Source organism: Capsicum annuum, chromosome 6 (assembly GCF_002878395.1).
Source record: "Capsicum annuum cultivar UCD-10X-F1 chromosome 6, UCD10Xv1.1, whole genome shotgun sequence".
In the NCBI taxonomy this organism is placed as follows: Eukaryota; Viridiplantae; Streptophyta; class Magnoliopsida; order Solanales; family Solanaceae; genus Capsicum; species Capsicum annuum.
The window spans coordinates 75,143,718-75,215,806 of record NC_061116.1 but is presented as its reverse complement, the minus strand read 5'-3'; positions in this window follow the sequence as shown (position 1 = coordinate 75,215,806).

Genomic DNA, 72,089 nt, shown 5'->3' with positions numbered 1-72,089 from the left:
AGTATTACTTCCACTGGCCTCCAAAATCCATAACACATGCACAAAGAATATCCTTAAGGACCTAAATAATCTGCTCCAACTGACCATCTATCTGTGTATAAAAGGATTTACTGAGATCCACCTAGGTACCTAAATCCTCTTGAAAGCTCTCTAAAACCTCAAAGAGAATACGGAACCACATTCTAAAATGATAGAAATGGGCATACCATGCAAATGAACTATCCCTCGAACATAAATATGAGCTAATCTCTCAACACTGAATGATATATGAAAGGAAATAAAATATGCTATCTTGGTCAAACAATCTACAATGATCCACATATCATCTGAACAATGAGAAATTTGAGGTAACCCACTAACAAAATACATAGTTATCGCTCCCTATTTCGAACCGGTCAAAACAGTAAGCAACATATGGTGGTCGTAGCGACGCTTACTAGTTTTTTGAAAAATTATTTGTTTAGTTTTCGAGTCGCCACCTAACTTTTAAGGAAAAACTATTTTTGTAATGTGGAAACTCTATTTAGGTCTATCAAAAACATTTGAGATTCTGAGTAAGGGTTTTGGTTACTCGAGGAGAAGGTATTAAGCACCCCTCATAGCCTATCCAAAGATAGTCCTTAAACTTAACATTAGAAAAAATATTTGCGAATGATTTTATTTTTCATTATTTGAAAAAAATAGTTACATATATGTTTATTAAGTTCAAAGAAAACACATAAGGTACATAAACATACACTTACGATACACGGAAAGTGACGTGATTTATTATCAAATACACATCCGTGTTTTGAAAATATGAAAGTGAAGCATAAAAGTTAACATTAGTAATTTGTTAAATTGAAAATTTAAACTTTTATAATTTTTACAGGAGTATGAAATTTAATAATATATAAGATTAAATGTGTAAAAAAGATATTTGAGAGGTAAGAGAAAATTTAACTCTTAAAAGAACGTAAAAGTCCATTTATTTGTGAATTATCGTGCATGGCTCGAAAATATGAAAATTATTTATTTTGTGAAAAAAGCATATACAAATAGGTTTCTTGCGAAAATTAAAGATACATAAAATAGCAAAGTACATTATCATAATAATTTTTGAGTAAAATAGACTTGTGCATTCTTAAAATATTAGAAATCATGTTGTTGTTCATTAATTTGTTAAAATTTAAAATTATTAACAAAAATTTATTACAAATAAAGATGATATATCTATATAATTATTGTAAATAATGATGATAATAAATTTTGTTTTAAGAAAGTAAACAACAAGATAAATGCTCCATATATGATAGTGTGCATTTATATGTACCTTATGTTTTTAAAGACTTTTAAAATCTAAAAATTTGAGATAAAATTAGGAATAAATATAATAAGCACTTAAATTATATTGAGTTAATTAAAAAAAAACAAATTTAGGAGATGAGTTGCTTGCAAATATAAATAGATTAACTAATTGAAACCTATTTATAGTGATTTATTTGAAAAAGTCTATTTAAGGTGATAAAAAACGTTAGTTTAACATTTTTTTAAAATGAAAACAATTGTTAACCATTTTAATCAATTCCAAAAGAAATGTGTTTTATTTGAGATTGCACTTAAAGACCAAATTTTACCTCTTTTACTTTAAAAAGTTTATTTGTAAAGTGACAAATGGTTAAATAACACGGCACTACTGCACCAATAAACGTTAGATGAGGGAAAGATTAACCGAAGCAACCTAAGAGATCTTTTGAGCTAAATAACATTAAATAAATTAAAACCAATCAATCAAAATATTCAAAGAAATACAACGTTAGTGAAATAAATACGAATAATAAAGTAGCGAAGAAGGCGGAGAACTCGATACGATAAATTCCTCTCAAAGGAATCAGCTCTTAGTGATTTAGACCCCGAGCTCTGCGATCCTATAGTCGTCGACCCATTATTTGGATCAAAGTCGAGTTTCCATTGAAACTCCAACTCTCGAGATTACATGGAACAAATAAAAAATGATAAGGATTAGTAATTGACTAAGTAAAGGATGCATGAAAAAAAAAACAATTCAAGGGAGGATACGTTTTGAATAAAAACACCATATTAAAAAGAGCATGCATTTTTAAATTCCATAGGTATAATACTTTAAGAAAGTCATACCTTTTTCTAAGGCAAAATGGAATACAACCAAATAAAAGTTAACTAATTTCTGAAGGTCTATTTTAATCGTTAACTAATTTCTGAAGAAAATGCACCATATTAAATGCATTAAATTTTTTTTTGAAAGGAACAGAACCCTCTTCAAATTTGAACGATTTTCGAGCATTTAATGCAGACTTGAAATTGATTTTCTATCGTAGCATCAATTCAGGTCTATTTTTTTATGCCAAAGGAGAAATCGTGGGTTGGGAAAATAAAATTGGGCGAATCTTTGCAGGTGTGGGCAACTATGGTGGTGCAGACAGGTTTCCCATTAGGTGATTGTAGAGGAGAGGAGGAGGAGAGAAGGGATGAGGGCATTTTGTTTTACTATATTTGTGGAAAATTAAAGGGATATGGCACTGCAGCTTTAGGGAAGGGGGAAGGCACGCATAAAGGTATATTAGGAAGGGGAATATGCGTGCTTTGTTACAGATTCTTGACTAATTTTGATCCACTAATCTCTTGATCGGACGACTAAAAACAAGTACTTTTTTTTTGAGAAAAAAGTACATATATATATATATATATATATATATGATAAATATCAAAATTAATTTAAAAGTGATTATTTTTATCTGTCCGATCATATAATTTGACGGTTTAAATTTAATAGAAAATAATTAAATGTATGAAATATATACACATATATATAGATATAAATTTTTTATTAACTTAAAAGTTTTGAATCTTTGGGTTAAAAAATAAATTTAAGGACTAGATCTATTTGTATCTGTTGGATGGCATGGTTAAGCAAACATGGAAATTTACTATGTTTGGGGCTACTTTTCGGACACTTTGACTGAGATTTGTGAATAAAAGTTGGGTTTGAAAAAAATAAAGATTGTAATTGGGTTATTATCGGTTCGGATGCTCTTTTTCTACTGAAACTAATTTTATCGATGCTTCCTGATATTCTAAAGTTATTTTTAGTTTAACGTACACAAATTATAGACATAATTTGTATAAGCATCCAATTTGATATCTTTTTGTGATTTAATATTTAATATATTTATATATATGTGTGTGTAAAATTAATAATATCATAAAATATATATAAAAATAAGAATAAATTATAAAATATTTGTTTTATATAATAAAATATATATATATGGTCACAATATCGCCTAAAATGAAATTAGAAAAATGCAAATGCGAGTATCAAGAGTTATTTTATGATTTTGATGTTAAAATATTTAATTATATTAAATTAAAATATTTTATAATATGATAGAAAATAAATTTCCTTTTATTATTTTAAAACTTTGATAAATAAAGATAAAAAATATGAATCTTATTTCGTATTTAATTTTTAAAAATTATTTAGGGCCAAGAAGCATCGAAAAAGTAATTAAAGGAAAAAGGATGAGAAAAAATTGGGTGTCAACAGTTGCCCTTGAGTGACCGAAGATATGTGTGAAAATCTTTGGGTAATCACGTTGACGTACCCAATTTTATCTCGGGCAAAACAAAGTGTTTGAAAAATTATGGCCGGTCTCCAATTTTCGAGCTGCCTACATTTTTTGAGTTATATGAGAAATCAGGTCATTTGTAGTTCGAATCATAGAAAAATTTAGTAAACACCAAAATTTTGCCCCAGTGTAGAATTATGATGACACTGTGTTTCTTCGAGGATAATATCAAAAATTTCAGCACGAATGGAGTGGATACGGGTGAACTTGTATCTAAAATGGTTATTTGTGATAGATTGGCATGATGAGGCATTGGATAAAAATATTCGTTGAGGATCTTGAGAGAAGAAAGGATTGTGGACATTCAAAAATTGTCCCAGTATCGGGCTATGACATGAGGAAAAAAGCGATAACCGAACCATGTCGAGTTGTGTTTCTTTTCTAGAATCATTGACAATGTAGCTAGGGATGCTTGACATTCCGCTATCTTGCCCCATTTTTTTGCTAAGAGGGTAGTTCTACATTTTGATGTACGTCTTATTATTGTAAAATGTATTTCTTGTCATAAATGAAACTCGTGGTAAAATTATCAATTGAATAAAAAATATGACATATATAAGGAAAAGTAAGGTAAGAATATAGCTGCTCGGTTTATGCAAGTGTTGTAATGAAGTATCCAGTTGTCTTCAAAATTATTAATATTAAATGAAGTCTCCGCTTGTCTACGGGACTGAATGATGTCTCTTGTTCTCTTCAGAGTATGCATGACGTCTCCAGTTGTTTTGAAGACTTGATAATCAATGATGTCTATAAGATTTTAGGTAAAGTCATTAAAGTAGGTTAAGTATTTTAAAGTAATTAGTAAAGTACAATGTAAAGTAAAAGTGTAGCCATTCGGCTTATGTTGGCGATGTAATGAAATTTTTTATTTTCTTCAAAAACTTTAATGTAAAGTGAGGCCACTGTTTGTCTTCAGGGACTCAATGATGTATTTCAATTGTCTTTGGAGAGTTAATGATGTATGATGTCTCTAGTTTTCTATGAAGACTTGATGATGACGGTGTCTACAGTTGTTTTCGAGGACACAATGTTGATTGTTGTAAAATTCTCTGATTGTCTTTAGGGATTTCGTGATGAATGAGTCTCCGGTTATCTTTGGAGACTAATGTTGATTGTTGTAACTCCTGAAAGGAAATTTTAGAGTAAAGTTATTGAATAAAGTCATGAGGTAAAAGTAAATTAGATAATGGATGAGAAATAAAGCCGTGAAGTTTATAATGAAAGAGTCATATGGCCCAATGATATATCCGCCTGTCTTTGAAAACCCCAATTCCTGCAAGAATTCAAAGCTAAATTACCAAGTGAAAAAAATGAATTCCAAAATAAAATAGCAGATTAAAGAATAAAATGAGTGGGGCCGCTTGGCTGGAGATGATGTTAATGATTAATTGAGTATTGTTCTCTGATTGTTCTCTAATTGAATAAAATGAATTGGTCGTAGCGACGCTTACTAGTTTTTTAAAAAATTGTTTGTTTAGTTTTCGACTCGCCACCTAACTTTTAAGAAAAAACTAGGAAAACCAGTTTTGTAATGTGGAAACTCTGTTTTGATCTATCAAAAACATTTGAAATTCTGAGTAAGGGTTTGGTTACTCGAGGAGAAGGTATTAAGCACCCCTCAGAGCCTATCCAAAGATATCCTTAAAACTAAACATATGAAAAAATATTTTAGAAAGATTTTATTTTTCATTATTTGAAAAAAAATAGTTACATATATGTTTATTAAGTTCAAAGAAAACACATAAGGTACATAAACATACACTTACGATACACGGAAAGTGACGTGATTTATTATCAAATACACATCCGTGTTTTGAAAATATGAAAGTGAAGCATAAAAGTTAACATTAGTATTAGTTAAATTGAAAATTTAAATTTTTATAATTTTTACAGGAGTATGAAATTTAATAATATATAAGGTTATATGTGTAAAGAAGATATTTGAGAGGTAAGAGAAAATATGACTCTTAAAAGAACGTAAAAGTCCATTTATTTGTGAATTATCGCGCATGTCTCGAAAATATGAAAACTATTTATTTTGTGAAAAAAGCATATACAAATGGGTTTCTCACGAAAATTAAGGATACATAAAATAGCAAAGTACATTATCGTAATAATTTTTGAGTAAAATAGACTTGTGCATTCTAAAATATAAGAAATCATGTTGTTGTTTATTTAATTGTAAAAATTTAAAAATAATAACAGAAAGTTGATACAAATAAAGATGATATATCTATATAATTAGTTTAAATAATGATAATAATTTTTATTTTAAGAAAGTAAACAACTAGATAAATGATCCATCTAAGAGTGTGCATTTATATGTACCTTATGTTTTTGAAGACTTTCCAAATCTAAAAATTTGAAATAAAGTTAGGAATAAATATAATAAACACTTAAATTATATTGAATTAATTAAAAAAATCAAATTTGGGAGATGAGTTGCTTGCGAACATAAGCAGATTAACTAATTGAAACCTATTTATAGTGATTTATTTGAAAAAGTCTATTTAAGGTGATAAAAATGTTAGTTTAACATTTTTTGAAAACGAAAACAATTGCTAACCATTTTAATCAATTCCAAAAGAAATGTGTTTTGTTTGAGATGGCACTTAAAGACCAAAATTTACCTCTTTTAGTTTAAAAGGTTTATTTGTAATGTGTCAAATGGTTAAATAGCACGTCACTACTGCACCAACAAACGTTAGATGAGTGAAAGATTAACCGAAGCAAATCAAGAGATCTTTTGAGCTAAACAAAATTAAACAAAGTAAGACTAATCAATCAAAATATTCAAAGAAATACAACGTTAGTGATATAAATATGAATAAAAATGTAGCGAAGAAGGCGGAGAAATCCATACTACAAATTCCTATCAAAGGACTCAGCTCTTAGTGATTTAGACCCCGAGCTATGAGATCCTATAGTCATCAACCCATTCTTTGGATCAAAGCCGAGTTTCCATTAAAACTCCAACACCTGAGATTACGTAAAACAAAAAAATGATAAGGATGAGTAATTGATCAAGTAAAGGATGCACAGAAAAAATACAATTCAAGGGAGGATACGTTTTGAATAAAAACATCATATTAAAAAGAGCATGCGTTTTTAATTTCCATTGGTATAATACTTTAAGAAAGTCATACCTTTTTCTAAGGTAAAACGGAATACAACCAAATAAAATTTAACTAATTTCTAAAAAAAAAGTGCTAGTTTGGACCAGCCACAAACTAACTGGTTACTCTCTCCAGCCACAAACTAACTGGTTACTCTCTTTAAGCATATTAGCATCTTGGCCTTTCAAAAATTGAAACTACAAATGAAAGAAAACTCTAATTGAATGATACTTTGATACTTTCAACTACGTCGATGAGTAAAAATCTTATCAGCCCCAATATAATCATGTGTATACTTAATTTCTTCTTAAAGAGTCACACACATAAAAAACCAATCAACCGTTTTTAGAAGCCAAATACATTTGATAATTAATACAACAATTTCACACAAGATGTAATGAACTCTTCAACATACTGCAAACGTAAATACAATAAACTCTTCAACATACTGAAAGGAAGACAAGATAAATTTTTAAAAATACTAGTTCATTCCGCGAATACTCTAAATCAAAGATTTAGACATGCTTTTTTAGACAAAACTTGATTCAAAATTTAAAAGAAATATTAAGCCGAAAGAAAACACTTGACATAGATGAGATAGGGTTAGGTGGGATGATTTGTGCATAATCTTGAAAATCATAATAAATCACATAGTTGTCGAGATAGACCAAACAAAAGTGAAGCGAAGGAACTTATTTTAATATACCACATATCTGAATATGATAATCATATTTTGAAAAAGGATAATCAAAATGGAGTTGCTCTCTTAAACTAGATTTGTAGAAAAATGGACAACAACACTATGCAAAATAGGCCTACAAATTATGCGTATTTAACAAACTTATATGTTTAAGCATGATACTAGTTTTTGGCAGAAAAATCACATATCACCCACAGATTCAAAAGAACTACAACAATGATATAAAAAAAAATCACACATTCATAAAGTAAGAGTAGATGAAGAAGAGACGTCGAAAGTTGAATAAGGTGGGATTCGCACCTTTTGTTGGATAGCAATCGGAGGCTTTCCGTCAAGTTTTGGGCAACAAATTTCTCTTAGAACTCAACTCCGATAGAATTTGTGAAAAAATAAAAATGGCGGTAGTGGTAAAAAGGAATTGAGTTGTGCTTAGTCTTTGTGAATCACTTTCCCTATTTCCCCTCACCCAAAAACTTGTCTCTGAGGAGTAAAAATTACGACTATTTATATGCAAATTCGAACTTGAAAGTTTGGATTTGAAACCAAAATTCGAAGAGTCCAACAGGCAAAATAAAAGGGGGAAATCGGAATTCAAAAAAATTGAAAAGAACAAAACCCTCTTCAAATTTGAATGATTTTTTATTATTTAAGGCGGACTTGAAATTGATTTTCTGTCGTAGCATCGATTCATGTCTATTTTTGCTGCCAAGGGAGAAATTACAGGTTGAAAAAACGAAATTAAGGCGAATCTTTACCGGTGTGGGCAGCTATGGTGGTGCAAATAGGTTTCTTGTTTGGTGATTGTAGTGGAGAGGAGGAGGAGAGAAGGGATAAGGTCATTTGGTTTTACTGTATTTGTGGAAATTTGAAGGGACATGGCACTGCTGCTTTGAGAAGGGGGGAAGGCACGCGTAAAGGTATATTGGGAAGGGGAATAAGAGTTCTTTGTTTTGGATTCTTGACTAATGTTGATCCGTCCGATCTCTTGTTCGGACGGCTAAAAACAAGTACTTTTTTAAAAAAACTATATATATATATATGTATATGATAAATATAAAAATTGATTTAAAAGTGATTATTTTTATCTGTTCGATCAATTAATTTGATGGTTTAAATTTAATAGAAAATAATTAAATGTATGGAATATATACAAATATATATAGATATAAATTATTTATATAGTTGAAAGTTTCGAATCTTTGGGTTAAAAGTTAAATTTAAGGACCAGATTGATTTGTGTCTGTTGGATGGCATAGTAAAGCATACAAGGAAATTGTACTGCATTTCGGGCTAATTTTCGTACAGTTTGACTGTGATTTGTGAATAAAAGTTGGGTTTGAATAAAATAAAAATTGTAATTGGGTTATTATCGTCCCGGATGCTCTTTTTCTACTATAATTAATTTTATCGATTCTTCGTGATATTCTAAAGTTATTTTTAGTTTAACGTACACAAATTACTGACATAATTTGTATAAGCATCCAATTAGATATCTTTTTGTTATTTATTATTAACAATATATATATATATATATGTATATATATGTGTGTGTGTGTAACATTAAGAATATAAGAAAACATATGTAACAATAAGAATATAATATAAAATATTTATTTTATATAACAATATATATATACGTATATATATATATATGTATATATATATATATATATATATATGGCCACAATATCTCATAAAAATAAAATTAGAAAAATGGAAATACGAGTTTCAAAAGATATTTTGTGATTTTGATGTTAAAATATTTAATTATATTTAATTAAAATATTTTAGAATATGATAGATAAATAAATTTTCTTTTATTATTTAAAAACTTGTAGAAATAGAGATAAAAATATGAATCTTATTTCTTATTTAATTTTCAAAAATTATTTAGGGCCAAGAAGAATCGGAAAAGTAATTAAAGGAAAAAGGACGAGCAAAAATTGGGTGTCAACAATGGTAATACGTTCCTATTTCTACTTCAGAATGTGCTACCTCTAAGTCAAATCACTAGGTCATTGATGCTCGACCTTTACTTGCTAACAACATAGGCAATGTGCTACGAAATTTGCCACATCACTCTTTATACTACTCCACCAATAACGTTGTCTCAAATCTCAATACATATTGGTTGTTCTGGGATGAATGGAATATCTAGATCAGTGAACCTCATGTAAAATCAACTGAATCAATCCATCGATACTTAAAACACAAATACTAACATCAAATCTCAAAACACTCTTAGAATCTATGGTGTTCCTCTCAAACTCTCTACTGAACACCTGATTATGAAAGAAGAAAAGATTACTATTCTTAAACTGACGATCCCAAATTTGTTCAATTAATAAAGACCTACCTCAATACTAGCAAGAATGCTCTTAGGGTCTAAAATATCAAGGAGAACCATAAATTTAGCTAAGGACTTAATGCACCATGACAATGACCTCTAAGATACTAAAATACAAGCCATGCTACCCATAGTCGTTGCCTTCTGACTCAAGGCATCTGCTACCATATTTGAATTTCTCGAATGATACAAGATGGAAAAACCATAATCCTTAAGCAACTCTATCCATCTAAGTTATCTAGCATTAAGCTCAATCTAATTTATAAGATGCTGAAGACTACAATGATCGGTCTGAATCTCACAATGCACACTAAAAGTATCACAAAACATGGTGAATCCCTCACCCTCAATAGTAAGAGATAAAATTAGAGATAATGTAAGGAAATCCTTGAGCTTCCCAAAGCTCTTCTCACACTCCTCGGACCATAAAAAGGGGACCTCCTTCTAAGTCGATCTAGTCAAAGATGTTGAAATAGTAGCAAAACCCTCGACGAATTATCTTTAATAATCGTCTAAACCATTAAAGCTACGAACCTATGTTGGAGATGTAGGTCTAGCCTAATCATGAATTGCCTTAATCTTAGCCTGGTTAAGCATAATACCATCCTTAGACACCACATATAAAAGAAATATCACCTACTCAATCCAAAACTCATACTTAGAGAACTTGACAGAAAAACCATGGTCCCTCAAAGTCTGGAGCATGATACTCAAATATTACGCATACTTCTCTCCACTTCTTGAATAAATAAGGACGTAATTGATGAACATAATCACGAAGAAATCCAAATAAGGCCTGAATACTCGGTTAATCAAATCCATGAATGCGATTGGGTAATTATTCAACCCAAATAACATCACTAAGAACTCATAATAACCATAATGTATCCTAAAGGCTGTCTTCAGGATATCCTCGCCATAAACCCTCAACTTATGGTAACCAGATCTGAAATTAATATTACAAAACATTGCTACTCTCTGAAGCTTATCAAACAAAACAATAATGTGAGGCATAGGATAATGGTTTTACAACGTTACCTTATTAAGTTTCCTCTAACCAATACACATACTCATGGAGCCATATTTATTATTCATAAACAATGCAAGAGCTCCCCAAAGATACATGTCTGGTCTAACAAAACCCTTACCAAGAAGATTCTGAAGTTGAAATTTAACTCTTTAAGCTCGGTAGAAGCCATAAGGTAAGGTTCCATAGAAATAGGTTGGGTGCCAAGCTAGAGATCAATAGAAAACTCAATATCACAGATAGGGGGAATACAAGGTAGGTCAGTTGGAACACATCAGGAAACTTACAAACAATATGAACAGAGTCAAGTGACGGACCCTCTGCACTAGTATAAAAATTGTAACTGTAAGACATATTTTATCAAGATCTAGACTCCTTAAAAGATAAATCACTAAAAGAACTTTCAAATATTTCAAGTCTCATCATAATTTGAGGTCATGGAAAAAGTTATGGAAATTTTCCATTAAAGGCTTGACACATTGTCGTGATGATGAATCAGGTAATGAGTCGTTACTTCATATGATAAGTGAGTCATAGTTACTCCAATGAAGGCCCCAACTTTTGAGTCCAATGACTACAATTTTACCTTATGACTAGTAATCAGTGAGTATGAGTCGTAATAGGGGACTCGTGATCACTATAATATGCCCCCAAGAGCCCAATCCTTTATTTATGAGCCAATTTGTCTCTAACCTCTCATAGTTAGACATTATGAGTCATAATGTAGATTTGTAGCCTAACCAATAAATGACCCAAGATTCAAGCTTCAGGCCACAGCTCTATCTAGTGACTCATAGTCAATCATAATGAGTCGTAAAGGAAACATCATAGTCAGACCAAAAAGGGACCTCAGACCCTAGAATCTAGCTTATGACTAATACTACGACTCGTAGTCAGTCCCAACGAGTCATGAGGTGAGTCATAACAATTGGGAACCTAGACTCCTACATGATTTTACAAAGGCTTTAACGTCATTTCCCACTCCTTTAAAAGCCTAATCTATATCTTTTAGGCTTCCCAAAGGGTAGAATAAAAGCTGAAAAATCCCCAAATTTCATGGTTAACTATAAGTTCACTTAAAGAAACAAAAAATGGGTGATTTTTTCTTTTTCCAAGAACCAACTAGGGTTCATCAAGCAAGTTCAATTCTTAAGGAGATTTCTACAAACTTTTACATTTAGGTATGTGGGATATTCGTCAATATGATCTTTTTACCCATTGCGTTGCAAAATTTTCCTAATCCACAAGTTTAATTCTACTTTGAATTAGGGATTCCATGAAGAGTATGAATTTTTCATTCTTCAATTCAACTCTTTAATTCTAGCATGAATATGTGTTCCTCCATAAGTTTAATGCATGCTTCATTACCCCAATCATTATGTCTCTCTATATTGATGAAATTGTAGAATTCTTGAGTTTAAGTCATGAAATTTCCTATCATGTCATCATCTTGATAATATCATGATAAATTATATTATTCAGTGATGGTGGATTATGAACACCCAATATCTAGTCATTCATGCATTTTTCATATTTTAAAATATTACAAGTCATTAAGATCACGATTGCATAATTATATTTAGATTGTGATTTTTATGTTGAGCATTTATCAGTTGTAAAGCATGATAAATTTGTATCAACATCAGTATTAGTTTAGTTGGAAGTTTGACTTAGGACTAATCGAACCTAGGGATAAAGTCTCACCCACCAATAGAGGACTGAGACCTTTAGTAAAAGTCCCTGTGTTCCAAAACCATATTGCCAGCATAGGTTATGAGAGGTCACCCACTAATTGACTCTTAGGGGTCACCTGCCAGTAGAGGACTGACACCATAGTCCTTTATGACACCAGTTAGTAGATCCATACAGCCAGTTTTAGTACCTTTGACAAGGTATTGATACCCTTCAAACTGAGGTTACGGTTTGACCCTAATTAGCTCGAATTGGGGCATGTCATTGAAACATTATCTCCCATAGTTTTAATTTAATATTTAGATTATATCATTTCAAGTCTATATGACCAAGTGTCCATATATCAGTTATTTAGTTGTTCAGATTATTTCAGTATATGTTTATGCTTGGTCTTCCATTCACTTTACATATTTATGCATTCCTGCTCTATACCTATATATATATATATATATATATATATATATATAGAAGATATTCCCTATCCCACATACAATTATATTCAAAGTACTAACTGCAGACTCTCTTTTTTGCTATGTTATCTTATAATACAGGTTTGACAACTCAAATCCTAGATCACATATAGTCCATTCTTGTATCACTCAGTTGCAACATTGGTGAGTCCTCATCAGTCAAGGAATAGTTAAATTGTTATTCATTCTTCCCAAGATTTCATTTCATGCTATTTTAGTAGTTAGAGTTAGTTGCGTACCTATTCTAATAACTCATCATGTTTAAAGGCTTTTGGACAGTTACATAATTAGTATATTTTTTAGTAATGATTTTTAGTATACTTGACTTTGTTTGGTATTTTATTAAATGACTTTTTCATAGTATTTAGTTATCTTCCTTCAGTATCTATATCTTATTCCAGATCATTGATTAGCTTGAGGTCACTTATGGACTTAAGCATCATGTCACGACTAGGGGGTAGTCTCGGGCTATGACAAACTTTGTATTAAAGCACAAAGTTTAAAGTTTCCTAGGGTTTATGAAAGTTGTATTAAGTAGAGTCTTTATTCATGGGTGTGAAGCATGCCACACTTATGGGTAAGAGGCAATAAGGCATTTTAGGAAAGTTTTCCTTCATTTAGTGTTCATGTCATGTGATAGATCATAAGCTCTATTAAACTCCCTTTTCTAACTTATTCTCTACTATTTACAGAAAATGCCTCCCAGAAGGGCTAATGGAAGGAGAAATAAGGACCAACCCACACCATCTGTCCTTTAGGAACCTCTAAATGAGCAGGTCTTTCATGCCAAATTCAGAGCTATTTTCGTAGTACGATCCCAATACATGGCTGCTCAAAATAACCAGAAGGTTGTTTCCTAACCCAATCCAGTAGTGACTATGGCAGTACCTAGGATCCAAAACTTTTCTCGGATGAATCCTCCAATATTCTCTGGATCTAAGTATAAGGAAGATCCGTAAGAGTTTTTCAAATTGTGTGTAGAAGGTAACAGATATCATGGATATCACTATGAGTGAGAGTGTTGACTTAGTTGCTTACCAATTGCAATAAGTATCTCATACTTTGGTGAAGTAGTGACAAGGGAATACAGGCATTGATGCAGGGCCCATATAGTGGGATGAGTTTCCTACTGCTTTTTAGATAGTTTCTTCCTACTTGAGTTAAGGGAGGCCAAGGTGTAAAATTTTATCGATTTGATACAAGGTAACATGAGTATGAAGGAGTACTCGCTCAATTTCAACCAGTTAACAAGGTATGCTCTAGCCATGTTAGTTGATTCTATGGCCAAAATAAGTAATTTGTGTCAAGAGATTCTAAAGATATTATCAAGAAGTTTAGTACAACTATTTTGATTAAGGAAATGGATTTCTCTAGACTGATTGTTCATGCTCAGCGGACTAAGGAGAAGAAGCTTAAAGAAAGGGAAAGAGAGAATAAGAGGGCTAGAACTGATAGTTTCAATTTTTTTAGCAGAGGTCAAAATGTGGTAATCATCCATAATTCTGCCAAAAATCCTCAGCTCTAGCCCCATCATCTGCAAATGCTCTAGTGCCTATGTTTAGACTTGATAATCGAGATACAACACTAGGCTTTAAGTCTCAGGGTTGCATGAATAGTGGTTGCACTAACCTATTTTGTAGGAGATGTGGTAAGAACCACAAGGGTAAGTGTATAGAAGGAAGTGATTCATGTTTTGTGTATGTCAAGTTAGGCCACCGGATTAGAGATTGACCAGTGGATACCTAAAAGGGAAATGACTTTTATCATTCGGGTAAGTCTAACTTCTCATCTTCGCCAGAAGATTACCCGACTCAGTAGGGTGCCACCTCTAATCCTGCCAATGGGCCATGCAGAATCGACTCTATGCCCTCTATACTCGTCAGGATTAGGAAAGTGCTACTGGTGTGGTTATAAGTATATTATAAGCCTTCCTCTTTTATGTTTATACATTATTACATCATGAAGCTTTACTTTCTCGTTTGACTCCTTAATAGCAGTAGATTTTGGCATTAGTACTGCAATTCTAAAAGAGCCCTTCTTAGTTTCTACCCTTGTCTGTAGTCTTTTCTTAGCCAGACGGGCATACAAAAATTGCCAGGTCATAGTATCTCAGAAAGTTACCTCAGTAGACCTATTAAAATTAGAGATGACTAATTTCATTTTCATTCTCGACATGGATTATCTCCACTCTTGTTATGCCTAAGTTAACTATAGAAATAGAATAGTCCAATTATATTTTCAGTCACAGAATGGAGGGGTAGTACCTCAGTGCCTCTAGGTTGATTTTCCTCTACCTTAAGGCAAGGAAGATGATATCCAAGAGTTTTATCTATCATCTTGTCTGAGTACAGGACTCAAATTATAAAACTCCAATTATGAGTTAGTTCCAGTAGTGAGTAAGTTACCAGAAGTATTTCCTGAAGACCTGCTTAGATTTCCTCCCGAGAGAAAAATTGACTTTGTTATAAATCTCCTTCCAAATACCTAGATTATTTTAATGCCACCTTAAAAAATAGATCTAGCCAAGCTTAAGAAATTGAAAGAATCATTGATAAATCTCTTAAATAAGGTCTTTATCAGGCCTAGCATTTCCCCATAGGGTGCCCCAGTTCTCTTCATGTGCAAAAAAGATAGTTCTCTTAGAATGTGCATCGACTATCGTTAGGTAAACAAAGTCACAGACAAGAATAAGTGTCCTATCCCTAAGAATGATGACTAGTTCAAACAACATCAAGGTGAAAATAATTTCTCTATGATAGACCTTACACCCGACTATCATTACTTTAGATCCAGAGAATGTGACATTTTGAAGATAATATTTAGAACTCGGTATGGTCACTTTAAATTTGTAGTTATGTCTTTTGGACTAACAAATTCCCCTGCAACTTTCATGGTCTTGATAAATAGAGTGTTCAAGCAGTACCTAAATATGACCATCATAGACTTCATAGATGACATCTTTATCTATTTCCATAGTGACGGAAACCATGTAGACTATTTAAGAATTATTTTGCAGACCCTTAAAGATGACCGGTTATTCACCAATTTCAGCAACTGTAAATTCTGGTTACCAAAAATAGCTTTACTCGGTCACATCATTTTTGGTGATGGCATTAGTATTGATCCTTAAAAGATCGATGCAGTAAGAAACTATCCCAAACACATCTCTTCATCAGATATCAGGAGCTACTTCAGTTTAGCGGTTACTCCAAACTGTTTTTTGAGGGAATCTCTTCTATTTCTTCTCCCATGTCCATACTGAACCAAAAAAATTCAAATTTTAGTGGTCAAATTCTTCCGAAAAGAGTTTTTAGGAGACAAAAACTAGACTTACTTTTCCTCCAGTTTTGACTATACTCAAGGGTTAAGATGGTTTCGTAATTTATTTTTATACTTTAAGAGTTGGTCATGATTGTGGGTTGATGAAACTAGGTAAGGTCATATCCTATTCCTCTAGAAAACTCAAATCTCATGAAAAGAATTACCAGACTCCTGATCACAAGTTGACAACAATTTTTTTTGTCTTACAGATTTGGAGGCATTACCTTTATGGGGTTCATGTGGACGTTTCACTGATCACAAGAGTTTACAGTATGTGTTCATTCTGAAAGACCTAAATCTTTTTCATAAAAAGTGTCTTGAATTATTAAAAAAGTATGATATGAGTGTATTGTATCATTCGGGTAAGGACAATGTTGTGTCCAATGTCCTTTACTAGTTTTCTATGAGAAGTGTGGCCCATGTTGAGGGTGATAAGAAGGATTTAGTTTGTGAGGTTCATCTGCCTACTAGATTGGGTGTTCTATTAGGTTATTTGATCGAAGGAGGTGTATAGGTTTAGAATGGTTTGAAATATTCTTTGGTTTCTGAGGTAAAGGAAACCTAAGACAGAGATTCGATTTTAGTTAAGTTGAAAAAAAAAGTTTGAGATTAGAAAGTAGAGGGTTTCTCCCAATGGGAAGATGGTCTTCTTTGTTGTTAGGGTAGGTTATATATTCTGAATATGGATGATTTAAGGCTGTGAATGATAGTAGAAGTGCATGGTTTGAGATATTCAATTCATCCAGGAGAAAATAAGATGTACTATAATTTATGAGAAGTCTATTGGTGGAATAGTATGAAAAAGAATATTGAAAAATTTGTGGATAAGTCTTCGAATTGTCAGTAGGTTAAGGTTAAATATTAGAGACCTAGTGGGATGATTCAGGAGTTCAGAATTCCCACTTGGAAATAGAAAGTGGTGAATATGGATTTTGGTACATTGTTACCCCGTACACATCATCAGCATGATTCTGTTTGGGTCATTGTTGATATAATGACATAGTCAACTCATTTCTTGCTAGTTCATACTTCATATTCATCCAAGGATTATGCTAGACTCTATCTCAAGGAGCTGGTAAAGTTCCATAGAGTCCTATAGACCATTATTTCATATAGAGGTACCCATTTTAGCTCTTATTTCCGGAGAACTTTTCAGAAGGGTCTTGGCACCTAAATTTATCTTAGTACAACTTTTCACCCAAAAATATATGGTAAGGAAGGGAGGACCATTTAGACCTTAGAGGATATGTTGAGGACTTGTGTTATCGATTTCAAGGGTAGTTGGGATGATCAGCTACCTTTCATTGAGTTTTCCTACAATAACAATTATTAGTCCAATATTTAAATGACTTTATTCAAGGCTCTCTATGGTAGGAGGTGTAGATCTACTATTGGTTGGTTTAAAGATGGTGAGGCTACTTTGATAGGGACAAATTTAGTATATTAGGCGATGGATAAAGTTGAGTTGATTCAATAAAGGCAGAAGACAGCCTAATGTCATCAAAAATCCTATGCAGATGTGGGGAGGAGAGAGCTTGAATTTAATGTTAGAGATTGTATGTATCTAAAAATTTTACCCATGAAAAGGGTAAATAGGTTTAGTAAGATGGAGAAGATCAGTCCCCACTCTATTAGCCCGTACAGGATTTTGAACCATTTTGGAAAGGTAGCTTATGAGTTAGAGTTTCCTACAGAGTTAGCATCAATGCATCTAGTGTTTCAGATCTCTCTACTAATAAAATGCATTGGTGATGCAGATTCAATCATTCCTTTAGAGACTGTGGGTATGGAAGATAGCCTTTCTTATAAGGAAGTCCTAGTTGAAATCATTGACCGTGAGATTCTTAGGTTGAGGAATAAAGAAGTTTCCTTCTTTAAGGTCCTATGGAGAAAAAGATCTGTTGAAAGAGCTACTTAGGAAACAGAAGCTGATATGTGAGCCAAGTATCCCTATCTCTTCCCTATGAATTTCGATTTATACTAAGGTAATGGTTTTCTTAAATTAAATTCTCTCATTTTCTACCTCAGCTATCGAATCATCCTCTTGTCATAGCATGCATTCATGAATTCAGTCAGTCCTTGCATCATGTCTTAGATTAAGATGTTTAGTCATGTTCAGCTTATAAGTGTTCATTGTATGATCTTAGTTTTCTTAGTATCCTGGCTCAGACAATTTCATTCGAGGATGAATGATCCTGAGGGGGAGATATTATAAGAACCCATGCTTTTAAGCTCTATAACCCTAAAAATATAGGCCACTAATTTAGGTTTCCAATAGTTCAAGTTTCCTCTTAATCTGAGTTCATAGAAAAAAGTTAAGGAAATTTTACCTTAAAGTCGCGACACACTATCGTGATGATGACTCAGGTAATGATTCGTTACTACATATGATGAGTCGTCACAAGTGAGTCATAGTAACTCTAGTGAAGGCCCCAATTTATTAGCCCAGTGACTATGATTTGACCTTACGACTCGTAGTCAATGACTGCGAGTCGCAATGAGGGACTCGTGATCACAACATTTCCCTCCCCCCAAGAACCCAGTCTTTTTTTACGAGTCCAACATGTGAATTGTAGTCATACCTTCTCATAATGCAGACTCGTAGCCTGACTAGTGAATGACCAAGACTCAAGCTTCAGACCACGACTCTTCCTAATGACTAATAGTCAATCATAACAAGTCATTAGGGAGAAGTCATAGTCCTTTGGGACACCAGTTTAGTGCATCCATACATCCACTATTGGTATCCTTGGCATGGTACTGACACCATTCCAACTAGGGTTAAATATTTAACCCCGATTACCTTAGATTGGGATATTTTGGTTAAATTTTAACTCCCACAGTTTCAGTTTAGTATGCACATTATATCAGTTCAGGTTTGCATGCCCAAGTGTCCATATATCAGCTATTCAATTGTTCAGATAATTTCAAAACGTGTTTATGCTTGGTCTTGCATTTAGAGTACATGTTCATGCATTCATGCTCTATAACTATATGTATATCAGCTAGTCCCTATACCACATACCAATACATTCAAAGTGCTGATTGAATACTCTTTTTTGTGCTATGTTATCTTATAACATAGATTCGAATGGTCAGTTCCCAGAGCACATGTAATCCGTTTCTGCATCACTCAGCTATAGCGTTGGTGAGTCCTCATCAGTCGAGGACTAGTCATATTGTTATTCATGCTTCCTAGTATTTCATTTTATTTTATTTCAATAGTTAGAGTTAGTTGGGGACCTATCCCAATAACTTATCATGTTTAGAGTCTTTTAGATAGTTAGATAGTTAATTTGTTTTTCAGTAATGATATTTCAGTACACTTGACTTTCTTTGCTGTTTTATTAAATGTCTTCCGCACAGTATTTAGTTATCTTCCTTCAGTATCTTTATCTTGTTCTAGATCATGGGTTATCTTGGGGTTACTTGTGGCCTTAAGCACCGTGTAATGACTAGGGTATAGTCTCAAGTTGCAACAATAATCAACATAAGACTCACAATCCCTAAAAAAAGCCTTCTAGCACAAACATAAGAAATAATCCTCATTGACTCATGGCTAACCTCTCCCTGCTATACGATTGGAGGTATGTCGGACAAGGCTAAGGTAACGTTCTTAGAAAAACAATCCATAACCACATGATAGTGGGATACCAAGTTCTTTCTCAAAATCACATCGACATCCCCCATATCCAAAATAATAAGATTAGCACAATTATTAATATCTCTAATAGTAACAACGCATGATCTAAAAACTTGATCCACTATAAAAAATCACCCATGGGAGTAGATATGTGAAATGGCACAAATGATAAATCACAACACAACTCCCATCATAGTGAATAATAAAAAGGTATATAAGAATTATTGGATCACAGATAAATAAAGAACGGGTCGACTGGTAGCACACAAATATTGTACCTGTAACTACAACATCCAAAGTCTCAGCCTCAGGTCTAGCATGTACTACAGATGACCATACCTGCCACTTGGTTGGGCACCTGACCGACCTTCATTCCAGCTTCTTGAGAACCTCCTTGAGTACCCTGGAAACTACCCCTACGACCATCAGGACCACCTCAAGATGAGGGATGAACTGCTCTAATCCGGGGAATACTCTGAGTTGAAGCAACAATCGCCCCACGACTAGGGAAATATCATGAATAGTGACTAAGAGCTCCATAAGTAAAACATGATATAGGAGCTGAACTAGAATTAATAGATCCAGCTAACCTAGAGTAATCACCTCAACTAAAATAACTAGAAGATGAACCTCTAAAAAATGTACCACTGCCACCATGGTGGTCTTTGGCACGAGACTGACCTCTATCAGTAATCCATATTTCTTGAATAGATCTACTAGGTTGACTTTAATACTGAAAGTATAAATACGGAGGATAAATATTCTGAGAACCACAATCTTTGGGTCGAGAACTATGACAACTCCCACTAAATCTGCACTAAAACCTAGGCCTCTTATCAAGACCCTCGCAGTGCATCTCCTTCATCACCCAAGTATGATTCAACACCTCAACAAAAGGTCTACCCACAATAACTAAACTTTGAGTAGACATACGAATAGGAATTCTTAACCCTCTAACAAAGCAACAAACTCTATCTCACACAGTATCCAGAATAGATGTTGTATACCTAGACAACTCATGAAAATAAGCCTCATACTCTGCAACTACCATGGATCCTTGCTCCAATCTAGAGAATTGATCCCTCAAATAATCTCTAAGGATGCGAGGCATGTACTTCTCCAAGAACATCTCAAAAAATGAGCCCAAGTTAAGGGAGAAGATCCAGTTGGTCTAGAATCTATATAACCTCTCCACCAACTTCGAGCAACTAAATTCAACAAAAATATTATGTAATCAAAACCACAAGTCTCAACAAAGCCCAAATTACAGAGCTTATCCTCATAAGCAATCAAAAACTTATGCATCCTTGCTAGGACTACCAAAAAACCTAGGCAAAGCCCATATCAAAAATTTACCCAACATCTTCTGCTCCTTAGAAGACATAGTAGGTTGGGAAACCACTGACTAAAAAACTACTAGTTGAGAACCCACTGGTGTAGAAGGAACCTTAACTCTACGAAATACAGCTGCAGGCTGTCCTCCGCCTCAGTATCACTCTAATCTGTAGACTGTGCTCAATAAAATGGTTAATCTCCAGCTAAACTCAAAAGTTTAACCAATGTATCTCTAAGCACCAAATAAAAAATAAACCTTGGTAGATCCTAGGCTAGTCCCTGGCCCACCACTAGTTGCACAAAAGAACCTCTGGCTCAGGAGAGGAAATAAGACCTAGGTAAGGCGGCCTATCCTTTCCCCTTCCTGAGGACACATCACATAGCTCTCCACGACCTCTATGTTATCCACGAATAGGAGTAGGATCCATAGGATCAGTCATAGGACCCTTGTCTCATATAGTGATAGCACGTGTCCTAGCCATCTACAAAGAAGTAAAGTTAAGAGAATACTTCTACAAACCAGCTTAGACTCTTAGCATAATATACGTGCAAGAAATGAATAACTCCTAAGAATGTCCCATTGCCTCCCAAAACTACAAAACGGACATCATCGTTTCGATCCTTAGGACTCTACTAGACACTTTCTCTTGTACCAACAATATTAGTGAAACCTAGGATCTGATACCAATTTTTCATGACCCAATTTATAAGTCATAATAGCACCTACTAAATTCCGCTAGTAGGTAAGCCAAACAATAAATCGAAGCTAACACAATGAGTTAATTCAATAGTAAATTCCCATCATAGGCAAAATTTAATAACATAATTCATAAATAAACAAAGCGTTCTAAATAGCTAAAGCAGTCAATACAAGATACCATCCCACAACCTGGTAGAGCCAGTATAAGCGCATTTAATGACAATAATACAACTTTAAATATTTATAATAGTCAACAACATTTGTCTCAAAACAAAAAACTGAAAATACATATTGAGAAAAATGGGTAACTCAAACTCTAAGAGCTCACCCTATCTCCATAAACTATTCACCACATGAGCATCAATCAATGGTGGTAACTAGTACTTGAATCTACCCCATAAAGATACAAAACTATAGTATGAGTACCAAAATAATGGGTACTCAATAGGCATCATTGACCGATTGAGGTAAATCATGATAGAAATATGATAAAATGTAAGACAATATATCTAAGTCAAGGTATAGACAATACTTATTGTATATAATAATTAACTAAATTGGAATAACAATATATCATAAGGCATCAACACATAACAATATTGTTGTGCATAATAAGTAATTAATTCTGAATAATAACATATCATAAAAAACAAATACGAATAACCATAAATTACAAAATAGGTTCCCATACCCCAATTGGTGCAAAAAAAAAAGTAAAGAACTCATCAAAGCCTCCCATATGATTGGATAGTACACTCAAGAGAAGACTAAAGCAATCAATCAGTATTATAGCTAACTTTCATCATCAGTAGACCATCATCCTACAATTATCATCATCCGATCATTTACCGATATTTCACAATTTACCGATATTCAACAAGGTATCCAAATTCCATAATGTTACCAGAATAAAACAAATTTATTACTCATATTCACTAGTCATGTAATACCCCACATGTTTCTAAGCTAGAAAGTGAATAAGTACTTCTACGTATGAAATCTCCTATCCTGTGATTCATACTTGAGTACATGACTTACAATGAATATCCTAGTGGTAGGATAGCTTATGATGTATTAAGCATGTTCGTATGACTTACTTAAGGTAATACAAGTTAAGAGTTTATGAATCCATCAAGTTTGAGTGTTTGATTTTGCAAGGGTCATCTTTGAATGAGTATAAATCAATGTTAATATGGTATTTTGGCTGATTTAGACCCACCAAATTATATAGAATCAAATCAGATTTCCAACGATACCAATTTTGCCTTAATCCAATACCCGAGCGAAAAGTTATGCCCATTTTTGTGAGAGACAATAAGAATAGGTGATTGGTTAGGCGCTGCCTAACCCAAGCATAGGCGATTGGTTAGGCGCCGCCCAACCCAAGCATAGGCGATCACTTGGGCACCGCCTAAGTCAATTCCAAGTGTCAAAAACACTCTATTTTGAGTTATTTTAAAGGTAATTAAGTCTTTAAATACTCCTTACACGTCCCTAAACTTAACCCTACCTAATATATAGCTTCTAAACATATTACAACCCTATTTTCATATCAAAGCTTATCATCCAAGAGCACTAAAGGAGAAAAACAACTAGGGTTGCATAATTAAGCTTGAAGATCCGATTTCAAGGAAATTCCTCCATCAATCATCAAGAATCTTCCTTCTAAGGTATGCGTAGTGTTCATCCACGAATTTCTTTCATCCGTGGAGTTCAAGAATCAATCTTTAAAATACAAAAGATTGGTTGATTATGGTGACATGATCATACCCATGTTGATGCTTGTTTGTTTACCTCTTTTTCATTATAAAGAATGTTTTCTATATTGTTGGGTGTTGATGATTATGTTGTTGATATTGGGTGATTTCCAAGATGGAATCTTTATATGTTTTTGTGAATTCATGATATCGTATGAGTTGAAAACATGTAAATTTGGTTGTTCATGATGTATAATTTGGTGATTTCACCTATGCTTAAGATGTGCATGTAAGGTGTTTGATAAAATGCCTAAGAAACTAGAAATCATGCAATATAGTTAAATTGTGACTAAGTGAAGGATTCATGATATGCCCTTACGTTCCAATAACTTCTATGTTGTTAATGTGCCTTGTAAATGTTGTTGGAATACTCATGAACTATTCTTATGAAATTATGCTATGTTTACTTGCATATCCTACTTATGAACAAGATGTATGATAACCATGCAATCCACATGAACTTCTATGCTATTGGTATGTGTTGCCAATATGACTATGTAATGAACATGATATTAAGATTGTGCAAGTACTTCTATGTGATGTGAAATCCTTTCCATGCAATACATTGTTGATAACCATGCATAGTATAAAATCCCTACTTATGATATTATATATTATGGACTCTACTCTTATGATCAAGTTAGTCATGTGTGTTAGTTTCCTTCCATCGAGTCCTGGGGATACTTGTACCTGAAAACTATAGCTGTGTGCCTAGATCCATGTCATGTTTCACGATATCCGAACTCAAGCTATGATTCCATAGACTTCAATCAGTCATGTGACTCAGGGAAACCTCATGATCTTAGTCAGTTGTCAAATATCAGTAACATTCCACCAGTCAACAAAATTCAGTAAGATTAAGTCATGCATAGTCAGTTATTCATCTCCAGTCCCTCCATATGGGAGTAGAGGTCAGCACCAAGTGAACCCAAGGATGGGAACTCACCTGCCAGTTCAGGGTGTGATTCTTAGTAGCAATCCTTGTGTTCCAGAACTACATAGCTAGTGTAGGTTGAGACATCTTAACCGGTCATATTAGGGTTGATAAGGTGGCTTAACCCATCAGTTTAAGGTTCCCACCATTCTCATTGAGTACCCGCCAGATAAGGGTCACTCATAGGCTGTCCTTACCCGTGGCACGGTATTGACACCCCTTCAGTTGGGGCAGAGATTGGACCCCAGCTTAGCCATAACAGCATACATGGGGCATGTCGGTTAAACGCTACTTCCCACAGTTTCAGTATCAGTCTCAGTAAAAGAACTCAGGGCGTTCTTCAGATTTTAGTATATACAGGACTGTCAGATACAGTAGTACATGTTATCAGTTTCAGTATCAGTCTTAGTAAAAGAACTCAGGACGTTTGTTAGATTTTAGTATCTACAGAACTGTTAGATACAGTCGTACATGTTATCAGTTTCAGTATCAGTCATGACAGTTATCAGTAAACCATGTATTAGCTTACAGGTTATGCTATCACGTATTCACAGTCCCAGTTTCTATATATGTGTGTTTGCACTCCCACGTTCATATTAGTCAGTCAGTGTTGTTCATGCATGGAAACCCTTTATGTTCACCCTACCTTCTTCATATACTCAGTACTTTAATTGTATTGAAGCATTTGCGCTGTGGTGCTTTCTTTTCATGTTACACCATAGGTTCCGAGACACAAGCTCCAGCCCAGCAGTAGCGGTAGCATTCCAGTCACAGAGACACAGTGAGTCCTCATTGATTTGAGGAAAATATGATTTTATTTATTTATTTATTTCTTCAGTTCAGTTTTACGGAGTTAGTTGGAGACATGTTCCTTCAACTCCTTATTCAGATAGTTTAGAGGCTTTCAGATTTATGTTTAGATTTACATTTAGATTGAGTTATTTTGGGCATTTTCACCCACATGATTGTATTCAGTTGAACCTTATGGCCTTACAGTTCCATGTATTCCGCATATTTATATCATGATTTGCAGTACACAAGTGCAGATATTAGTCATGGGTTAGCTTGTGGTCCCTCGGGGTCATGAGCACCGTATAGCATTCCGGTTCAGAAAATCGGGGTGTTACAAGTGACTATTTATTAGCTAACCATACTTATTAATTAATCCATTTGACTACTAGTCATCATATAAACTCTAGTCATTACTTTAGAAACTATTCACAATATATCCATTAATATCATTTTTTAGATAATAGTCAATTATCAACTCGCTTATTAACTAAACATTATTTACCAGCTAATCTTTTCTTTTTAACTAGCCATCCTCCAGCCTTGTCGGGTATCAACATATCATCATAGTATTCTCTGGCCTTGCCAGGTATAAGAAATGTCAACATCATATTTTGGGATCCAATTGGGTATATAACCATTCCATAATTACTAATATAGTCAAGCATCAAGATTTCAAGCATAAACACAATTTCTAACATCACCAATAAGGATTCTTTCTAACGTGACTACTAAAATAAATGTTTAGCATGATCATAATCATAAGCAATATCATGAGAAATGACTTAAATAGGATATTCAATGGCTTATCACTAGCATAAAAGATAGTTTATCAAAAGCTTGAGCAATAGCTAGTCAATGGAATATCTATAGCTTATTCATAGCATAGTCAATAACATGATCTATGTCTTCGACAATATCATAGTCAAGGACTCATTTAATGGTATATTTGGTAGTCCAATCAATATCCATAACAATAGCATAACTAATAGCTTGTCATAAGCTTACCCAATAAATTATATATATGATATAATCATTAGGAATTACTTACAACGTCATATGTCATAACTAAAAAGTACCAAGGATCATTAATATTGAGTCATAGGCATTTACTAAGCATACAAGGGTTTTGAGTGAACCAATCATTGATCTTCACTTAAGGTAAATCAATGAGCCCACTTTTGAATTCCCAAAATACATTCTAAGTCAAATTCTACCCCGAACTAGGCTAAGGTATCTAAATACACTCTTAGATGTATAACAAGCCATAATTATTCCTACGATAAAGGTTTTTCTCAACACATCAACTAAGCCAATATAGTAACTTCAACTTTTATTAATAAAGGGACTAATTCAAATCTTACCCTAAGCATAGGTGTCTAACGAATTTTACTTAATCTTGAGAAATCTAAGGAATTCTCATGCTCAACATGAGTAATAAATTCTAATTCTCCTAAGGGATAAGGAAACAAGCTAAGTATTTTAACTCTACAATTTCAATTTAACCTAAATGGTCCAAAAAATCAAACTATTGCATTTCATCAATCCAACACCTAAAACCCATCACAAATCCAACATAATATCATAACAATACATGAGATAGCTCAATCTAACAAGGTATAAACCTAGCCTACCTCGACGCCAATAAAAGCTTAATGAATCATTAAACTACCACTTTTCCATTCTAAGAGGCCTCATCAAGATGACAAGATATCAAAAACACATTCCACTTATGATACAAGAATAATGATACCCATATTGCAAAATTATTGTTCAGGTCTAAAAATTACCTCAAAACCCCATGTAGGTCCCACTTTTGGAAATCGTGTTTCTGAAACCAACACAACATAATATCAAGCTCAAGAAATCATAACCCTAAAAAAGATAGTGAAAACTAAGCTAAATTGGGGATAAAATCAAGACCTAATGGTTTGAGAGTTTTGAGCAAGAAATCAAAAACTTTCACCGAGAAAAGGGTCAAGTCTTATCTCGAATTGGAAGATAATCACAAAAATAATTATTACTCTAGATTCCCAATCACCAATAAGCTTCAATTTTAAGTTCTCTCACTATTTAGGGTTTATGCTTTCAAGAATGAGTGAGAAAATGGCTGAATTTATGACTTTGGGGTCTATTGATACCCATACCAACTCTTTAGGTCACGTTATCGCAGACCCAGAACTATAATTGCATTACCTTAAGCCTATATATGCAGGCTGCAATCATAACCAAGGCCTCACAATTGCAGTACCTTGGTTGATCAAACTTTTCATGACCACAACATAGAGACCGCAATCCCGGTGGCACCAGAAGCCTGGTGCACCAGATTTTCTAAGTCCAAAAATAAACCCGACTAGGTGCTTGGGATTTATTTGGAATCCCGTATATGCAAAGGAACTATGTAAACCTACAAATTCAGCATTCCAAACATGAAGGTACCCTTGGAATTTCCATTTGAGGTCATTTCGACCAAATATTGGTCGCATACCCATATTTCAATTTCTTAACATTCCAACCAATAAGTCAAAATAAGCCCAAGTGACTCGAGACCAAAAACAAAGGTATTCCTAGCTTTAAATCAATATTCTGGAGTTTTTGGCATATTCCAAATTTTCATATGAGGTTGTTTTACTAAAGTTTTTGCTCGATGACCATTTGAAAGCAGCGAAGACAGAAAAGAGAATTGGCTCTAAAAACTATACGAAATGCCCCATAACTGATCTGTCAATCCAGACAATTCATAAGTGACTTGGTGCAGCTATAGAAAATCATTAACATAAAAAATAAGTGGAAAAATAGACAATAAACTGAAGGGTCATTACAGAAGACAACTTGGCAAGTCTAATGAATGCCTTGCAACAATGTGATGAGTTTAATTTTATGTTTAATTAGGAAACATGACACATTATAGTTAAGGAGGCATCATTTTAATGCACAATATTTGAGAAAAAAGGATTGAAGTGTACAAAGGTAAGATAGAGATGATCAAAAAACACCTCTACCAATCTCGTTGAAGGGATTTAGAAGTTTTCTCAAAAAAGCAGGGTTCTATCAGACGTTCATTAAGGACTTCAGAAAAATTGCTAATCCATAGTACAAATTGTTGTATAAGAAAGCTATGTTAGTGTTTAATGGTAACTATTTGAAGACATTTGAATGTCTTAAAGAAAATTTGGTCATTTCCCCTATTACCGTTCCTTCTAATTGGTCTCAACTATTTGAATTGATGTATAATGTGAGTAGGGTTTCAATTATGATTTTTATTTGGCGAAAATGAGAGAGTTTATTTCACCCTATTTATTATGCTAGCAAGGCATTAAATGTTGCACAAAAAATTACATTATTATAGAATAAGAGTTACTTGTAGTTGTCTATTCCTTTGAGAAGTTTTAGGCATAAGTACTTGACACTACAGTTATTATGCATAAGGATCATGTTGCGTTGAGATTTCTCAGGGAAAAGAAATATGCCAAACCTCAATTGATTAGATAGGTACTTCTATTGTAGGAGTTTTACTTTGACATCAAATATAGGAAAAGTTGTAAAAATAAGGTAGCACACTATCTATCTAGACTTAAAAATGAATTAAAGAGGCAATATGAGTTGGATATTAGTGACTTATTTTTAGAAGAACAGGTACTAGTTGTATCTTTTGATCTATGAATAAAAGAGGTAAGATGAGTTAGATATTAATGACTTGTTTTTAGATGAACAGGTACTAGTTGCATCTCTTGATCTTGTGTCATGGTATGTTGATTTTCCTAATTACTTGTTCCTGATATGATGACAGAAGAAATGATCTTTTATTAGAGAAAGAAATTTCTCTATGACGTTAGCAAATACTTTTGGGATGAGCTATACCTATTCTATTTATATGATGATAATATAATTATAAGATATGGACCAAAAGTAGATATGTTGAGCATTCCCAAACCTTGTCACTTCTCCCCAGTAGGGGGAAATCATGTGAGTGACTCAAGATATAGGAAAACTACAATATGGGTACTACTAGCCCACTATTTAGAAAGACCTTGAAGACTTTGTCAAGATGTATGATCGATGCTAACGAAAGAGGTATATCTCTTAGAATTAGAAATACGTCGAAATGATAGAAGTAGAATTGTTTAATGTGTGGGGAACTACTTTATGGTCCCATTTGTGAGTTCTTATGGCCATAAGTACATCTTGGTAGTGGTGGATTATGTATCAATATAGGTGAAACTTGTGGAATTGGTAGAAAATGATAGTAAAAGTGTGATTCCATTCTTGTAAAATAATATTTTCTGTTAGTTTGGACTCCACGAATAATTATAAGCAATGAATGGTCAAACTTTTGAAACAAGGTATTCCAGTACAACTTTGTCCAAGTGCAGAGTGAAACACAAGGTAGATACTCCCTATTACCCACTAACCAGTGGACAAGTAAAGGTATCAAATTCTGAAATCAAGATGACATTGGTAAAGTCAGTGAAAACTAACCTTAGCGATTGGTCTCAAAAAATTAATGATGAGCTATGGGCTTACCTCATGAATTTTAAAACATTGATAGGTAGGTATCCTTACAAACTTGTCTTTGGTAAAGCTTGTCATTTGCTCATAGATCATGAACACAAGTCCTTCCGGGCACTCAAAAAGCTTAATCTGAGTTGGAGTGAGGCTGCGGATTTAAGGTTGGAACAATTGAATGAAATGGATGAATTTTGGATTCTAGCTTATGAGAGGGTTTCCCTCTATAAGGAGAGAATGAAATTGTACTATGACAAAAGAATTGAAGAAATAGAATTTTAGGTCGGAGACTTGGTATTGCTATTTTATTCAAGACTGAAGCTGATTTTAGGCAAGCTAAATTAAAATGGTCTAGGTCATTCAAAGTTGCTCAAGTTTTTCTTATGGAGTCTTGGAATTATAAAAAAAAAAAAGATGAAAAGTTGTTTAAGGTGAACAACCAAAGAGTAAAATAGTACATCAAAGTACCAAAAAAGGTAAAAAGTGTTATCACTAGTGTATCTTGATAAATCTTGAGTAATCAAGATATCTAAGTCATGTCGCCACATTAAATCAGGTGCTAATAAGAGGGAACATATTGTTTATCTTTTTTTTAACTCTATGGGTTAGAAAACATTAGTTTCGACTTTTAAAACTATTTAGAAACTTTAAAGAAAATTTTGAAACAATATAAAAATTTACAGAGTCGCCACTTAATTTGTTTGAAAAGAAATTAAGAAAACTATAAAATAAATTCCTAAGTCTAAAAATAGAAAAAGATTTAGCCTTTAATAAAATTTCGGGTAAGAGGTTCTTATTAACATTTTAGGAAGATTTTTAAGGAACCTAAAATGTACGCTAACTTGTGGTTTTTCGGACTATTGGAAAATCACTTTGACTAACTTTGAATAAAGAGAAGTTGGTTTCTGAAAAGAAAGTGATTTAGGACAAAAATTGTATAAAAAATCAATTTTTGACGACTTAGTAGGGAATTTAACCAAGTCTAAGAAAATAAATAGCAAATAAGAACATAAAAAGGAAAAAGGAGGATCAGAAGACTTAGGCTCCTAAGCCAAAATCCATCAACACTATCCTAATCTAATTGGGAGTTTGGCCCACCTGCACCTGTCCTAATCTAAATATCGAGTTTTGGCCCATAACTTGTCCTAAACTATTTTTTTGGATTCATTGGCCCAGAATCTGCATGACCTATATTAAAATACAACTTTGTCTTCGAGGCTCCAAATGAATGAATAAATAAATAATTAACTGAATAAATAAAAAAAAGACAATTATAAAAAATGAGACTTTTCAAGTCTCTTAGTGACCTCATCAATAGGTTTCAACTCATTTTCCTTCTTCATCTATCTTCTAACACCCGCACACTATATAGTCAACCTTGGATTTAAACTTCGAACATAACTCGAAGAGGTGGGCCTAATTGGCCCATTATGAAATGAAAGAGGAGAGGAGTACATTTAGACTTGAGACATTTTTTTCATGCAAAGTAAACATAAAGAAACTAATATACATTCAAGGCATAAAAGTGACATATTTCAAAGCAACAGAAAATATCAAGAACCAATTTTTGAATAACAATGATAAGTAAACTTGCACGCGTATAACAAAAATGAGAGTCAACAGATAAAATACAAATCAAAGACACCCACTTACATGCCTCATGATTTATGTTCATATTAAGAATTAATAAAATTAAAAGGAAGAAAGCCATATTCAATGAATTAATGCGAGAACAAACAACGTAAGCTTGTGAAATTAAAGGGATGAGGAAATAAAAAAAATAACCATGAATTCAAAAATTTTTAAAACATAGACACTAATCCATATAACAAAATAAAATAAAGGCTAACTTTTCAAGAAAAGAAACCTTTAAATTTCAATTAAGGCAACATTAACGAAGATTCATACATTTAAATTACAACCAATATTTTTGAAAAAAATGTGTAATGGCCTATAGTTTATCATTCTAGGGCATCGTTGATTCTCTTTTGATATTGTGAATCAAAGAGAGACTCGAATCAACCCTTTACACACACAAAGAGCATGTATAACAATCCAAAGGAAGTAAGAAAATTAGAATAAAAGTTTAGCATTTCTAACAGTGAAATATAATTCAACAATCATATTATGCATGACTCAAAAATAACTATATAATTCTATTTAGCCACAAAAAAAATTCTCTTCATTTTGATAAGTCAACATGCCAAAAAAAAAGGAATAAACATCTTGTATCAAAAATAGCTAGCTCTTCATCTCTCATATGAGGATTTTGAAGTTCATAAAAATAATTAGTAAGAAAATGATAAATTCTTGACTTAACCAATTACTATTTTATTAAGAAAAACAAACAATAGTAACCATTTTTTTTACATAAAGAAAACAACTACATGTGAAAAACAAACATATCTGCCAACAATGAATTTAAAGAAATCATAAGAACATCTTTTAAGAAAATATTAAATATTATCCATAATAATCAAAGAATAAAGTTAAAAAGGAGAAACAATCAATATTATCTATTGTTTTCAATATAAACGAAACAACTTTACATGTTAAAAATAAATATATCCGCTAACAATGAATTTAAACAAAGCATAAGTACATCTTTTAAGCAAAGATTGAAATTTTATCTATAATAATAAAAGAATAAAGCCAAAAAGAAGAAACAATCAATATTAACTAGTCTTTTCAACATAAAGGAAATAGCTTTATATGCTAAAAATAAAAATATCCGCCAACAATGAATTTAAAAAAAACATGAGTACATATTTTACGCAAAGATTGAAACTTTATCTATAATAATCAAACAATAAAATCAAAAAGTCATTCACAACTATTGTTAGCTCATTTTTATACTATGAACATGAAAATAACCATAATATCAATACCCGAATATCTTAGATCCTTCAAGTCTGTCTATAGCAAACAATCCCAGCAAACAAAATTATAACTATGAGGAAAAAAAGGATGAAGAAGAAAACCATTATAAAACTAAAAAAAAAAACAAGGTGTGTTTACCTTTTTTGGGGTAGCAAACAGGAATACAAGATTTCTTTGGATTATTGATCATTACTGGAAAGCATTCAACTCGAGAACTTTAATTAGCCCACGAATTTCATGGAAAAGAAAAATTTTTACTAAAATAAAAACTCTAGTTTGCTCAAAACTTTTTTTCCAACCTTGATACTTGGTCTTTCCATCAAAATAGTGGTAGTATTTATAGGAAAGGATGAGGATCTAATTCTATTAATCCAACAATGTGGGAGAAATTATTTAGGGGTGTTTTTAGAATTTTAAAAATTGAAGATAAGGTAAGGTGGGGAGAAATTTTACAATGTAGTACAATTGTGAATCTTAAAATTGGAAAAAGGAGAAAGTTGAGTGGGTAATCGCACAATGATGTACAATTTTTAAATTTCAAAATTTGAATTTGGAAAAAAGACAAGGTTGAGGGGGAATTGTACAATGTAGTAAAATTTTTGAATTTTAAAATTGAAAAAAGGACAAAGTTGAGGGGAAATTGTACAATCTAGTACAAATTTAAAATTACTTTTGGTGGGAATTGGGCAGAAGTTATGAGAGTTTTTGGGAAATTTGTGTTTATTTAAAATATAACCTCAATTGGAATTTAAAATTTAGCAAAATTTATTTAATTTTGACCAAATTAAAAATCAACTGGTGAATTGCATTGCAATTATGGCCAATTTCATTTCAATTATAGCTAAATCTAATAGATTGGCTAAATGGAATTCAAATTCAATACGAATTAATACTTCTTTTAATCCCGACTCTGTTGATTTAAAAAATCAAACACATTTATCCAAATAAATTATTTATTGAGAATAATTTATATTTAAATCAAGATTTTAATCATTTATACTTATTTTCAAGATAATCCTTGATCAAAATCTGATATTTCATAGAATAGATATTTAAGTGACAAAATTATATATTTTTGTATACTTGAATATGATAATATATAATCTCCTATTAAAATGATGAAATTACCCAGATAAATACTTTTTAAAAAAATTATTTGGACTAAATAAATATTGTAATTTTATTTAAAATCAAAGAAAACTATAATTAAACCTAGTTGTGGAGGAGAAAAAACTAGGTGTCAACAACTGTCTCCTCCCTTTAGGTAGGGTGGATGCAAGTAACCCCAGGCAAAGGGAGATTGATGTTCCTAATTTTTGTCCTACCACGAATTCGAATTTGAAAGAGGTTGGCTTTCATATGAGTTTCGTGGAGTTATGGCCGAACCTCGTTATCCTTTTTCCTACATAATTCAGGTTACATGAGAATTTAGGTTGCTTGTAGTTTATAAAGCTTTTTTTAAAATATGATTTTCAAAAAATTCACAAGTTATCTTGGTTTTTGAATTTTAGTAAAATCAAAAAGCTGGAGAATAAAGGGATTTAGGGGGAGGTTGGAATGCAGTCGAGTTTTCTATATCAAGCCCAATCTACATATACCTGAGACTTAGGTAGTCAGACTGCTTGTAGTTCAACTCAATCGGTTTAAAAAGTAGTCTTTTATTTTAGATGATCTTTGGTTCGGGATGAGTGACAAGTTGATCAAGTTGCGGGAAAGAAGGCTTGTAACCTCCTAACCATGAATGTGGAGATCTTCACATCCATAGATAAGAACTTAGCTGGCCATAATTTCCAATACTCTAGGTTTATTATCACCCAGATTTGAAAGAAAGAGAAGGTTACCCTCTGTATGAGTTTAGAAATATCTCAAAGGTGAAGATGAAACGAGAATACGCACATGCCTTCTAATAGGGTGTTTTTTTATAGTGGTGGCGATCATTCTTTAGCTCGCATCTAAAGAGTTTGATGTCCGTCTCTAGACTATGTCCCGTTTTTCTGCTAAGAAAAAGTTCCACGTTGTGCTCCATCCTTTTGGGAGTCTTCCGCACCTGTAGTTTTGATTTGAGATTTTCATCCTCTCAGATGCTCTCGACAATAACTCAAACAATATTATTAGTAACATACATAATTCAGTAAAGGTGTATGTAGTTTCTTATTATACCTCTACACGAGTTGTTATTCAAAATGCGAAGTCATCCTCTCATATATATGTTTTGAAGGAAATAATTTGTAATAATAGGCACAACAACCCTATTCTCTGTTAAATAAGTTAGATCCTTTGTAGATTATGCATGTCTTCAAAGTGGGGCAACCCTCTTGGGTCCCCAAAAAATTTATACCAAACGGTCCCTGCAACCATGTAAGCTTATGTTGATGTGGCAACCCTTTTGGTCACCTATAATTCTTGTGGTATGTGGAAGGATAACCTCTCCGATTATTAACAATGATTCCTTGCATGTGACCTCGAGTAAGCATTGCGCATCTTTTTGTGTCAATGCAACTTATAGAATTTCTCTTAAATTTTTAATCTTTGGATAATCTTATGCATTATTTGAGGTTGGATACGAGGCAACTTATAGATATCCTTTGAATTTCTATATTTTAGGTAATCTTGCATATTATTCAACCTTAGATAAGAGATGGCTTACAAATATCCCTCCAATCGCTAGCTCTTAGGTAATCCTGCACATCTTTCGACCTTAGATACAATATGACTTATAGATATCTCTCAAATAGATAGTCCTTGGGCACTCCTACACATAATAAATCATGGATATGACTCATCTTATAGAGAACCCTTGGACTTATCAATTTAATAATCTCAAATATTCTCCGTTAAGGATTTAGTTGCAACTTATGGATGACCTTCAAACTATCGATATTAGGGTAACCTTTCACACTATCCGATTAGGATGTTGCAAAATATGGATGACCTATGGACTATCAACTCATAGGTAATCTTTCACACTATCCTATTTCAAATAATATACTTATAGATGACCCTAGGATTTTCAATTTCTAGAAAGTCAGATATGTCGTTCGCTTTCAGATAGCGACTTAAAAACATCCCTTTGAATCATGCGTTTTTGATCATTCAGATGTTGATTCATGAAATAATGAGATATTATTGATTCCAAAGTATTTAATCTTCATGTTTAAACATATGTTAAATACTATGATATCCTCGACATCAGTGTATGCTATCTCGTGGGTCAACATATATTAAATACTGATGATATCCTCGATGTTAGTGTATGCTATCTCGTGTATCAATAAATATTAAATGTTGATGACATACTTGATAATAGTGTATGATATCTCACGTGTCAACAAATAATAAATACTGATGATATCCTTGATACCAGCGTATGCTATCTCATGTGTCAACAGGTATTGAGTGCTAATGATATCCTTGATGTCAACATATGCTATCTGTATCTCAGTAGATATTAAATACAATGTCCCTCTCAACAATGAAATGAGATGAAATGGCCCTCTTGGCAATGGAATGAAATGAAATGGCCCTCTTGGAAATGATATAAAATGACCCTCTCGGTATTGAGATGATATAAAATGGCCCTCTTGGTATGGTATGAAATAGCCCTCTCGATGATGATATGAAATGGCCCGCTTGGTATTGGCATAAAATGGCCCTCTCGGCACTGAGATGATATGAAATGGACCTCTCACCATGGCATGAAATGGCCCTCTTGACAATGGTATAAAATGGCCCTCTCTACAACAAAATAATAGGAAATAGCCCTCTCGGTATGGCCCTCTTGGCAATGGAATGATATGAAATGGTTCTTTTGTGTATTTGAAAACAGTTTCACCTGAGTCCTTTTGTTTGTGTTTTACTTTCTACATGTAGCTGTACTCAAGGTAGACAGTTAGTAGACACAATTCACTCTCACTAGCGACCACAGTCAAGCTTTATGATAGTTTAATGACAACTACTGAGCATTGTAGTTTGAATGACTTATTCCACTATTAATCTTATCTTTTTGAAGAAATAATTAAATATCAAATCCACCAAATACAAGTAAATAGGGAACAATCCTTGTTTGGAGATTACTCAAATATCGTTTGCTTCACTTCAAAGCGAATTTTGATGATGACTTTCTGCTCTTCCTCCTATTGAGTGATCCTTTGATTGTTGTATTTATCATGCCAATCCTTTGAATTCACCTATGCTCAAGGTAAATATTTAGTAGACACAAAGTCGCTTTTGCTAGCAACTATTTTCTTTTTAGGAAAATTCTAAATACAATATACATAAAGAAGATAAGACGCCTTTGTTTGTCCTTCATGGTCTCAAGAAATGAGATGGATAATTAAAAACATCCTCGATAAATGGATATTAAAAGAATTTTTGGAGCTACCAAAAAATGTCATTCTTGAGCATTATATTCTTTGGTGTAGCTTGCAACTCGCTTGGGGATTTTTGAAAAAGAATACCATTTTTATGTGTTTATCCCTGCATCCATATAAAAATGATTAGTCTCGACTGAAACTACTCTATGTTGACCTCCTTCAATCCTTTATTTTCTACTCTCCATCTTTCAGATACTCCATCATGTTGGCACTTCCACCCTGACTCTCCGTCCTAATAGATTTCTAGGTAACCATTAAGTAAAAGATTTGCATAGATTTTTGAAAGTAGTCTTCATTTTAAAAATATTTTTGTAAGGTTTTAGAAAATCTTTGCATGTCATGTCATGAACTAGCTCGATGAATGTCTTCCTCTGATGTTCAACTATGTTCGTCATCTGACGTAGGATTTCCAAAACTCATCATCATTGTTGGAGAGTTCTTCAAAAAGTCATGTCATAGCAAGAGATTTAGTCTACCTAGACTTTGACACAACTAGTGACTTCTAAAGCTTGACTTTGACCTCTGGTGCTGGGGAATTTGAAATATATTCTAGTGCTTAGTGGATATTTTTAGGCCTTCCTCAAAATTTTTGCCCCAGTTTAAAGTCGTTTTAGATGATCTCAGTTCGAGACGATCCAAAGTCTTTGTTTGTCTTCGTTCTCTTTGTTGGATGATGATCTTCCTCTTATGAAATTTTTAGATTCCTTTTATAAAACTCTACCCCATTTTCCATTTCTTGGGGTTATTTGACTAAGACGTTAGGGAGCCTACGTATCCTATTGAAGCATGAATTAGGTCAAACGTAGTTCAGGCCTACGCTAGGGGTATATAGGAAAAATCTAAGGGGTTGACCGAAGATAGCATAGGCTGCCTACATATCTCATTCATGAAAATTTAGGTTAACGCGTAGTTCATACATAAAAGGAAAAGGTAAATCCTCCTAAACGGTTGACCAAAGCCGACATAGAACGCCTACGTATCCCTTTTTTAGGAATTCAAGTCAAAAGTAGTTCATAATTAAACTCATATTCAGGGTTAAATGACCCTAAATACTCTTATCTATCTTACTAGGATAGAAATAAGAAATGATATGGATGACATGACGTTTTCATTGCATTTGTCTTAACAGAATGAAGGATAAATTGTCCAATTCCCTTAGTCATCGCCCTCCTAGTTAACCACCTTGATTTCATCTAGATTAGGCTTGTTTGATTCTCATACTCTTTGACACTTCTGTTGACTGCTCTAGGGCTATTATGTCACATTCATCATTATCTTGCTTCTTGACATGACATTACAATGGCAGGTTTTAAGTTATTGTTATATGACGGGCGACAACTGCGACAGGTTTTAATTTTCCAATACGATGGGAAAAATTAAGTTATCTTGGAAAATTTTTCCATCACATTTTTTCTTATTCCACCCTCAAGACCATTGCTTACAAGTTTTGGAAAATGATTGGTAGAGTCCTATTTTACTACTAGTCAATTTTCTTTTCCTATAAGAAAGCTATAGTCAAGAGGGGGATCTCTTATTCACTTTGATCTAGTGAAGTAAGGTCATTCTGTGCCAACACAGAGTAGTTTCTATTATCTATAAAGTAAAAACAATTCAAACACTGATGTGTAGATTCCGTTAGTAATAAGCAAAGCAAGATGATAAGGTAGGAAGTAAACACATAGAGTTGTTTCTTATTTAATGTGAATTAATCCAAGAAGTACTAATGACTACAGAATTTCAATGAATAGGATTTTGATCAATGATATGGATAGGTGGAATTTATTAGTAAAGATCATATTTTCTACTTTTTATCCTTAATACTTCTTTCAAGAAAGTGGAGGACAACCGACCTTTTGAAGATAGGGGCCGGGCCGAAAGGCTGGCTACGTATCTCAAGAAGGAGAAATCAGGCGCTACATAGTTTGAACATATAATAGATTTTTCTGAGTCCATTGTCAATCTTCCTAAAATAGTAGCGACCTTTAGGAAGTTGTAAGAGTGATTGCGGACTTTTCTCAGAGACTTGGGAGACTTGGAGTATGTTTGGTCGGATTTTTGTATAGTAGGTATTTTTTGGCTTAGAGGTGCTTTTTCAAAAATGGGATTGTATCAATTTTCCTTTGATTCGAATAAATATAACACGTAAAAAGACATAAAAACAGCTATATCACACAAGCATATTGTAATAAAAGGGCATCCTAATTGGGTGACCCTTTTGAGCCAAGGGTTTTCCTAATGTATTTGAAGAAAGTATGTGCTTTTTAAAACCAATTAATTATCCCCCAAAAACCTTCATAGGTATATAAAAAAGGAATAACTTCTTATAAAATTTGCACAAAGGGGATTCAATCTTTAGGGAAAGAGGAAATAACATGCGAAAAAGAACAATATACCGCACAGGTGATATTAGCTCCTAGATGTTCCTTCATCGGCCCTCGCCCTCTTAGATTTGCCAACTTCTTGTCATATGCGACATATATTGATGATCAAGAAATTACCATATAACTGTGCTCCATACTCATAGTTCATTTGTCTACGAAGTCCTACAATTATTCAAATTGATCAATCATCAACCTCTTGCCTGACTCACTTTAATTCTTCTCTCAATTTGTAGATGATTGAGGCATCCTCACATGAAAGAAAACAAAGTAAGCCTTCCCCCTACCCCCAAAAGGATAATGGATTAGATTAAATAACATTATATTTTATCAACACATGAGTATGATTCATCTTTAATTGACTCGTGGCCAATAGACGCAAGGTAGGTTTTCTAATAAGCCCAATACCCCCTCAGATATTGGATCATCCTAGGCTCATACCTAAAATAGGGTTTTGAATTCACTCTAACTGAGGTTGCTAGAGTGGTTTTGGGCACAGGTTCCCAAGTGTATGACTTGGTTTTGAAAATATGAACAACCATCAGATGCCTCGTGTGCTAATAAATCGTCGTATTTTCAGCACTCTATTTGGAGTTGAACAACAAGGGTCAGGACATTCACGAAACCCCAAAATAATTTAATAATCATCATGGCGGGTTATGCCATGAAATACAACAGTTAAATTTTGTAGAATTGAAACATATAATTATCCTTTTGTTAGAACTTAGGTAAAGTCCCCCGCAGAGTCGCCATTTCTTTTTATCCTTTTTGTTTAACTCGAAGGGTTGGAAAATAATGATTTTGACTTTAAAAATTATTTCAAAACTTTAAAGAAAATTTCAAAACAATCTAAGAAGTTATAGAGTCGCCACTTAATTTGTTTGAATATAAATTAAGAAACTTTAAAATAAAATCTGAAGTCTCAAAAAAGAAAAAGGCTTAGGTTTTTAAGAAAATTTTGGGTAAGAGGTTCTTATTAATATTTTAGGAAGATTTTTAAGGCACCTAAAATATCCGCTAACTTGCGGTTATTAGACTATTTGAAAACCACTTAGACTAACTTTGAATAAAGAGAAGTTGATTTTTGAAAAGAAAGTAATTTAGGACGAAACTTGTATAAAATCAATTTTTGACAACTTAGTGGGGAATTTGACAAATTCTAAGAAAATAAATAGCAAATAAGCACATAAAGGAAACAGGGGAGAATCAGAAGACTTAGGCTGATAAGCCTAAACCCACCTAGACCTATCCTAATCTAAATATCGGGTTTTGGCCCATAACCTGTCCTAAACTATTTTTTTGGATCCTTTGGCCTAGAATCAGCTTCACCTGTATTAAAATACAACTTTGGCTTAGAGGCCCAAATGACTGAATAAATAAAAAAAAAACAATAATAAAAAATGAGACTTTTCAAGTCTCTTAGTGACCTCATCAATAGGTTTCAACTCATTTTCTTTCTTCATCTATCTTCTAACACCCACACACTATATAGTCGACCTTGGATTTAAACTTCGAACATAACTCGAAGAGGTGGACCTAATTGGCCCATTATGAAATGAAAGAGGAGAGGAGTACATTTAGACTTCAGACATTTTTTGCATGCAAAGAAAAGATAAAGAAACTAATATACATTCAAGGCATAAAAGTGACATATTTCAAAGCAAAAGAAAACATCAAGAACTAATTTTAGAATGAAAATGATAAGCACACTTGCACACATATAACAAAAATGAGAGTCAATAGATAAAATACAAAGCAAAGACACCCACTTATATGCCTTAAGATTTATGTTCATATTAAGAATGACTGAAGGTAAAAGGAAGAAGGCCATATTCAATGAATTAATGCAAGAACAAACAATGTACGCTTGCGAAAGTAAAGGGATGAGGCAATAAGAAAAATAACCATGACTTCTAAAATTGAACAAACATAGACACTATTTTTAAGTAAAGATTGAAACTTCGTCTATAATAATCTAAGAATAAAGTCAAAAAGGAAAAACAATCAATATTAACTAATCTTTTCAACATAAAGAAAATAACTTTACATGCTAAAAATAAACATATCCGCCAACAATGAATTTAAACGAAGCATAAGTACATCTTTTAAGCAAAGATTGAAACTTTATCTATAATAATCAAAGAATAAAGTAAAAAAGGCATGTACAACTATTGCTAACTCATTTTATACCATGAATATGAAAAGTACCATAGTATCAATACCACAACGTCTTACAGCCTTCAAGGCCGTCTACATCAAACATTCCTAAAAAAAAAAATTATAACTATGAGGAAGAAAAAGATGAAAAAGAAAACGATAATAAAACTTAAAAAAGAGGTGTGTTTACCTTCTTTGGGATAGCAAAATGGGACTACAAGCCTTCTTCGGAGTCTTGATCACCACCGGAAAGCATTCAACTTGAGAACTTCAATTAGCCCCCGAATTTTATGGAAAAGAAATTTTTTTACTAAAATAAAATCTCTTCTTTGCTCTAAGCTTTTTTTTTTCAACCTTGAGACTTGGTATTTCTATCAAAATAGTGGTCGTATTTATAGGAAATATGGGAATTCAATTCTATTAATCCACCAATGTGGGAGAAAGTATTTAGGCGTGTTTTTAGAATTTTAAAAATTTAAGATAAGGTGAGGTAAAGATAAGGTGGGGAAAATTGTACAATGTAGTACAATTTTGAATCTTAAAATTGGAAAAGGGACAAAGTTGAGTGGGGAATTGTACTATGTAGTAAAATTTTTAAAGTTCAAAATTTGAATTTGAAAAAGCAAGGTTGAGAAAAAATTGTACAATATAGTAAAATTTTTGAATTTCAAAATTGGAAAAAGGACAAAGTTGAGAGGGAATTGTGCTATCTAGTACAAATTTAAAATTATTTTTGGTGGGAATTGGGTAGAAGTTATGAGTGTTTTTTGGAATTTTGGGTTATTTAAAATATAAGCTCAATTGGAATTTAAAATTTAGCAAAATTTATTTAATTTTGACCAAATTAATAATCAATTGGCAGATTGCATTGCAATTATGGCCAATTTCATTTCAATTATGGCCAAATCTACTAGATTGGTTAAATTGAATTGAAATTCGATACTAATTAATACTTCTTTTAATCCCGAGCTTCTTGACTTAATAAAATCAAAAACATATTTATTTAAATAAATTATTTATTGAGAATAAATTATATTTTAATTATGATTTTCATCATTTATACTTATTTTCAAGATAATACTTGATTAAAATTTGATATTTTGTAGAATAGATTTTTAAGTGACAAATTTATAAATTTTCGTACATTGAATATGATAATATATAATCGTCTCTTAAAATGACGAAATTACCCTGATAAATACTTTTAAAAACTTTTTATTTGGATAAAATAAATATCATAATTTTATTAAAAATCAAAGAAACATGGAATTAAGCTTAGTTGTGGAGTGCAAAAATTAGGTGTCAAGACACATATCTTGTTGTCATACAAAAATGACATTTAAAGTAGTTTTTTTCTTGAACATAGTTATTGTGTGTGTGAAGTGTGCAAGAAAAGAAACAACGTGTAAAGGTAGGAAAGAATATATTCTGATTGAGGATGATGGTTCGCCTGATGTAACATCAGAGAACTGATGAACTGTCACCTCGACACATCACAAAAAGCTAGAAAAAGGGTCATCGGGGTAAGGGCTGATGTCTCATGTGATGAACCATCACAACTCTAGCAAGCCATCAACCTGACCTATCATAAGAAGCAAGGAAAGGTGAAAATCAAGTAAGGATTGATGGTTCAGTTGACCAACCTTCACAAATATGACAAACTAGTGCACTAAAATATCAAACATGATTCATTTCAGGTATAATTTTCTTAAGCATGATGGTTCATGTGGTGAACCATCATGCACTTGGTGGCTCATCACAGGTAAGAATATTTTATTTTAAATTTGATTGACTCAATCCAACCCAATATTCACCAAACCCTAAGACTAAGCATGACCCATCTCCATATCAAATTAAACCCCAAGAAATTTAAGAGAACTAATTTAACTCAATCGATTTCTCTTCTAATTTGTTTCCTTTTCAACTTAGGTTACCCATTACTCAAAGAAGGTATGCATTCTCATATTCCCTTACCCATATTTTTAACCCATTATCACTATTAACCATACTCAATTACTACTTAAACCTTATTGTCCAATGCTTAAAACCTCACAAATACTCAACCCTCCACACCATAACCATAATTGTATTTTCTGATTGTCATGCGAGTCTGATGCTAGAAGTAATTATTTCTCGTTATCATCTGAAATCAAGGTATGTTCATACCAAATTCACATTAATTTGATTTTACTTTATGTTTTTGGTGTTGCTGGTGCATTCAATGCATAAATTAGGAGACAAAAAAACCTTAAAATCACAAAAGCTAAATTCAAAACATTTATGTTGCTATTCAATTGAAGTTAAGAAAAAGTATTTTTAGTGTGAAGAATGAGCAACCCGAGTATGAATTAGACACTTATTCAACTTCTAAATCTCTGCGAGACTCATGTCTTTTTAAAGTGTGTCCAATTTTAGGCATTTCTATGAACAATAAAATGATTGAAAAACTCAGCACACAAGTTGTTTGAAGAAATACCTCAATGAGGAAAATTAAATTGTTTATTTGTGAAAACTCAGGTGACAAAACCTCACAAATGTGACGAAATGCCAAAGTTGTCCATCATAAGTATAAGGATGGATCATGTTTCTACCTAAACCTGATAGTTCATCTGATGATCCATCTGGACTGTGATGAGTTATCAAGGAAAACTGTCACAAATCAAGCTATTACTAGAAAGCTTTGATGGTTGGGTTGATGAGCTGCAATAAGCATGACTAGCCATCACCCCAAACCGTCAAGTAAAAAGAATTTTAACTTTTAAAAAATTTGCCTACTTTTTGTTATATATTGACTGACTTGCTTCGTCTCTTAGTGTTATATCCAAAAATTATGAAGTAACATATGGTGGAGAACAAAAAGGCAAGACAGGTCTGCCTCAACCCTTAAACTATAACATGAACTAAAAACCAAGGTCGATAAAACTAATACACTAGACTACTACACCAGGCGAAGTGCAAATCAAAAAAACTCAGGCCTCCTAGTTTGGTGTAAAGGATAAGTCATCCAGTGGAGAATATTGCAACAATATGGAGAGTAGTGATAGTTCCAGCATGTATCCCAATAAAGAAGATCGGACTGTGGCTACCAAAATTCTAGAAAAAGAACCTATATAGAAGAGGAGTAAATTTATAAAAAGCAACGCCTTCGGGGTTAGATAATATATTATGTGGAAAGTTTATGGGGAAGAAAATCATTTCTAAGATAGCCTCCTTACAACAAAGACAAGAAGCATAAAAGGACCTTTTATCGAGGAGTATCAAATTATCACAAGAGAGTTACCCATGTACCCAGACTTTGAGATAATATTCACAGGTGATGAGATAGGTTAGATAAACCTATTTCTTGTGAGTTACTACCCAACCATGGTTAATGAATTTTTTGTGAACTATCTAGCTATCCTTAAAAAGTAGTACAAAAAGAGACATAAAGCATTTGATACAAAAGCGTCATTACCCAACATAGGGCCTGGCCGTGATGGGTATCTCAAGTCCCACATGGATCGAAGATCACCCCCTTCACCTGACCTGTCCAATATATCAACCACAAGTGTCGGATGAGTTTTAAACATATAGTAAGATAGCGGAAAGTAGGTCTAATAATAACACATAAAGTATATAAGTCAATCCACCAAACAACATACAAAACCATCACACCTAAGTCCATATTAATCCACATAGTCCCTACAAATATGAAGTCAATAATATGTTGGGATATGCCCCAGACAATAGGCAAAAACAACTTCTAAACCAAGTTTAAGACAAAGAGAAAAAGACCATGAAATGAATGCCTTCTAAAGTGTGAAAGCTCACCACTTCAATGTTGATCTCACGAACCACTGGATCACCTGGTCATTATGTAGTAGGAGAAGAAGAAGCTTCGGTCCCTGTATCATATGGGGATACAATATCCGAAGATGATTAGTGGTTGGAGTACAAGCATATAACTCAGGGATTGAGGAATAAAATAATGCCATCAATTAAACCAAGTCAAATCATCATATGCAATTACTTGTATATATACAAATATATATATATATATATATCATGCCGAGATAAGGAACAAGGCTTAGCATAAACTTTGAAAATATTAACTTGGGCTGTGTAACATAACCTTCAAATACAAGGCACCCATGGTCTATATGGATCCAGCTCTCCCTAGCTAGAAGGGCCCAGTGCGTGTAGTCGTAAGAACTATAGAATATCCATATTCGTATATGCCATTATGGGGACTCAGACCTCCCGGCATAATTAAGTTGACATAGCACCAATGTATACAATATGGGGGACTCAAACCTCCAATTCACAAATTCATTTGAGGGACTCTAACATCTCAGTCATATAGACACCTGTGTGTGGTTTCTAGTGTTAGTCCTTCGGACTCTACTTTTATGGCCCAGCTGTACATCCTGTTTTAAAGCCTTATTTAAAACATTCTTACACATACTCACAACCATTAGTTTGATAACTACCGAAGGCATCCCATTGGTATCATCATATCAATCCCACTTGCAAGCGTACATCATGTCATAACTATTATCATTTGACTTTGGGACTTAAACCCATTGTCTATACAAACTATCAATTCAATTCAAAATTTAGGGACTCAAACCTATTTAGGCCTTTAAACCATAAAAGTTACAATTCAATTTAACTTATGGCCAATAAGGCCTTTCATAAAAATATTTATCAATCATCTACATTATTAGGCTAATGCCTTAGTTCAAAACACATTTCAATTCAATTGATAGTCATCAAGACCTTTACAAAATCATTTATCCTTCATTAACATTCTCCTACCAAGTATTACTGCAAAACCCAATTCATCATGTGACTAGTTTGTTCTCTTAGACATTTTCAAAAACACATTGAGGGCTTACCTTTACCAAGACCAAAACCAAAGTAAAAACCATAAAGTTTAGGGTTAACCATAACCCAATTATTAAAACATAATTACCAAGCACCCACATGAGAAAAACTATTATTTAAACATCTATATTCATAATTTAAACCAAGAGTAAACAATACTCAACAACATGCGACAAAACCCTCAACATTTGTTTACAAAACCACCTTAATAATTCATAAACAAAACTTCAAAAACATGATTTCCATGAACTAAAAATGAGGGAAGAGTCATATGCCTTATTCATGAAGATTCACAAAGAACTTGATTCTTAAGCCTTTAGATGAACACCTTGTAGAAACTCTAGCCCAATCTTTAAGAGAGAGTTTTGAGAGGATTTTAAGAGTGTTTTGATCCTTAGAAGTATGCTATGAGAGGCCACAATATGTTATAAGACATGGGGTCTTAAGTGTTTTAGGGTGGGAAATGTCCAGAATACCCTTAGTTTAAAAGATGAAAAATATGCGTAGAAGGGTACAACTCCCACAACCCGTACACACAACATACGAGTGGTACCCACCACTCGTACCCTAGACAGAATGTTGGACACCATATTTTTTCCATCATATGACTCCTTAGCCTAAACTATATCCATACCATAAAAAAAACACCCTCAAACTGTACCCTAAGCAAAATTCTCTTGGCTAGACTTTGGACATCATACGATTTGGACCTTACTACTTTTAACTCATGATTAGTATGATGCCTTCTCATACTCAAAACAGAATTTGGACAATGTGACACTGACCAATATACGAACAAGGATTTCAAACCGTATTTACTCCATACATTTGTATAATATAGTCGTATGATGCACAGAATGTTCAAGCCTCAGAAAATTTTTCAAAGGCCAAAGTTCAAGGTGTTTTATCCTTCCCCCAGGATTATTCGTACCTGAATGATAGGACGAGGCACTACAAACATGATTAGACCCCAAACATCTCTACTCTTACCTTCAGAAAACAAAACATCGAGGAATCCATAATCTATCTTTAACAAGACATAAAGCAATAATATCGAGAACAATACATACCTCAAGCACAATTTTCAAGGATTGGGAATAGGAATGGATACTTGGACTTCATGTCCTCCTCAGCTTCCTAAGTAGCTTTCTTGGACTTTTGGTTCCACCATAGAACCTTTACTGAAGCCACGTCTTTCATTCACAATCGGCAAACTTTCCGATCCAAGATCCTTATCGGGACCTCGTCATAGGATAAAGAATTAAAAATACCAATGTCTTCTAAAGAGACAACAACCGAAGGATCACCCACATATTTTCACAATATAGACACATGGAATACCAAATGAATGGAACTTATTCTAGAGGCAAAATCCAACTCATATGCAACACTACCAATCCTTCTCAAAACCATATATGGGTCAATATACCGAGGACTAAGCTTCCCCTTATACCCAAATTGCATCACTCACTTTATGGAAGATACCTTTAATAACATCTATTCTCCATCCTCAAACTCCAAATCCCTTTTCCTCTCATCCGTATTGGACTTTTAACAACTATTGGTGGTCTTAAGCCTTTCCTGAATTACTTTTACCTTTTCCATAGCTTGATGAACCAAATTTGGGCAAAATATTTTTGCTTCACCAACCTCAAACCACCCAATAGAAGACCTACACCTCATATCATACAATGCCTCAAATGAGGCCAAACCAATGTTTGAATGGAAACTATTGTTATAAGCAAATTCAATCAAAGTCAAATGGTCATACCAACTACCATAATAGATAATCACACAGGCTCGAAACATATCTTCTAAGGATTGAATAGTCCTTTAGATTTGCCCATACTACTGTGGGTGAAAAGCCTTACTAAGACTCACTTTGGTCCCCAAAACCACGCTGAAAAGAATGCAAGAAATATGATGAGAATTGGATACCATGATCAGAGATAATTGAGACAGGCACACCATGTAACTTTACAACCTCTTGAAGATACAACTTCCTATAATCCTTGGCAGAAAAATTAGTCCTCATGGGAAAAAAAGTGAGCGGACTTAGATATCCTATCCACGATGACCCAAATTGAGTGACACTAATTCTGTAAATGAAAAAAGACGATAAAAAAATCCTTATTAATTATCTCCCACTTCCACACCAATAACTCAATCTCTTGAAGCAGCCCACTGGGTCTTAAGTTTTCCACCTTCACTGGTTAACATACCATACACGTAGCTACATAGTCGTCCATATCACGTTTCATGCCATTCCACCAATACATCTCCTTGAGATCATTGTACATCTTTGTTTAACTGGGATGAACCATATATCGCGATTCATGGGCATCATCCAAAATCCTATCTCACAACCCATTCACATCCAAAACAAACATCCTCTCTTAGTACCTTAAGATATCATCAGCACAGATGTAGAAAACCATCACCATTTTCTTACCCACATCAACCTTGATTTTCATCAAAAGAGGATCTAACACCTATTTTTCATTTATTTCCAAACCAAGAGACGAACTCCAAGGTTAGCCAAATTGTAAATATCATTTACCAGTTTTCACTTATCCTTATCCACTTGCGATAAGCTACCTATGGACAACCTGGTAAGAGCTTCAGCAACCGCATTAGCTTTACCTAGGTGGTAGTGAAGACTCATATCATAATCCTTGAGAAGTTCAAGCTATCTCCTTTGCCTGAAGTTAAGCTCTTTCTAAGTGAACACATTCTGTAGGCTCTTATGATTAGAAAAGATGTCAACATGCACCCCATAAAGATAGTGACACCAAATTTTAATGCAAACACCACAGCTAAAAATTCCAAATCATGTGTCGGATAGTTTCTCTAATGAACCTTCAACTATATAAAGGCATAGCAAACCACATTACCATGCTACATATATTAATACACAACCCAAACTAACCCGAGACGCATCCAATAAACCACAAAACCCTCAATACCCTCAGCTAGAGTTAAGAGCAGAGCATAATTCAACTTATCCTTTAGCTTCTCAAAGCTACCCTCGCAAATATCAAACAAAAAATCTTTTCCTTCTTCTGTATAAATTTGGTCAATGGAGAAGCAATAGAAAAGAACTCTCTACGAACCTCCTATAATACATGGCTAAATACAAGAAGCTCTGAATATCAGTTGGTGTCATGGGCCTAAGACACTTCTTAACAACAACCATCTTTTGAGGATCAACCATAATTCCCTCTTTAGATAAAGCATGACCCAAAGAAGTTACGATATTCAACCAAAACTCAAATTTACAGAACTTAGCATACAAATACTGATCTTTTATGGTTTAAAACACATAATGGAGGTGATTGACATTATTCACATCACTCTTAGAGTACACCAATATTTAATCAATGAAGATAATCACGAAAAAATCTAGAAACTGATAAAAAACCATATTCATCAGATCCATAAATATCATTGGGGCATTGGTTAACCTATAAGACCTAACCAAAAACTCAAAATACCCATACTGGGTATAAAAAGTTATCGTAGGGATATCCACTTCCCTAATATTCAACTGATGATACCTATACTGAAGATTGATCTTAGAAAAAAATTTGGCACCCTGAAGTTGATTGAAGAAATCATCAATTCTTGGAAGGGGATACTTGTTCTTTACCATCACCTTGTTCAATTATCGGTAATCAATATATATCCGAAGGGAAACATCCTTCTTACTCACGATAAACATTAGTTCACCCTATGGGGACACACTAGGATGGATGAAACCCTTGTCTAAGAGATCCTTTAATTTTTCCTTAATTTCTTTCAACTCGCACGAAGCCATTCTATTCGTGGTAATAGAAATTAGACTAGTGTTTGGAACATGATCAATACCAAAATCAATCTTCCTATAGGAAGGAATACCAGGAAGTTCATCAGGGAAGACCTCTAGAAACTTATTTACCATAGGAACCGAATGCAAAGAAGGACCTTTTGAGTTAGATCTTTAACCTGAACCATATGATAGAGACACCCCTAGGAAACTAATCTATGAGCTCTAAGATATGATATAATCTTTCTTATAGAAGCTAGGGAACCATCTTCTCATTCAACAATTGACTTATTAGGGTAATTAAACATGACCTTACAGGTCCAATAACCTAAGGTAGCATAGGATAAGTGAAATAAGTCCATCCCTAGAATAACATCAAAATCAACCATGTCTAACTCTATAAAGTCAACTAGAGTTTCTCTACTACCAAAATCTACCACACACCCCATATAGACTCTTCTGGCAACCATAGAGTCTCCTACCGGGGTAAAAATAGAAAAAAGTCCAACAAATACTCAGGAGCAAAACTAAAATGCATATCCACAAATAGGGTTACATAAGAGAGAAATGACCCAGATCAAGTAAACAATACATAACATGGGTAAAGAGTTTCAACATACTAGTAACAATATCTGAAGATGCCTCTAAAACACCCTAGTTTGACCCTTAGAAAATTTCTTAAGTTTGAGCTTCTGGACATCATACGACTTGAGGTTACTAGTTGTATAATATAGGTATGATTTAGGGTCCTCAACTCATATACTAATCAGTGTGATTTTGGTTGCATACAGTCCAAGGTGCGAGAAGGCATTATACTAGTCATATGCTAGGGTACAAAGAGTATTGTACTAAATCATATGATGTCTTATGTCTAGACTAAATGATTCTGCCTGGGGTATGTTTCTAGGGTACCAATCGTATAATTGGGTACAAGGTTGTCCTTTTGGTAGCATAATTAACAATTTTGGGGTCCAAGTTGCTGCCTAGGGTACAATTAGTGGGTACCAGTTGTATTTTGTGGGTATAATTTGGGTGGTTTGGTCATACCCTCATGTGCATATTTTTGAGCTTTTAAGTTGAGGATTTTTTAGTCTTTTCCCATCCAAAACCCATAAATCCCCATGTATTATAACACTTTGTGGCCTTTGATAACACATTTTGAGATATCAAAACACTTTTAAAACTTTCTCTAAACTTTTTCAAGAAGATTGGGCTAGGATTTTCTTCAAGTGTTCATCTAGAGGATTAAAGACCAAATTCTCTTTGTGAATCTTTTTAAATAAGGCATATTACTCCTCCCTCATTGTTTGTTTAACTAAATTCATGTTTTAATAAATGGTTTTCATAGTTTAATTGTGGGTATTATTTGGTTTTGAATTATATGTTGGGGGTTTTGGTTACTAATAGTTGTATGATGTTTTCCCATGTTTTAGTTATGGTTTTTTATGTTATAATATTGGTTTAAATATATGGTTTCATGCTAAGGGTCAATCGATTCCTAGTTTTGGTTTTGGAAACTATATTCCCTCAATATGTTTGTTAAAATGCCTATAAGAATGCTTTTGTTACATAGTTTGACTTTTATTGAAAACCTTGTATTTCATAATTTGGTAATGGAATCCAAATTGGTTTGGTTGGTTTTTAATGGTCAGGAAAGGCCTTGGTGGCCATAAACCCAAATTAATTATTTTTGACTAGAAATTGGCAATAAACTCAACCCACTTATATAATTGTTTTTAGTTTATACATTACTACTTTGTTTGGTTTGTTTCTTGAGACTAATGCATGGCATAAATGGTTAATTGGTTAAGGATGTTTTTGAAAACTTTGTGGGGTACGCGGGAATCCCTAGAGTTAACTTATAACAAAATCCTTGTGGGGTACATGAAAATCCCCTAAGTAATTTTATTAATGGAGTATTGGGTACATGGGATGGTTTTGTGACGAATGCATGGCATAAATGGTTAATTGGTTAAGGATGATTTTGAAAACCTTGTGGGGTACATGGGAATCCAAAATCCTCGTAGGGTACACGAGAATCCCCCAATTGATTTTTATAATGGAGTATTAGGTATATGAGAACCCCTTAAGTGTTGGATAATAACATTGCTTGCAAGCTATAGTTGGTATGACAATATAAAATCATAATTCATTAATCATTGAATCCTGGAATTGGTGGTTTTCTTATGTGTTAAATATTTTAATTTAGCAATAATAGTGGGTTGTGATAGCTAGCCGTGAGGGTGTGAGTTCTAAAGGTTCACATTGGAAACTCATGTTTGCCGACATGAGTATTGGTCTTGATAACCACGTACTTGTGGGGTAAAATGGAATTCCCCAAGTATATACACATACATATGTATTATAGAGGTCGATGGATACAAGGGAATCCTCGGCTACCTATGGTATCTCCAGTTTGTGTAGCTACTCACAATGGGGCCTATCCATGGGGTAACACTGGACCCATATAGCTTGTGGGTGAATTATGACGGTAAAGCTACATAACCCACATTAAGATTTCAAATGCATGCTAAATCTAGTTACCTTTCCCCACATGATATATATATATATGTGTGTGTGTGATTGTATATGGTTATTTACTTTGATTTTGAATAATGGAATTATTTTATCCTTACTCATAAGTACAATCTAGGGTTCACCTGCTAACCTATCTTTGGGCACTGTATCCCTATGCGATGTAGAAACTATCCATACTATCACACCTCCTACTCAGTGACTGGGTGATTTGAGGATACCTTGAGTCGGACTAAAGTGGTGAGCTTCCATTCATTATAAGGCTCATTTCATTTTATGGTTTAGCTTATGCTTTGACTATTCTCTTGACATTTATTTTTGGCTATGGTTGGAGGATGTCCGGACAAGATACTCTTCGTCATTGTTTGGAGGGTTTGTATAGATAACTGTGGACTTGGTTATGGAATGGATATGGTTTTGGTTATTGTTGGGTTTGGGTTTCTATTGGTTGATTTTACTATCTTGGGTTGGTCTTGGTTATAGACCTATCGCAAAGTCATTACATTTTGAATTACTCTATCTTGTTATATGTTAGAATTCATCCAATATAAGATATATGTTGGTTGGTTGTTTTGGGTATTGGGGGTGGTCTTTGATCCTTGTTGGAATTGAGATGCCTATTATGACAAGGCCTTGGTTTGGGTCATGCCAGCCTTGGACTCCTAATGAGTAGTGAGAGCATGAAGGCGATTTCAACTAGTGCTAATACCAGAGGTAGCACCCTTTGGTGTTGGAGCTGAAAAAGAGGAAACAGGAACTTTTTTTGCCCTAGAAGCAACTCTAGAGGGATAATCCTATTGCATATGACCAATATGACCACACATAAAGCAACAGTTCATCCATTTATCACAATGACCATGATGATGCTAACTACAAAATTTGCAAGGAGGGTAGGACGATGCTGATTGGGCCTCACTAGCCTGAGATTGGGAACTTTGTGCCCTAGAAGCATCACCATCCTAAAAATATCTATCTCCCAATGACTTTAGGTAGGGAGCACTATCCATAGAATAGGAGTTAGGACTTCTCCAACTTTTTCTTTTAGACCACTTCCCACTCAGATGATGGCCTTGACTATATTATGAAAATCGACACCTCTACTCAGCCTCTCACGAATCTCAGTCTATTTTTTTCTTCTCCTCTGTAACCTATTGCATATACACCTAATCTGGAGATGTCTATGTCTTTTATCAACATAGAAGCCTTACTCTTAAGGATCTACTCACGAGATAATCCCAAAGAAAACTTCCTCATTCGGGCCCTCATATTAGATACCAATTCAAGAGCATATTGGGACAATAGATGGAATTTCAAAGCTTACTCTTTTACCATTATCCTTCCTTTCTTCAAGCTAACAAATTATTTTACTTTATCTTCCCTTAACTCTTGAGGAATGAAATGGTCCAGAAACCTACTAGAAAAATCATCCCATTTAGATAAACTAGCATCCTCACCTCTTGAATGCTCTTATTCCTCGTACATTGGTATGCCACATCTTTCAATTGGTAGGCAGCAAACTCAACACCTTCCACTTTCGAAGCATACATAACTCGAAATACCTTCTCCATCTCATCAATAAAGCTTTGAGGATCCTCCTAAACCTTTGTAACCATAAATATTGGGGGATACAATGTCATGAATTGGCCAACTCTAGTGTCCTTGGATGAACCAATAGCAACACCAGCAGAACCAAACTATTATGACTGAGATATCACCAAATGAGTCAAAAAGGAAATTGAATGAAAAAACTCAACATTAATAACCTCCCTGAGAGGAAACTGAGTATAGGTGTCACCCTCAGGAGCAAGATTCGTGAGGGTAGATGGAACCCCAAGAGGACAGTCATATATAGTGACCCTTGATCAGGTTTGGACCTACAGAAGTTTGACGAGATTTATTCGTATTATCCTCCAACGGGATATAAGAGTTTGTAGGAACATTAGATATTCTTGGAGGCATGATCTAAAATATGACAAAATGGAAATCAGAAAAATCCCAGACCTCAGACTCTATATCTTCAAAATAAGACAACATTAAAGGGAAACATTCCTAAATGTCTCATAGCCTCTCTATTATAAGTGTGGCACACAACATATCCATAAAAGAGACTCTATTTGACACGACAATATTGAAATCCAATTGACCATGAACCTAGGCTCTGATACAAAAATTTTTATTACTCAAACCAGGGCCTGGCCATGATGGGTATCTCAAGCCCTACGTGGAATAGAGATCACCCCCTTCACCTAACCTAACCAATATATCAACCATATGTGTCGAATAAGTTTCAAACATATAGCAAGATACCGAAAAGAAAGTCTAATAATTACTCAAAAAGTATCTAAGTCAGTCCACCAAACAACATACTAAATCATGATACTCAAGTCTAAAGTAATCCACAAGCCTCTACAAAACCAAAGTCAATAATTTGTTGGGACATGCCTCCGATAATAGCTAAAAATATGTCAATCAGGTCTAAGATTAAGAGTAAAAGACCATGAAATGAATGCCTTCAGAAGTATAAAAACTCACCACTTTAATTTCTATCTCATGAACCACAGGATCACCTGGTCATTGCATAGGAGAAGTAAAAGCTTTGGTCCTTATATCGTATGGGGATACATTGTTCAGGGACAGTTAGAAATTGGAGCACTCGTATATAACTCAGGGATAGAGGAATAAAATAATGCCATTCATAAAATTAAGTCAAATCATAATCTATAATAACTTGTATACATACATATATATATCGTGCCAGGAGAGTGAACAACGCTTAGCATGAACTTTGAAAAAATTAACCTTGGTTGTGTAGCATAACCATCATAATACAAGGCACCCACGAGTTGTATGGATCCAGCTCTCCCCTTACTGGAAAGGCCTCAGTATGTGTAATTGCATGAACCAGAGAATATCCATATCCATATATACCATTATAGGGGACTCGAACCTCCTGGCATAATCATGGAGATATAGCAACAATGTACACAATATGGGTGACTTGAACCTCCAATTTATATATTCATTCAGGGGACTCTAACCTCCCGGTCATATAGACACCCACACTGGCTAGCGCAATTTTTAGTGTGAATGCTTCAGACTCCACTTTCACAGCTTGGCTACATATACCACTTTACGATCCAATTTAAAATATTCATACAACTATTAGTCTAATTACTTACTAAAGGCATCGCACTGGTATCATCATACCAACCCCACTTACAAGCATACATCATGCCATTACCATTATTATTTGACTTTAGGACTCGAACCCATTGTATATACAAGCTATCAATTCAATTCAACATTTAGGGAATCAAACTCATTTATCCATTTTAACCACCAAGGTTATAATTCAATTCAACTTATCTCCAACAGGGCCTTTTATGAAATCATTTACCAATGATTTACATTATTAGAACAATGCCTTAGTTTATCAAGACCTTTACAAAATCATTTATCCCACATTAAAATTCCCATTCCAAGCATTAGTACAAAACCTAATTCGTCATGTTACTAGTTTGTTGTCTTAGACATTTTCACAAACACATTGAGGGCATACCTTTACCAAGACCAAAACCAAAGAAAAAAACATCAAGTTTAGGGTTAACCATGACCCAATTGTTAAATCAAAATTACCAATCACCCACATGATCAAAACCATCATTAAAATATGTATATTCATAATTCAAACCAAGAGTAAACAATACTCAACAATATGTAATAAAACCCCCAATATTGGTTTTCAAAACCACTATTAATAATTCATAATAAAAGCTTTAAACACATGATTTCCATTAACTAATAATAAGGGAAGAATCACATGCCTTATTCATGAAGATTTATGAAAAGAACTTGACTCTTGAGCCTCTAGATGAACACCTTGTAGAAACCCTAGACCAATCTTCAAAAGAGAGTTTAGAGAGGATTTTGAGAGTTTTTTGATCTTTTAAAGTATGTAATAAGAGGATACAATATGTTATAAGATGTGTGGTCTTAAGGGTTTTGAGGTGGTAAATACCTGAAATGCCCTAAGCTTAAAAGTGGAAAAATATATGCAAAAGGTATGACTCCACCTCCAACTCATACACACAAAATACGAGTGGTACCCACCACTCATACCTTATACAGAATGTTGGGCACCATATTATGGCCATCATTCAACTCCTTAGCCTAAACTGCACCTATACCTTACGACAAGTACCCTTAAAATGTACCCTAAGAAGAATCCTGTAGGCTAGACCTTGTACATCATACGATTTGGACCTTACTCATACCCTAATATACGACTAGTATGATACCTTCTTGTACCAAGAGCAAAACTTGGCCAATGTTTCACTGACCAACATATGAAAAAGAACTTTTCTACTCCATACGAGTGGTATGATGTAGCCTTATGATGCATAGAATATTCAAGGCTCAGAAACTTTTACAAGGGCTAAAGTTTGGGGTATTTTAAAAAAGTATTGGACAAACTTTTAGTGTGTGGAGTCTTGTTGACATCTTTGAACGAACCATCAATAGGGTCCTTTTGGGATATAAATAAATATCCAACAAATATCCTATATTTTAAGCACAGAATAATGACAATGTCACAACAGTGACCTTCGCTAGCATAGGTTGTAATTGACGGTGAACCTTTATGGTTGACCAACATAAAGAAAAGGATTTTTAAGTAATCACAAAATTTTTCTGCTAAGTTTTAGTGGGAAGTGGTGCCCTTGACATCTATGCCTATATGTGGATATGTAAATTCATATAATACCAGTGTAATGATGATTGCTAGTTTAATGGTGGCATTCAAAGTAAACTTAAAACTTATGATTGTTGATGAAATACACACGATGTCCATAATAATAAAAATATTATTTCTATTTCCATATCTAGGGACCAAGTTTTATAGACTTTTTAAAGTATATATCTTGAATAGGATTGATGATATATATCTTGAATAGGATTGATGATGAAGTTGTACTTACCTGATTTTTGGTGATTGGTGTGAAATATTTATTTTTGTATAATTTAACCATTCTACCCCTCCTGAGAGTTGCATTATGGTGTTTTTGGGGTGTGGGATGTTAGCATCATTCCTAATTCATTTTTGTGTGATTTATACAAGATTGTGATTTTTGGTGGTCTTAAAGACTTATTAGTTAGTTTGAGTCAACATCTTTTGATCTGTAAGTTGAATAACAAACGGACTATGCTAGCAGATCTAGAATATTTATTTTAGGTTAGTAACATAGTTGGTGTGTTTTTACTGCTTTTATATCTTATTTTGACCCTCAATTTGAAAAGTTGTACGAATAGGTCTTAGGGATCAACTATGCAAAAATAATGTTTTATAAAATTTCTAATATATCCATTGAGTTCAGAGCATCAATTTTGATAGAGTAGCAAAGTTTAGGTACTCAGAATTCTGGATGAATCCTGAAGGATCCACGGAGACTTCAAATTTTCCAAGTCTCCATAGATAGTGCAGCCGCTAAAGCGCCACTTTAGTTGCCTTAGCAGCAGGAACTAAAGCATCACTTGTCCTCTTCAAAGATTGTCTACCAATTGGGTAAGGGCATTTTAGTGGCCCTTTTTTCCTTTATCTAATGGCTCTAAAGAGGCCTTTGTCCGCTTTAGCAAGCTGGTATACATTGGAGAGTACCGCTAAAGTGGTACTTGACAATTTTAGCAATGACTGCTAAAGAAACCACTTAATGGCTTTAGCAGAACATGGAACATGGGTATATGATATTTTTTTCTTATTTTCTTCACTTTTTTGAGACTTTTAGCATTGAATTTTACTGAAAATACTGACTTTTTTGATAGAAAATATGATCTCTTTAAGAACCCTCTACTAATGTATGTGCCTGAGAGGATTTATGGATATTGGTTGTATATGGGTTGAAAAAACCCTCCATGGTTCCTACCACAGGAACACAACTTGATTGGTGTATACGGAGGTTGTGTGATGACCTCACGCATCACATCATCATCTTCATTACATATCATTTATTATTCTTATTTTGTGATTGTATTTCTATTCTTGACTTGATATTTGTCCATTTGTTCTATATTCTTATACTTGTATTTGGAGAATGTGTATATTTGTTCTTCTTTCTGCTACATGTAAATGTTATATGTATATATAGTAGAACTAATAGTGGAGATAATATGGACTATTGTTTGGGACATTTTCTAATTGTAAATAATGTGCCCATAATTTGTGTTTATATGCTTTATTTTCTACTTTACTCAATTGACCTATTATATTGGCTGAGTATAAATGGACCGTACTAATCCTTACTATGCCCTTTCGGCATTGATTTAGGTACGAGTGTGCTATACAAATAGCTAATTTAGGCAATTTTTGGAGTCTATTTGAGGTAGCAGTTCATCTATGCATCTAAATTATGCCACTACCTTTTCATATCATCACTATGTCTTATTGTATTTAGAGAAATAGTTTGTTTCCTTTTGGATATCTATTAATATTTTTACTTTGGGTTGTGTTAGTGGTTCTTACACTCTAACATGAGGTTTTGGGATTTGGTTTGCTAAATTGATTGTATTTTTGGTAATATTATGTTTAGTGATTAAATTTCTCTCTAGAAGCCTTTCCTAAGGTTTCCTTGCCTAAGGTTTTTAGTATTGATTTTACATTTTATATCAGTTTAGGTGATTAGCCTATTATGAGTAGCGATTTTACCACTCTATTGTACTCCGCATTCATACACATTACCATTTTTGTATGAATAAGCGAGATATAATTATTATTGAATGCACTAACATCCATATTTTGAAGGCACCAACTGCAGTCACTTTCTCTATGATCGCGGAGAAGTCTCTGCGGGTAAGGCCTAGCAGGATTAATGAGCAAGGGCACTTTGCTCAAATGGAATAGCTAATCCAAATTTCCATATAAGACCCAAATCCTTTTTTTCATGGACATCAAGGAAGGGAGAGAAAAGAACAATTGGAAAAACTCATAGCTCCTTAGATTTGGGGAAAACACATCTTCCCTCTATGTATTTAGAATTTCAAGAGAAAATTGGTAAACTTGAAGTGTGAATTGAAGGATTTCTTTAATCTACATTGTTATGGATGTCATGAATGAAATATTTGGTATATTTATTCTCTTTTACTTCATGGGTATCTAATTTCTCTAGTCTTGGGATTGTATTTAACTAAAGTGATATTTGTGAGGGGGTATTGATGGGTTTATATGATTTTTAGTTGTTGATTATAGATTCCACCATTGATTCTGTTTAATAGTTGGAATTTATAGGTGAAAACCCCAAAGTTCAAATGGGTTTGATAGGTGAAAACCTCAAACTCTTGGAAAGCCTTTATCATCCTTGAATAAGGGATGAGGGTGAATCTTTAAGAACCTATAGCATCCTTGAAAAAGGGCTATATGGAGACCAGGCAATGGTGGACAATTGAACATGTGGTTTACTTTATTTTGCAATCTTAGATATAAGTGTAAATGGAGGGTACAACATGTTATGGGCATCATGCTATAAATAGGGATGCTAATTGAGGTTATGGATGAGTATTAAGGTCACACTCATTAGGTGTTCAAAAGATACAATAGGTGAAATCTTTGAGGTTTTTTGACAAACTAACTGCAAAGACTTTAGACCTAGCTTATTTTGTATTCAACAACTAGAGCTCACTTTAAACTATCATGATACTACACAATTATTGCCTTTAGGTAGACATAATCCGAAGATCTCCCTTAAAGTCAAATTCAAAGTAGAAAGTGTTCTTGTAGCTTGTTATGCAATTCAAGAGTGTTACATTTCCAACTACAAACCAACCAACCCCTCCCCCAACTTTACCTTATGTGTTTTATTTTGTTTAAAACCTTGGGTACCCTTTTAGTAATTAAAGCACCCATAGGATTAGAAGTTTAAATTTTACTCCTTGTGGATTTGACCTTAACGGGAGTTAGGATATTGACATTCCTCTACCACTTTGAATGGTTTTGGTGAGAGTTATCAAACTCGTGTCATTGCAAGGGAGTGGAATCTATATTTCACTTGTGCGGTGTGATTTTTTCTTGGGTGTACCTGTGGTGATTTTGATTTAATTTCTTTGTTGTTTTTTATTTTTTATTAGGTAATCACTATTATTTCCACGTAATAATGAGTCAAGAGGGCTTGGATTATCTTGGAACCAGAGATCATGAGAGTGCCATTCATATTCCTCCCACTGAGGGAAGTGGAGTATTTTATGTTACAAGTATAATGCTATAATTTCTTCATCGAAAGGGACTCTTTGGGGATCAAGATCATGAGGACCCGAACTTACACATGAATAACTTTATAGAAGTCTACACCACTTTTAATATTGCACACAAATCTCAAGAGTCCATCCGATTATGCCTTTTCCTATTCTCTTTAACGAGACAAGAGGTGTTATAGATAAGATATTTACCTACCGGGTCCATCACTTTATAGATGAGTCTTACAGAGGCCTTCTTAAGTCAATACTTCCCGCCTTAGAAGATGTTACAATTACGGGATGAAATTGTTAATTTCCATCAATTCCATAAAGAACCATGGTACGAAGATTGGGGAATATTCATGGAGAAGATCTTAAAGTTCCCTAATGATGAGATTCCTGAGAAAATCCTTCTCCAAATTTTCTATAGGGGATTAGACCAACAAAACAAAGCCATAGTGTACAATGCATCCAGTGTATCATTCATTAAATTGCCATATGGAGTTGCATCAAAATTTTTGAATCAAGTAGAAGGTTTGTCTAAGGGTTGGGACATAAAGGATGCTGAGGTGGTCATGGAGGCTCCCTCATCATCCTTTATGTTTTAACAGAAGAAAGGTGAAGAAGAAGAGAAGGATGTAAATATGGTCAAGATGATGTCATGCATTGAACTCCTAATTGAGCATGTTTTGGGAGTCCTAATGGAAAGTTTAACTGTGATAAGAACAAGAGAGGTTACACCATATGAAAGTGTAGAGGAAGAAGTGGTTGATAAAATGTTGAGTTTGTTACCTAAGTATTCGGAGGGTTTCCACCATTCCTTTAAAAGGCAAGGTGGGAATCAAGGTTGGAACCATGAAAGAGAAGAAGGCATCAGTGAAGAAACTTTGGCTTGAATCTTGAGTACTGTTGAGAAGACCGATATGATGGTGAATGAAATTTGAAGCGATTTCTCAACGATCTACCAAATAGTTGCATCCCACTCAACATCCATTCAATAGCTCCAAGAACTAGTGAATCAAATATCAAGTAATCTCATGGAGAGGCAAAGTGAAAAAATGCGAAGTAGGAAGGTAATAAATACTATGATCTCCCAAGATAAAACAATCCTTTAAAATAATGTTGAGTTTGACAACCTTGGTTAAAAAAAAGATGATGATAAAACAAAGACAAAGATAAAAAGGTACAGTGATGATAATCCAAAAATGAGTGAGATTGTGGTTGAAAAATCAAAGGTAAATGATTGAAAAATTGTCGCCATTCCATCAAACACTATTCCTCCTCTTTTTCCTAAATGTCTCACAAAAAAGGGAGAAAATGCAAAGATTAATAAGTTCTTTGATAGATTTAGCACCCTATCTTTTAATATTTCTCTAATTAAAGCTTTGAAGGATATGCCGGGACATGCTAAATTTGTGAAGGATTTGATATTAAAGAAACGGCTTGTGGAGGACGAAACAATAGAAGTAACACATCGTTATAGTGCCATTATGTCAAGCCCATTGGCGAAAATAAGGAAAGACCCTGGTGCTTTCACCATTCCATGCACCATTGGATTATTCAAGTTTTTAAAGGCATTATGAGACCTCATAGTAAGTGTAAATCTAATGCTTTATGATATTTCCCACAAATTCAGATTGGGAAAGCCGACACCTACTTCAACGAAATTTCTCATGGTTGATCGGACCATCAAGAAGATGATGGGATTTCTTCATGATGTTCTAGTAAAAGTAGACCAGTTATCTTCCCAGCTAACTTTGTGATCTTTGATTGTGCAATGGGTGTTGAAGTCCCTATTATTCTTGGGATACCATTCTTAGCAACCGGAAAGGCTTTGGTGGATGTGGAGTTTGGTGAGATGTAGTTTTCATTGAATAATAAAGAGGTGTGCTTCAATGTATGCAAGTCCATAAAGTGAATGATGGACTTAAAAGTCATCTTGGTGATTGATGGTATTGATAGGGAGGGGGCAAATCATGTCAATGTGAACTTTTTGGATAACCCTTTAATAGGGGTGCTATGGAATTTCGAAATTTGAGAAAAATTTGCTAGGGGAGTAAGTTGAGAAATTTGAAGAAGTGGTTGCATCCTAATGGGACTTGGATCTTATACCAAAAATCCGATGAAGTTAGACATTAATCTAAAAATCGTGAGATCCCACCAGTAAGACCATAACTTCTTAAGCCCCCCAACGTTGATTTGAAGCCTTTGCCACCCTATCTGAAATATGTGTTCTTGGGAGATGGAGACACATTACCAATCATTATTGCAAATAACTTTGAAAACTTTCAAGTGGATGTATTAAAATTGGTGGTGAAAAAGTCCATTCAAGCCATTGGATGGACAATCGCAGATATTATAAGAATAGCTCCCAGAATTTGATCCCGCAAAACTAAACTTGAAAAAAATCATGTGCCAAGTGTAGAATAGCAAAGAAGGCTAAAACAAGCCATGCAAGAGGTTGTAAAGAAAGAAATTTTCAAATGGCTCGACGTGGGGGTAATCTATACAATACCCAATAGTACTTGGGTAAGCCCAGTATTATGTATCCCTATAAAGGGTGGCATCACGGTGGTTGAAAATGAAAAAAATGGGCTTACACCCATCTTACTGGTCACCGGATAGAAGGTATGCATAAATTACTAGAAGCTAAAATCGTGGACTGAGAAAGAGCATTTTTTGATGGCTTTTATGGATCAAATATTGGATAGATTAGCCGGGCAAGGATCGTATTGTTTCTTGGATGGTTACTCGGGGTACAATTAAATTTGTATCGCCCCAAAGGACCAAGAAAAGATGAATTTTACTTGCCAGTATGGGACGTTTGCATTCAAGCAAATTCCCTTTGGGTTATGCAATGCCCCGATAACTCTCCAACATTGCAGGTTGTTAATATTTATAGATATGGTCGAAGATTCAATGGAGGTTTTTATGGATGACTTCTCGGTGGTAGGTAGCTCTTCTGAACCACGTCTTCAAAATCTAAGAAGGTGCTTGACAGATGCGTGGAAACCAACCTTGTCCTAAATTAGGTAAAATGTCATTTTATCGTCAAGGAAGGTATTGTCTTGGGACAAAAGATATCGGGGAAAGGCATTCAAATCGATCAAGCCAAGGTAGAGGTAATTACCAAGCTACCACCCCCATATCTATCAAGAGTTTTAGGAGCTTTCATGGATATGCTGGATTTTATCAATATTTCATCAAGGATTTCTCCCGGATAGCCCACTCGATGTTCTAACTCCTTTAGAAGGAGATTAAATTTAAATTTTATAAGGCATCTTTAAAATCCTTTGATCGCCTTAAGGAATTGCTGGTTTTAACCCTAATCATTATGGCTGCAGATTGGTCATCCCTTTTAGAAGTAATATGTGATGCAAGTGGGATTTCATGGGTGCAGTGTTAGGTCAAGACAAGGAAAAACTCTTTCATCCAATCTATTATGCAAGAAAAACCTTGAATGATGCTCAAAGAAACTACACCATTGCCGAACAAGAAATGTTGGTAGTTGTATATGCTTTTAAAAAAATTTTGCCTACTTGTTAGGAATGAAAGTATTGGTGCACATAGATTATGCCACACTTAACTACCTCATGGACAATAAGGAATAAAAACCATGCTTAATTAGATGGAGTTTTCTCTTTATAGAATTTAACTTCGAGGTGAAAGATCGGAAGGGGTGCAAAAACTAAGCAGTCGACTGTGTCTCGCATCCATAAGGTAATCATGAAAGGCATGGATAAATTTAAATTGATGATGCCTTTCCCGATGAATTAGTTATGTCCGTAGTGAAAAAAAATTCACCGTGATATGCCTACTATGCCAACTATGTACCAAGTGGTGTACTTTCCAAGGGAATTAGATACCACCAAAAAAATGATTTTTGTTTGATACTAAGTGATATTTTTGGGATCAGCTATTCCTATTTCGGGAGTGTAAGGATAGTTTCATTAGGCGGTGCGTTATGGAGGTCGAGATAAATGATATCCTTGAAGGTTGCCACCCTCACCTTATGGTGGTCACCATGGAGGGATCCATACCAATTTTAAAATATTTCAATGTAGGTATTATTGTCCCTCCATGCATAAGGACGCCATTGAGTGGGTAAAATCTTGTCACCAATGCCAAATGAATGGTGGTATCTCAAGAAGAAATAAAATTCCTCTCAAATTGAACCTCGAACTAAAACTCTTTGAGGTCTGGGGAATCAACTTTATGGGTTCATTTGTGGGTTTCTTTGGAAGCAAGTACATATTGGTAGCGGTTGACTATGTTTCTAAATGGATGGAATCCGTGGCACTCTCTAATAGTGAGATCAAATTTGTTACCTTCTTTTTGAAAAAAAACATCTTCTAAGGTTCGGAACATCTTCAAATTTGTTCACATTTTTGCAATTGGGCTTTAGGGCCCTTCTTGACAAGTATAGAGTTAAGTGCAAAGTAGCTACCCCATATCAACCCCAAATGAATGTCCAAGTTGAAGTTTCAAACTGATAAATCAATGCAATACTCAAGAAAAGGGTGAATATAGGTTGCACCAATTGGGCACAGTATCTAGATAAAGAACTTTACGATTATAGAATGGCCTACAAAACCCTAATTAGCATGTAACCTTACCAATTGGTGTTTCGGAAAGCATGTCATTTACCCATCGAGCTTATGCATAAAGTCTTGTGGGCTTTAAAAAGATTTAACATGAATTGTTGAGAAGTCTCCAAGGTGAGAGTTACAAAACTCCACTAGTTGGAAGATTTCTGACTTAAGGCTTGTGAGAGCTTTGCATTGTATAAGGAAAAAATAAAGAAATGGCATGATGATCTAAATTTAAGATGGGAATTCCATGTCGAATAAAATGTACTCCTTTACAACTCTAGTCTAAAATTTTTTATGGAGAAAATTTGTTCTAAATTGTCGGGAGCATTTGTGATCTCTAATGTCAACCCTAGCAGTGCCATTGAATTGAAAAGAAGAAATTTGTCGTGAATGGTCAAAGAATGAAACTGTACAATGTGAATGGTCCTGTGGTCGCCAAAGTAGAAGCTATTTATCTCAAATATGCCACGTGGTAAAGAAGGAGTGTCGTACCGCGATGTTAAATTAGGAGCTTGATGGCAGAAAACCCATCTTTCACTAATTTCCTTTTATTTCAATGTGTTTTAGGTGTTTTTAACTCAAATCAATGTCCCAAGAAACAAGGGAAAAATAGAGATGGTAAATAGTAGTTGTCTAGGAAATCAAAATAGATCAAAAACAAGGGATTTTGGACTCGTTTACTGCGATCACGGTTAACAGACCATGGTCTTGGATCCCCTACCGCGACTACTGCATCAGAGAGACAATATTATTATTGCTCAAGGGAGTCCCTTCTACCCTTTGTACTTCTTAATTTAGCTTCAGTGAGGGTACTTCAGGTTCCTAAGTCGGGGGTGGGCCAAAGCTACCATATTTTTCTGATTTTTAGATGAGCTTTCCCCTATGATGGATTAAGTGAGGACATTCTTAATGGGAAATCATCATGATTTCATTTTGAACCTTTGATGTAGGCAAAAGTCCGAGTCCTGTGGCATCGAGGTTATAAATGCAAGCAAATTCTGAGTACCTGTGGTATTGGGAATCTGGGATCATATTATATGTCTATGGCAAAGTTTGAATAGCCATATAGTTGCCCTTATAAAAGCCAAATAAAAGACTAAGGCTTTGGTTGTTTCCATAAGTTAGCTTATTATGTGTGTTACAAACTCATAACAAACAACCTCCTCTGTCCGAAAATTTTTGACAAATAAAGAACATGGACGTGAGGAACTGTGTAACAAAACTTTTTCTTATTTTGTGACTCCATAAATTTTTGACTTGTGAAAATTGATAGACAGTTCTATTTTTGTCTCTAGTGGGAGGGGCAATGCTGTGAGGTAATTATCTACATCTCTTGTGGACTTGTGTCATATAGAAATTGCCCCATTGGTCTTTCAAAGCTAAATTTTGACTGTATTTGGTTAGAGAAAAGATCTTAGGCCAATTTAGTGACTTATGGAAGCCCACCTTAGACTAAAAAGCCTACCTGTGCATAAAGGTTATCCCTTGTTATCCTCTTTGAGCTTTCGAACCTTTCTTTGGCAAACACATTTCAAGTAGTGAGCATTCCAATTGTTATCCCTTTTTTGAACCCTACCCTCCTTGAACTTCAAAATGCAATTTGAGTCTAAAAACCAAAGACAGGGGTGAAGAAGATTAAAGGAATCAACTTTGGGGCTACAAAAGTAATAGTGAGTGCCTATTGCTTTAGCACTGAAACAAATAAAGAGAAAGAAAGGATCCAACAAAAAAAGAATCGTATGAAATTTACCAGAAAAAGAAATGAAAAAATGGGCAAATTAAGGAAATAAATGTAGTCACATTTGTAAAAAGAGAAATACAAGAGAAGTGGCCATAGTCAAAAGTGGAATAAATCATGTGATGTAGACGTTCAAGGAAGTGTATAGCTATGTTGTCAAAAAATGAAATCCTACCTTAACCTGAACCTACGTTACAAGCCCAAAAAGACCTTCGAGATCTCTAACCATTTGCTTTCATTATAGTGGCAATTGGAAATTTAGGCAAGTCTATGGTATGACACTGGTTAGCATAAAAATTCTTATGAGAAAGAGAGGTTTGGACTTAAAAGTCCTTGTTGAATATTTGGTAGATTGGTGTGTGAAATTTTCTCTCTTGTGAGGAGGAATGAGAATGAGTTGAGGTAGGTGATTTTTTCATATTTTAAGAGAAAAGGAGAAAAGGAATATAGTGTGGTTGAGGTCAAAAAGTGAGTCACTCCTAGAGTAAGGGTGATTGTTGTATTATTGCTCTTTAACATTTTTTGCTTCCTTGCTTATTGCATTTTATGATGATGGGTATTGAGAGAATAGCTTTGCCCATGTTATTGTGATCACTGGATTATCAATTCTAGGTGTAAATGTGCATTGTATCATAGGAAGAGGTAGTGTTGCTTGAGGACAAGCAAAGTTTTAAGTTAGGGGCGTTGATGAATAATAATTTTACCACTCAATCAACTTCATATTCATGCACATTACCATGCTTTGGATGAATAACTGAGACATAATTGTAACTAAGACATAATTGTGATTGAATGCACTAACAATCATATTTTACAGGCACAAAGGTGTCAAGAGGGAAAGATGTGGATTGGAGCTAAAAAAACTCAGAAAAAGGAAAGTAGTGCAGTTTGAAGATGAGGAGTAGACATAGACTTAGTTATTACAATTGCAATTTGAGAACCTTGATTGCAGTTTGAGGACCATAATCGTGGCCAGTTGATCAGGTCAACTTATCTCAATCATAAAAAAACTTACCGCTATTATAGTAATGCTCACAATCACATAGATATGACTGCAGTCGCGTTCACCGTAATAGAAAAAAGACTACTCTGCAATCACAGCATAGCAGGGTTAATGAGTAAGGGTACTTTGGTCAAATAGCATAGCTGATCCTAATTTCCATATAAGACCTAGATCCTTTTTGCTTTCATGGACATCAACGAAGGGAGAGAAAAAAACAATTGGAAAAAATTGTAGAACCATAGATTTTGGGGAAAACACATCTTCTTTTTGTGTATTTAGAATTTCAAGAGAAAATTGGTGAACTTGAACTGTGAATTAAAGTATTTCATTCATCTAAATTGTTATGGATGCCATGACTAAATTATTTGGTATATTTCTTCTCTTTCACTTCATGAGTAGCTAATTTCTCTAGTCATGGGATTATGTTTAACTAAAGTACTATTTGTGTGTAGGTGCTGATGGGTTTATATTCTTTTTAGTTTTTTATTATGGATTCCACCATTGTTTGCATTTAATAGTTGGAATTTATGGGTGAAAACCCTAAAAATCCAAATAGGTTTGATGGGTGAAAACCCCAAATTCTTGAAAAACCTTTATCATCTAGGAATAAGGGATAAGGGTGAACCTTTAGGACCCATAGCATCTTGAAAAAAGGCTATAGATTGATAAGGCAATGGTGGATAATTGTTTATGTAGTTTACTTCCTTTTTCAATCTTAGACATAAGTGTAAATAGAGGGTGAGCCATGTTATGGCATCTTCCTAGAAATAGGGTGCCTAATTGAGGTTTTAGGTGATTATTAAGGTCACACTCATTGGGTGTTTGAAAGAGCCAATGGGTAAAATATTTGAGGTTTGGTTGAAAAACTAACCAAAAGGACTTTTGACCTAGCCTATTTTGTATTCAACAACTAGAGTTCTTCTTAAACTATCATGATCCCACACATACCTTTTCTTTTGGTAGGCATTATCCCAAGCTCTCCCTTAAAGTCGTATTTAAAGTAGAAAGTGTTTGTGTAGCCGGTTATGCAATTCAAGAGTGATACCTTTCAAACTCCAAACCAACCCCCCTAACTTTACCTTTTGTGTTGCATTTTGTTTACACCTCGGGTACCCTTTTAGTAATTAAAGAACCCATAGGATTTAAAGTTTAAAATTCACTCCTTGTGGATTCAAACTCAACACGAGTTGGGATATTGACAATGACCATCCTCTGCCTTTTTGAATGTTTTTTATGAGCGTTATCATCCTAATTGTCAAGTCTTACCATGACAAGTGCCATCATGAACCTTGGTTTTTTGTTCACGACAAATTGGTATGAGAGTCAGGTTTTCATTGGTTTTATCAATATAAAAATAGGGTGTCCAGTAGAGTCTCGTGGATCGATATGTAGATGTTCCATATATATCTTTGAGCGGATATAAAATACCTTTATAAAACTTCCCTTATTTCATTCTATGTTTTTAGATATTTTATACCTTGTGTTCTAAGTCATCTTTCACTCTTTTTTGCACAGATAGTGATGAGTAGATCCCATAAGACTATAGATGTGGTTCTATTATCTAAGAAGAAAACCCAATCTAGAGGGCGACTTACGAGTCGTGGTCAGGCTCAAGGTAGAGGTCAGGCATGGGGATCTTCCCCATCCAAAGATAGCATTGGGGGACTTTCCACTAAGCCTTTGATTGAGCATACCAGAGTTAAGGGGGCAACTCTAATCCCACAAAGTTATCCTACCCTAGCCTTAGAAGGGTTGTTAACTCGACGATTGATCTTTCTAAAGGGTGGTCCTATAAGTGCACCTGGTATTCCTCTAACTCCAAGTATGGTATGTCTATCTATACCAGAGACTACTTATAGTGTTTCTCTAATTTCGAGTATGCATCCTCTTATTTTACCAATATTTTCTTATGGTAATCCATAGACTCTAAGTTTTGTTCCTTCTTCAGTGCCTATATTCGAGTATGGTACTCTAAGATCTAGTGTTCATCCTTCTTCTATATTACCTCCTCAGGTGGGTTCTCAGCCAGCCAGATTTACTATGCTTCCAATTGTTTCAAGTACTATTATGTCTTCTAAGGATCATAAAAGGCTTAGGAGTTTCACACGTCTAGGTTTTCCTAGGTTTAATAATGTTGTAAGCGAGCATGCCTATAAGCTCTTGATGGATTGTCATGAGAATTTCCATAACCTTGCTTCACTCTAGTCATATGGGATTGTGTATACTACTTATCAATAAAATAAATTGGTGGAGGTAACTTATTGGTTGCTGACCTTTTAGTTTTTCAAAGATAACTTGGGATCAATTTATTAAGGCCTTTTCGAATAGGTTTTTTCCTTTTAATTTAAGAGATCAGATGAGAGATAAGTATGATCTCTTAGAGCAGGTCTCCATGACTATTGTTGAGTTTGAGGCACATTTCCATGCCTAATCTAGATATTTTTATACTAGTATTGCCACTGAGTTTGAAAAGATACAAAAGTTCATAAAAAGGTTAAATATTTTTCTTTAGCTTGCTACAACTTAGATGGTATGCCATGGAGCATTATTTTAGAGTATTATAGATCTTTCTAAGATGACTGAGTCTATTCTTTGAGTATCCCAGGGAGGCGCCAAGAAGATATGTCATCTGGAAGAGTCCAAAGGTCTCACTTCTTGAGGTAGAGATTTTAGAGGTTGTTGTAGGTATCATGGTAGACCATTATAGTATCCTTGCAGAGTTATAGTTAGTTGGAATTTTGGTTTAATAGCTTTGGGTGGTCATCCTAGTTCATTCGTACCTCCTTTCATTGAGTTGAGCAGTAGGGTTTTCTATGTGTGTGAGGAGATTGGCCATTTGGACAAGGGATTTCCCTATTGTGTTTTTCAATCTACTCTTATATAGGCTATGAGAGGTAGAGGTTTTACTAGGAGTGAAAAAGGAAGAGGTAGTGGTGTCGTTGTAGTCATTATGGGGCTACTCAATTGAGTGATAGATGTGGTTAAAGATATGCTATATTTTCCAGGCCATAAATCGAGGCTTCTTTTATTGTCATCACAGGTATTATCCATGTTTGCTTCAAATCTGCAACTATGTTATTTGATTTGGGATTGAATTTCTCCCATGTGCTTACATATTTTGCTTCAAATTTTGATTCTACATATGATCCTTTTGATGTGCCTATCCGTGTATCTACACCCATAAGAGACTCTTTAGTGGTGGATTAGATGTATCGATCTTGTGTTGTGATGTTTTCTAGGAGTGAGACTTGGGTAGATCTGATTGTCCTTGATATGGTGGATATTGATGTCATCTTAGGTATGGATTGGTTAGCTTCTTATTAAGTTATCCTAGATTATTGTGCTAAGATTGTGTCTTTAGCTTCACCAAGTGTTCCAATGATAACGTAGTAGGGTATGCTTCATTCGGGTCCTAAGAGAGTTATATCTTTCCTTCAGGCTCGTTATTTTGTAGAGAGGGGATTCTCATCTTATTTTTCCCCTATTTGTGATACTAGTGTTGCTTCCCCTTGTTCTTTGGATTTTGTTCATGTTTTCCATGAGTTTAGGGATATTTTTCCT